We start from the raw sequence: 72,089 nt of genomic DNA, 5'->3' as shown, positions 1-72,089 counted from the left end.
CCTGGGACAGGGACCTCCAGGAGGTTCGAGACCTAGAGGACTGGCATGAGTCGTTTTCTAGATCACTTAAAGGAATCTACAACACCTCACTCTTAGAAGCCAACATAAAACTTTTCACAAGATGGTACCTAGTGCCCTCCAGACTAGCGTCCATATTCCCAAACTCTTCACCACTATGCTTCAGAGGATGTCACAGCTTGGGGACGATGCTTCATACATGGTGGGAGTGTCCAAAAATCAGAGGATATTGGAATATTATCTTCCACATCATACGTAAAGTCACAAAATGTCCAGTGACCCAAAATCCTTCCATAGCCCTTCTGAACGGCTACGTTCCAAACGTCCCCAAGCTGTCACGCACTTTGATCCGCTTCATCCTGACAGGAGCGAAAATATCAATCGCCAAAGCATGGAAACAACCGAAAGTATCTATTAATGCTACGAAAAGGAAAATATCTTGGATAATGACCCAAGAAAGGCTAATCAGTGTGCTTTTGGACAAATCTAATCAGTTTGAGGCAATCTGGGAGCCGTGGGCTCACTATGTGGGAATTTCCTTAATACCCGGCATTGACAATCGCCTTTAAAGTAACGTTGACTTCTATATTGGTTGGCATCACCTCCCCTTCTCCTCTCGCTCCCCCTCTACGCATCTGACTTCTCCTATAGTGCTCTTGACACTATATCCTTTCTTTCTTTCTTTCTTTCTTGGTTCCTTCTTTTCTTTCTTTCCCTCTGGAACGCTCTTTGTAGCCTATTAGGCTAGTACTATTTGTTATCCCGGTTTGACTCAGACCCCCAGCGGGGGACTGACAGTTCTGTTATACTATTCACTCAGATTTACAGTCTCATTATTGGTCAGATGGAAGCCTCCGGTTCACAAGTTACCACAAGGGAGGTTGGGGCTCCCTCGTCTCTCTCAAGACAGTAAGATCCCAATGGGGTGTTGGGAGATGAGGGTTCTATCAGCACCCCTTATACATTGCACTTGGCCAGTTACTGTCTAAGTTAAATGTATTGTTCATGTATTTCAGGCATAGTGTTATATTACTTGATACTAATGTCGTACTGTATTTTTCTATCTGAAAACCAATAAAACTTTGACTTATAAAAATAGTTTTACAGAAAATGCCAGTTGGTTTAGTATGTTCCTCTCTTCAGCTATATACTGTATAACCCTCTATATTTTGAACCATTTTAATTTCATTTTAATTACAAATCCCACACTACAAAAAAAAAAAAAAACAGGCTAATGCCCCATACACACGGTCGGATTTTCCGACGGAAAATGTGTGATAGGACCTTGTTGTCGGAAATTCCGACCGTGTGTAGGCTCCATCACACATTTTCCATCGGATTTTCCGACACACAAAGTTTGAGAGCAGGCTATAAAATTTTCCGACAACAAAATCCGTTGTCGGAATTTCCGATCGTGTGTACACAAATCCGACACACAAAGTGCCACGCATGCTCAGAATAAATAAAGAGATGAAAGCTATTGGCTACTGCCCCGTTTAGAGTTCCGACATACGTGTTTTACGTCACCGCGTTCAGAACGATCGGATTTTCCGACAACTTTGTGTGACCGTGTGTATGCAAGACAAGTTTGAGCCAACATCCGTCAGAAAAAATCCTAGGATTTTGTTGTCGGAATGTCCGATCAATGTCCGACCGTCTGTATGGGGCATAAGACTTTGCCCTAAATATACCAGGTATCATTGTCTAAGAAAAGACTGCAGTCTCTATTCTAGAGAATTCCTTCCAATTATACCAAAGTTTTACTGACTTTGGGTATCTTTCCTGTAGGCTTGCTGTCAATTCTTCCATCCTCATTACTTTAATAAGCGCCAATGTCTATGGATCAGCACTATGCCAACTGTAATTAAAAATTGTTGCAGGAGAGGCATGGCCAGCAACGGAGATGTAAGAAGCAGCGGGCAGCAGGCACATAAGCACCCAAATCTCTAGGAAATTGCTCACACAACCAACCTCCAGGCAGCTCCAAAGATGGGGCTGGCTCTCCTGCCTCATGTGCTCGCCTTCCAATGGAGAAGCAGAAGAAGACATTGCTGGGTGAGTCCAGTCTCTTTGCTACTAAAACCTAGCATTCTCATTCTAAAACCAAGCCACCTACTACTATCAAGGAACATTTTATAGACTCTGCCTCTGCTCTCTCCCTATCTCAAGCTTCCTCCCACACGGCTGTTGAAAGTTCTGAGCCCTGAGACACTGCAGGGAGCTCGGGAAAGGATGGTCAGACAGTTTAGCCATCCCCGAGTGCAGCCGTAAAATCTGCTACTGAGGATTATAGAAGGAGGCTGAGTTTTAGGTTTCTGTTGTAGTGAGCCCTTGTAGAATGTCAACTCGGGGGTTCCCCAGGGCATGGAATCTAAGCCGCAGGCCGCTTCTTGATCAGGGCCCATGATGGTGGGGATGGACTGGCAGCAAGTGTTGGAAACTGGTCAGTAGGGATGAGCCGAACACCCCCCGGTTTGGTTTGCACCAGAACCTGCGAACGGACCGAAAATGCGCATGAACGTTAGAACCCCATTGAAGTCTATGGGACTCGAACGTTCGAAATCAAAAGTGCTAATTTTAAAGGCTAATTTACATGGTATTGTCCTAAAAAGGGTTTGGGGACCCGGGCCTGCCCCAGGGGGCATGTATCAATGCAAAAAAAAGTTTTAAAAACGTCCGTTTTTTCGGGAGCAGTGATTTTAATGATGTTTAAAGTGAAAAAAAAGTGAAATATTCCTTTAAATATCATACCTGGGGGTGTCTATAGTATGCCTGTAAAGTGGCGCATGTTTCCCGTGCCTAGAACAGTCCCTGCACAAAATGACATTTTTTAAGTAATAAAAGTCATTTAAAACTGCTTACGGCTTTAATGTACTGTCCGGTCCCGGCAATATGGATGAAAATCAGTGAGGCAAACGGCATGGGTACCCCCCCAGTCCATTACCAGGCCCTTTGGGTCTTGTATGGATATTAAGGGGAACCCCGCACCCAAAATAAAAAAAGGAAAGGCATGGGGCCCCAGGCCCTCTGAACAGCAGTATACAGGCGGTGCAAACAAGACAGGGACTGTAGGTTTGTTGTTAAGTAGAATCTGTTTGTAATTTTGAACTGGTACATTTTTAATGTAGCTCCAGCCAAAAAATCTATTTTTAATCTATTTGGAAAACATAGGAAAGAGTTATCATCCCTGTGACTTTTGTTTTGCTGTCTGTGCACCTCTTCAGAAGATTTAACCTCACTTTCTGTCCCAATGACAAATGTTTTTTGACAATTTGGGGTTTTTAGTGAAACAAGGATTGGTGACAAAGCATCAGTGGAGAGGAGACACGTTTTTCCCATATTAACTCTTACAGGAGAGAATTTCCCTTCCTAGGGGTAGATTTCATCTCACTTCCTGTTGTCTCCTTCCGTTTGCAAGTAGGAGTCATTTGTAAGTTGGATGTTTGAAAGTAGGGGCCTGCCCTATATATGCCACAACACTGTAAGCCCTCACAGTTAATCTTGGTAGGCGCAGGAACGGGCTCTGCTGTGAAATATTAGATCAAGAATTGTAATTACATGCCCCTGTTGAACAGGGTCAGAAAAATTGGGTCTTTGGTGGTGGTGGTGGTGCTGGTGCCACAACACTGTAAGTCCTCACAGTTACTTTTGGTGGGTGCAGAAATGGGCCCTGCTGTGAAATATTAGATCAAGAATTGTAATTACATGCACCTGTTGAACAGGGGCAGAAAAACTGGGCCTTTGGTGGTGGTGGTGGTGTTGCCACAACACTGTAAGTCCTCACAGTTACTCTTGGTGGGAGCTGGAATGGACCCTGCTGTGAAATATTAGATCAAGAATTGTAATTACATGTTCCTGTTGAACAGGGGCAGAAAATTTGGGCCTTAGGCACTGGTGCCAAAACACCGCAACCCCTCACAGATACTCTAGTTGGAGCGCAGGAATGAGCCCTCCTGCAAAATATTGCATCAAAAATTGTAATTACATACCCCTGTTAAACAGGGACTGAAAAATTGGGCCTTAGGCACTGGTGCTGGTGCCACAACACTGCAACCCCTCACAGATACTCTAGTTGGAGCGCAGGAACGAGCCCTGCTGCAAAGTATTGCATCAAAAATTGTAATTACACGCCCCTGTTAAACAGGGGCTGAAAAATTGGGCCTTAGGCACTGGTGCTGGTGCCACAACACTGCAACCCCTCACAAATACTCTAGTTGAGCGCAGCAATGAACCCTCCTTGCAAAATATTGCATCAAAAATTGTAATTACACGCCCCTGTTAAACAGGGGCTGAAAAATTGGGACTTAGGCACTGGTGCCACAACACTGCAACCCCTCACAAATATTCTAGTTGAGCGCAGCAACGAACCCTCCTTGCAAAATATTGCATCAAAAATTGTAATTACACGCCCCTGTTAAACAGGGGCTGAAAAATTGGGCCTTAGGCACTGGTGCTGGTGCCACAACACTGCAACCCCTCACAAATACTCTAGTTGAGCACAGCAACAAACCCTCCTTGCAAAATATTGCATCAAAAATTGTTATTTACACGCCCCTGTTAAACAGGGGCTGAAAAATTGGGCCTTAGCCACTGGTGGAGGCGCCCAGAACCAAAAATATTCTTACAAGCTATCAGCATGATAATTGAGGAGGAAGAGGATAGTCACTCAGCATAACAGGATAGTCACTCAGCATCAGCATAGGCAGTCTTGAAGGGATCTGACATTTCAAAAAAAATTATTCAGTTACATCAGCATCAGGTGCTTGGTAGCTGGTGGTGATCCAAGACTGATTCATTTTTATGAAAGTCAGTCGATCGACCGAGTCGGTGGACAGGCACACCCTGTGATCAGTTACAAAGCCTCCAGCAGCACTGAATGTGCGTTCCGAAAGAACTCTGGATGCAGGACTTAAGACCCAGTAACCCAGAGGATTTTTGGTGGGAAAGGTTTCCAAGTCAGATCTTGCCCCTAGGTATTCCTGCACCATGTAAAACAGACGCTGGTGATGGTTGCTGGAACTGATCATACCTTGGGGCTGCGGACTAAAAAATTGTCTGAACGCATCGGTCAGACGGCCACCTTTTCCATCGCTCCTTCTTTGACTGACTGAAGCCTCAGCAACATGTTGTCCAGGAACAGGAGTTTGTAACTCCCCAGTCTCTGGGAACGCATTGCACAGACCTTTCTGCAAGGCCTCATCCTCTGCTCCCTCTGCGATGGCAAGATAAGGTCCGCAACCTTACCCTTGTAACGTGGATCAAGGAGGGTTGCCAGCCAGTATTGATCCCTCTCCTTGATACCACGAATACGAGGATCCTTCCGCAGGCTTTGCAGGATCAGGGAGGCCATGCAGCGTAGGTTTGCTGAGGCATTCGGTCCGGAGTCCTCTGGGTCACTAAGGACGACATGATCCGCAGCCACCTCCTCCCAGCCACATACAAGTCCATGGGTTTCTTGGGACTGTAAATGATCCCTTAAAGACTGCTGCTGATGCTGAGTGCCAGGCTCCACCTCCATGCTGACACAATACTCCTCTCCCTCCTCCTCCTCTTCCTGTGTGATCGGCGGGCACGCAGGAACACTGTCTGGATAAAGGAGGCCTTGAGGGCTAAGGAAGTCCTCCTCTTCCTGCCTCTGTTCTGCCTCAAATGCCCTGTCCATTATTCCACGCAGCGTGTGCTCCAACTGGTGGACAAGGGGGACAGTGTCACTGATGCATGCACTGTCACTGCTCACCATCCTTGTGACCTCCTCAAATGGTGACAGGACAGTGCATGCATCCCTGATCATGGCCCACTAGCATGGGGAAAAAAAACAAGCTCCCCTGACCCTGTCCTGGTGCCATAGTTACACAGGTACTCATTGATGGCCCTCTGCTGCGTGTGCAGCTGCTGCAGCATGGCCAACGTTGAGTTCCACCTGGTGGGCATGTCACAGATTAGGCGGTTCTTGGGCAGGTTAAATTCCTTTTGGAGGTCAGCCAGCCGAGCACTGGCAATTATATGACCTGCGGAAATGCACACAGACTTTCCTGGCCTGCTTTAGGACATCCTGTAAGACCGGGTACCTGCCCAAGAACCACTGCACCACCACGTTAAGGACGTGGGCCAAACAGGGCACATGGGTCAGTTGTCCCTGTCGGAGGGCGGAGAGAAGGTTGGTGCCATTGTCACAAACCACCATACCTGCCTTAAGCTGGCATGGCGTCAACCACCTCTGAACCTGCCCCTGCAGAGCTGACAGAATCTCTGCCCCAGTGTGGCTCCTGTCCCCCAAGCACACCAGCTCAAGCACCGCATGGCATCTTTTGGCCTGCATGCTTGCGTAGCCCCTTGAATGCCTACGGAGCACCGCTGGTTCCGAAGAAAAATCAGCACAGGAAGAGGCCATGGAGGAAGAAGAAGAGGAGGGAGTGGAGGAGAGAGGTGTGGCAGAATCACCACTAGTAGTATTTTGGAGGCATGGTGGCAGAACAACCTCCAACACTACTGCACCCTGTCCTGTATCCTTCCCAGCTGCCAGAAGAGTCACCCAGTGCGCGGTGAAAGATAGGTAATGTCCCTGTCCATGCCTGCTGGACCATGAGTCAGCGGTTATGCATCTTACCGCTGACTGCCCTGTCCAGAGAGGCCAAGACATTGCCTTCCACATGCCGGTAGAAAGCCGGAATCGCCTTCCGTGAGAAAAAGTGGTGTTTGGGAACCTGCCACCGAGGAACCGCACATTCCACAAACTCACAGAAGGGGGCAGAGTCTACCAACTGAAAAGGCAGCAGTTGAAGTGCTAGCAATTTAGCCAAGCTAGCATTCAACCGCTGGGCATGTGGATGGCTGGGAGTGAACTTCTTTCGGCGGTGCAGCAGCTGGGGCAGGGAAATTTGCCTGGTACAATCTGACTTTGGTGTATCGATAGCAGCTTGCCCCCAAGTACTTGGCTGTGACACACCTAATTCTACACCTTCATTCCTCTCAGTGCAGGTCTCAAAGAGGACTGAAGGTATAGTGGGGTTGGAGATCCCAGCTGATGAGGAGCAAGGAGAGGTCCTCTTTGTTCTTTGGTGTGGGTGAGCTTGCCAATGAACTGCATGGCAGGTCGACATATGTCTGGTCAAGCATGTGGTACCCAAGCAGGTGATGTTTTGGCCATGCAATATACGCTTGAGACATATGTTGCAAATAGCAGTGGTGGGATCTGATGCACTCGTCTCAAAAAAGGCCCACACCAAAGAACTTTTGGAATAACACACAGAGACAGCAGTGCCCTGCACATGCGGAGCTCTGCGGTGTGATGCAGTCGGTGTGCTGCCCTTAAGATGGCCCCTGGAGGGCATCCTGCCTCGTTGGTGATGTGTCTCCTCCTCCTCCTCTCTCCTATCAGGCACCCACGTGCAGTCAGTGACCTCATCATCCCCTCCCTCCTCATCACTGGAGCAAAGCTGGCAGTATGCTGCAGCTGGGGGAACATGACTGCCAGATTGCTGTCCTTCTTGGGCACCCCCTCTCTCTGGGCTCACGTTACTGCCTTCCTCTAGCTGGGTACCATCATCGGAGCCTTCAAAACGCTGGGCATTCTCCTGGAGCATGTACCCAACACTGTGGTCAAACAGTTCTGGGGACTGCTCAGGAGGAGGACATGGTGGGGCTAGGGAAGGAGTGACTGATGCCATTGAGCCAAGGGAAGAGGCCGCATTGGCAGCTGCTTTGCCAGACAAAGTACTCTGAACCTGGGTGAGAGAGGATGAGGAGGATGAGGACGGCTTGGTTATCCACTCTACCAAGTCTTCCGCATGTTGCTGCTCAACACGGCCAGCTGGTGGGCAAGGATACCCTATTACCTCTACTGGCCATTGAGCAAGTCTCAATGAGCTCACTGCCTTCCGGGGCACCTCCACAAACCCTGCTGGCTAAATTGCTTCATTTTAAAGATAAAGAATACATTCTATGCACTGCACATAATCTTCAGGATGTCACATACAACTGGAAAAATTGCGGTTCCACAGTGCTTCCAAACTTCACACACGTGACTATCAGTAAGAGGGACTTATGTTTGTGGTCATATTACATGCAAACATTACAATAGACACAAAAAGAGTACTAAAGCGGTATCCTTTATTGCTGGGAACACCCACCCAATAAAACAGTACATCAGTTGCAGTACTAAGTCACTAGTTCATGTGATTGAGTGTAATGTCTATAAAATTCTGTACATTGGATGTACTATACGCCCCCTCAGAACTAGAATATGTGAACACTTTAATGATAATAACCTGAACGCCAAGAATATTTCTAATGTTTCAAAACATTTTAGAGAAGTGCAAGATGGTAATCTTCATTCATTTTTTTTTTTTGCATAGAACAGGTTAAAAAAACTAGAGGGGAGATATACATTGCACCTTACTCACTACGAGAAGTGTGGTGGATACACACACTAAACATAAGAGAAGAGCACCACACAGTTTGAACAGCAGAATGGATATAGATTAATTTTTAAGATAAATATATACAGGTTTATATGATTTAATAAAGCAAATATATGTGTTTATATCATGCATTTATACTCCTTTTCTATGTAAGCTTGATAGTTTTTTTGTTCTCCTCCATGTGATATCATTTATTCTTAATTGTTTTTAAAGCAGTTGTAAACCACTAAAAACAAAATAAAAAAAAAAAAAGACCTGCAAGACAATGCCATAATGTGCTAGTATGCATCGCATACATTATGAAATACTTACCTTAGAATGCCCCATCACCGCTGAGATTGCTGACATGCTCCCCACTCTTTTTTCTGGGTTTGCGGGCTCCGACGCTGTGAGTGGCTGGAGCCGCAATGACATCACTCCCGCGCATGTGCTTAGGAGCCCTCGGTTCCGGCAAGAAGCTCAAAAGATCCGGCATCAGTGGCTGCATGAAGGGTGAATATCTCCTAAACAGTGCACATGTCAGTGGATGTTATACACAACATCCAATGCAGGTGATCAGATCGCTGGGCTGCACCAAGGAATCAGGGACAAACGAGTAAATAAAGAAAGTATGTTTATTATTAATGATAAAGATACATGTGAAAACAAGACAGCAAACCAAAAACAAGAAAATGGTGAAAACACAGCAAACCCCCAAACCCACCTAACTATCTGTCTAACTAATATAATACACGAGCAAGGAAACAAACATGAAATAAAAATAAGGCATGGGCAAAAGCGACAAGGGAACAGAAACCAGGAATACTGAAGCAGACCAAGGAGCAGGGAACAGGAAACAGGACTCAAGGACAGGATACACAAACGGGGTCCAGGAACAGGCTGGAACAAGAGCAGGTACTGGCAGGAACAAGGGCTTAGCAGAGGAATTCTGAAGCACTGAGGCTAGTTCAGAGCGGGTTTATATAGTCCAGCAAAACCATGACAGGTGTGCTTGATGGCAAGTCTGCAGTCCAGGCAGGGAGACACCCACTGGTGGCCACTGGAATTACACCTTTTTGGTGCTGAATGTAATAGTGCCACCAGCAGGAGAAACCGGAGATGACACCGTTCCTGACAGCACATTTAGGAGATATTCATTTTACCTACAGGTAAGCCTTATTATAGGCTTACCTGTAGGTAAAAAATAACAAAGCAGGGTTTACAACCGTTTTAATGAATTGAACTCTGCCTCCATAGTCAATTATGGAGTGGAAAAGATAGTATACCTGGAACAATTTTAAATGTTTTTCTATGCTATGAGGAAGGCTGTATTAGCCGAAACTTATTAGTAGCTTGTACACTGTGTTATTCAACATGTAGTCAAAAAAAGATTTATCTTCAAGAGTATAATGAGCAGCCGGCTATATTTGCTATAGATTCTTTGCGGTGGGAGCTTAATACCCCAGCCAGAGCACCAATCTCCAGCCTTTGAACATTAAATACAGCAGTTGAGCTGGGGTATGCTTTTGTCTTTACAATGAGAACAATATCTCTATATTCCCAGACTTTTCATAGAGCTGCCTTTTCAGCATTTATGAACGTTCCGGGATAATATATAGCATGTTACATCCTGCCAAACTCATAGTGATTAATGATGAGAAAACTTAGTTCTTTACATCCTCAGTGGAGGCATTGGCCTGGCTGGACAACTTGGGTTAATGTGTTGTTATTGCTGTGCTTACTAACTTTGACAGTGGTTTGCTCTCTTCATAGTGGCACTTCAAGAACATATTCTTTTCCAATTTAAGTATATTTCCAAGCATCAGTGATTCAAAAATAAAAAATTAAGGGACAGGACCACCTGGTGGTGTCACGTCATTCAGCGGTTAGCCTTCATTGCGGGAGATGCACTTTTTTGGGGGGGATCCGGTGCTGGGGTGGGCATCGTGATTGACGATGGATCCACATTGGGGGGCATTGTTTTTTAATAAAGGAATTGTCAAAAACGACCTCCTGTCGTTATTTTCGACACTTTTTTGGTGAATGAGTAGTGGTATGTACCCATATTTATTCACATTGTGGGGGGGGGGGTGGATCTGGGTGGCCCCTTGTTAAAGATTCCGATACGCCCCCTGCCCGCAGACCCTCAGAACCACTGCCCAGGGTTGTCGAGAAGAGGCCATTGTCCCCATGGGGACAAGGTGCTTTGGTGTGGGGGAGGGCAAAGCCCTTGTCCCCCCCCCTGCTCCAAAGCACCCCCCCAATGTTGATAGCATGTGGCCTGTTATGGTTCAGGGGGGGGGGCACGCTCACTCACCTGCCAGGCTGCATGGTCAGATAACGGTCTGGTATGGACTACAGGGGGGCCCCAACACCGCTTTTTTTTTGTATTGCCGGCAATAACTTGCAGCCACGATAATGTCATTCTAATGTAATTTTTTTCTTTACAAATGTTAGTTTTCCTGCAGAAGGTTCTATACATGGTACAGAAGGGTCACTTTACAGGCAGACTGCAGACTAAGGGGACGCCCCAGACACTATATTTAAAGGAATTTTTTTCATTTTTATTGTTTAACTTTGAGCATCATTAAAATCACTGCTCCTTTAAAAACTGGCACTGCGGGGGGGGGGGGGGGGGGGGTTGATGGGTGAACCATTTTCATATTACTGGGTTTAGTAACACTTTAAAGCCTTTGCAAAATACATTGAATGGTAACTTACACATTAAGAACACCTGATCCATAGACTCTCTGCTCTTTACAAGGCCATTTTTTTAAGGTAATGTACTCCAAGACTCTATGAGAGAAGCCTCATTAGTGCAGATTCCTAAGCCCAACAAGGCTCTTACGTGTTGTGAGTCGTATAGGCCTATTTCTTTCTTTCTTCATGGACGTCAAAACTCTCTCAAAAATTCTTGCCATATGCCTGAATTCAATTATGGTATCCCTAATTATTATTATTATTATTATACAGGATTTATATAGCGCCAACAGCTTACGCAGCACTTTACAATATAAAAGGGAGACAATACAGTTATAATACAATTAGCTACAAGAGGATTAAGAGGGCCCTGCTCAGAAGAGCTTACAATCTAATAGGGTGGGGCAGGTGGTACAAAATGTTGTAACTGTGGGGAATGAGCTGATGGAAGTGGTAAAAGATTAGTTAGAGATGTTATAGGCTTTCCTGAAGAGATGAGTTTTCAGTGATCGTCTGAAGGTAGCAAGAGTAGGGGATTGCCGGACAGGTGAAGGTAGCGAGTTCCAGAGGATGGGAGAGGCTCTGGAGAAATCCTGGAGATGAGCATGAGAAGAGGAGATGAGAGAGATTGAGAGTAGGAGGTCTTGAGAAGAGCGGAGAGGACGATTTGGGTGGTATTTGGAGACAAGATTGGTGATATAGCTCGGAGCAGAGTTGTGAATGGCTTTGTATGTTATGGTTAGTATTTTGAATTTAATTCGCTGGGTGATTGGGAGCCAGTGTAGGGATTGGAGGAGAGGGTTGGCAGACACTGAGCGGTTGTTAAGGTGGATAAGTCTGGCAGCAGCATTCGTGATAGACTGAAGAGGGGATAGCCTATGGAGAGGCAGGCCAATGAGAAGGGACTTGCAATAGTCAAGGCGAGAGGGATGAGGAGCTTGGTGGTTTCATTTGTTAAAAAGGGGCGAATTTTAGAGATGTTACAGAGGTGAATTCTACAAACTTTTGACAACGATTGGATTTGGGGCTGAAATGACAAGTCAGAGTCTAGGATTACACCTAGTACCCTGGCGTGAGGGGAGGGACTGATGGTTGCATTGTTGATTTTGATGGAAAAGTTGTGGAGGGGGGCACGTACGGGGGGGAATATTAATAGCTCAGTTTTAGAGAGATTTCGTTTAAGGAAGTGGTGCGACATCCATGCTCATATGTCAATTAGTAAGTTAGTAATGCGAGAGGAGACTGAAAGAGTGAGGTGAGGAGTAGACAGATAGATTTGGGTGCCCTAATAAATTCAGACCAAATTGGGTTTATCCCAGGTAGGTCAATGAATAATGCCGCGTACACACGAGCGGACTTTCTATCCTACTTGGTCCGGCACACTTTCCGACGGACTTTGTCCGCCAGGTGCGCCGGACTTTAAAACGAACGGACTTGCCCACACACGCCGGGATTTTCCGGCGGGCTAAGTCCGCCCGTCTTTCCGACGGACTTTCGCCGGAGTTCCGGCGGACTTTCAGAATGAACGGACTTGCCCACACACGGACAAGTCCGTTCATTTTGAACGTGACTCAGGTGCGACGGGACTAGAAAAGGATGTCAATCTTGCCGCTTTTATCGGCTAGATTGACACCTTGCGAGCCCCGTCGCGGGGCATACCAGGCCCTTAGGTCTGGTATGGATTATAAAGGGGAACCCCGCTACGCCGAAAAAACGGCGTGGGGTCCCCCTAAAATCCATACCAGACCCCGATCCGAGCACGCAGCCTGGCCGGTCAGGAAAGGGGGTGGGGACGAGCGAGCGCCCCCCCCCCCCTCCTGAACCGTACCAGACCGCATGCCCTCAACATGGGGGGTGGGTGCTTTGGGGGAGGGGGGCGCCCTGCGCCCCCCCCCCCCCAAAGCACCTTGTCCCCATGTTGATGAGGACAAGGGCCTCTTCCCGACAACCCTGGCCGTTGGTTGTCGGGGTCTGCGGGCGGGGGCTTATCGGAATCTGGGAGCCCCCTTTAATAAGGGGGCCCCCAGATCCCGGCCCCCCACCCTATGTAAATGAGTATGGGGTACATGGTACCCCTACCCATTTACCTAGGAAAAAAGTGTAAGTAATAAAACACACTACACAGGTTTTTAAAATATTTTATTAAACAGCTCCGGGGGGGGATCTTCCTCCGGCTTCGGGGGTCTTCTTCCGGCTTCGGGGGTCCCTCCGCTTCATCTTCTCCCGGCGTCCGGTTGGTTCTTCTCCGCTCTCCGGCCTCTTCTCCAGGTGTCGCAGGTCTTCGGCCGGCCCCTCCGCTCTCTTCATGTAGCTCTATTGCGAGCGGAGGTCCGGACTTCTGGGCTTCTGGGCTTCTGGGCTTCTTGGCTTCTTGGCTTCTTGGCTTGGCTTGGCTTCTCTTCTCTTCCCCCAGATGTTGACACGACGCTCTCTCCGGCTGGACTGGTTTCTGAGGGCTGCGTTGTGACTTATATAGGCGGAGACCCCGCCCCCATATGATGTCACAGTCCCTGGGCATGCTGGGACTGTGACGTTTTAGGGGGCGTGGTCGACCACGCCCCCCGACCACGCCCCCTAAAACGTCACAGTCCCAGCATGCCCAGGGACTGTGACATCATATGGGGGCGGGGTCTCCGCCTATATAAGTCACAACGCAGCCCTCAGAAACCAGTCCAGCCGGAGAGAGCGTCGTGTCAACATCTGGGGGAAGAGAAGAGAAGCCAAGCCAAGCCAAGAAGCCAAGAAGCCAAGAAGCCAAGAAGCCCAGAAGCCCAGAAGTCCGGACCTCCGCTCGCAATAGAGCTACATGAAGAGAGCGGAGGGGCCGGCCGAAGACCTGCGACACCTGGAGAAGAGGCCGGAGAGCGGAGAAGAACCAACCGGACGCCGGGAGAAGATGAAGCGGAGGGACCCCCGAAGCCGGAAGAAGACCCCCGAAGCCGGAGGAAGATCCCCCCCCCGGAGCTGTTTAATAAAATATTTTAAAAACCTGTGTAGTGTGTTTTATTACTTACACTTTTTTCCTAGGTAAATGGGTAGGGGTACCATGTACCCCATACTCATTTACATAGGGTGGGGGGCCGGGATCTGGGGGCCCCCTTATTAAAGGGGGCTCCCAGATTCCGATAAGCCCCCGCCCGCAGACCCCGACAACCAACGGCCAGGGTTGTCGGGAAGAGGCCCTTGTCCTCATCAACATGGGGACAAGGTGCTTTGGGGGGGGGGGCGCAGGGCGCCCCCCTCCCCCAAAGCACCCACCCCCCATGTTGAGGGCATGCGGCCTGGTACGGTTCAGGAGGGGGGGGGGCGCTCGCTCGTCCCCACCCCCTTTCCTGACCGGCCAGGCTGCGTGCTCGGATCGGGGTCTGGTATGGATTTTAGGGGGACCCCACGCCGTTTTTTCGGCGTAGCGGGGTTCTCCTTTATAATCCATACCAGACCTAAGGGCCTGGTATGCCCCGCGCTCGCCGCAATAGGAAGATTTGTTTTTCCTATTGCAGCGAGCGCGAGATGCAATACCATCCCCTCGTGTCGTATTTGGTCTGTCGGACCAGCCTACACACGAGCGGGCTTTCCGTCGGACCAGCACACACACGAGCGGACTTTCCGCCCGAAACTGAGTCCGACGGAAAGATTTCAAACATGTTTGAAATCTAGGTCCGGCGGGCTTTTGGGAAGAAGTCCGCCGGAAAAGTCCGCCGCCGCCCACACACGGGCGGATTGTCCGGCACACTCTGGTCCGCCGGACCAAGTATGCCGGAAAGTCCGACCGTGTGTACGCGGCATAAGAATATTTGTGGATTGTTCACTAACCTACAGATCCAACTCTTCCTCTGTTCCTAAAACGACAGTTGTCCTAGATACCCATAAGGCCTTTGATTCCACTGAATGGCCCTATCTGCTTTATATGCTGTGGAAGTTTGGGTTAGGGGACAACTTTCTAAGGTGGATACAAATCCTGTATGACCAACGTGACTCCAAGTAAATGGTAGGATTTCTAAGTCCTTTCCAATCCACAGAGGAACTAGACAGAGCTGTTCATGTTCCCCACTGCTATTTGCCCTCATTATAGAACTTCTTGCCACACTTATTAGACTTTCTCCAGAGCTACAGGGTATATAGCTTGACTGTATAGTATTATAGTAATCAACCACCCCTTACTACAATTACCACCACCGCGCCACAAATAAAAGTGAATAATTTAAGTGAATAAATTGATAAATAAATCACTAAAACAATAAAGCTGCCACTATACAATACGAAATCAAAAATATTAAATATGACCCTTCTAAATGTCTAGATAATTCAGCACGAAAGACACAAAGAAGAACACTAGTGGCGCTACTACAAACAAAGTGCATAAACTGTAATCATATATACCAAGTGCACTGTAAAGAAATAGTGAAAACTAATGTGTTTAAACATTTAAAGCACCATGTGCTTTAAATGTGATTAAATCAAACAAAAATGTCCATATAGTCAAACGTGGATGCTGGGAAATAACATAAAAGTGTCCTCTTGATCGGTGCTCCCACTCCCTTAAGAAACACACTTACCGACTCCACATGCCCGCACTTGCGTGCAAGGCTAAATCGCTTTTATCTGTGTGGTATAAAAGCGATTTAGCCTTGCACGCAAGTGCGGGCATGTGGAGTCGGTGAGTACGTTTCTTAAGGGAGTGGGAGCACCGAACACTTGTGGTGTGGTGGAAGATAGCAAGAGGACACTTTTATGCTATTTCCCAGCATCCACGTTTGACTATATGGACATTTTTGTTTGATTTAATCACATTTAAAGCACATGGTGCTTTAAATGTTTAAACACATTAGTTTTCACTATTTCTTTACAGTGCACTTGGTATATATGATTACAGTTTATGCACTTTGTTTGTAATAGCGCCACTAGTGTTCTTCTTTGTGTGTTTCGTGCTGAATTATCTAGACATTTAGAAGGGTCATATTTAATATAAAGATTGAATACTTGGAGGAACAGGTCTCCCTCTACCAGTGATAGCTAACCTTGGCATCCCAGATGTTTTGAAAGTACATTTCTGCAGCGTGCATGAGCATCATGGGAAATGTAGTTCCAAAACATTAGGGGTTCCAAAGTTCGCCATTGCCCTATATGCAGACAGTATGCTGCTCTACCTTTCCAATCAGCAACGCAAACTTGTCGCTATGCTGCAGATCGTCCAGGATTTCAGAGAATGTTCTGGGTTCAGAGTCTATTGGGCTAAATTGATTGTGCTCTCTGTGGGCCCAGACCTTCCTTTCACACTCACGGAGGACTGCCCTTTACAAGTTACAATGGTATTTAGATATTTGGGAGTTACGGATCAGCTCTTTCTATCTACATATACTCGTAATAACCTCATTCCTTGTATTACGGCATTTAAAATTACTATCACTAGTTGGGAAAAAATACCTCTCACATTAATAGGAATAGTGAATTTCTTTTAAAGCGGTGTTCGAGCCAAATTTTTTTTTAAAAGTCAGCAGCTGCAAACACTGCAGCTGCTGACTTTTAATAAGGACACTTACCTGTCCTTTTGTCACACTGAACCGATTTAGTTTAGTCCAACATTTCTGCACTTCTACTCTTTGCATGAGGCTGGTTTATTGGCACAAAAGATGTCAACTCACATGTGGCTGCAGCCCCACTGGGGACCAGGGATGTACTATTTTGCAACTCTGCATTGGAAAAAAACATATTGCAACCTGAACATTCCAAATTAGTCTCTACCTTTTGTAGTACTTTGTTACAAACCAAACCCACTAAATTTACTAATCTCCAAAGTAGACAAAGGACATCCCAGATCTTTCGGATGAAAATTGGGCTGAAATCCTACACTCGTATTTTAATACCACTACATAAGCTAAAGACAGACTTATCCAATTATGAAATTTTCACAGAACATTATACGCCACCCAAGATTTTTTCTTAGATGCGCAAAGATACCCCTGATTGTCACAAGTGTCATAAGCTGATGGGAGATCTCTTACATAAGTTATGGAGTTGCAAAAAGGTTAGACCATTCTGGTCTCTGGTTACAAGTTTTATTGCTACTTATTTTGACTTACCCAATATATGCAATCTGAAGTGGTGTATATTAGGGTATACACAGTATCTAACAAAAGTGAATACACCCCTCAATTTTTTGTAAATATTATATCTTTTCATGTGACAACACTGAAGAAATGTCACTTTACTACAATGTAAAGTAGTGAGTGTACAGCTTGTATAGCAGTGTAAATTTACTGTGCCCTCAAAATAACTCACCACACAGCCATTAATCCTAAACCTCTGGTAACAAAAGTGAGTACACCCCTAAGTGAAAAAGTCCAAATTGGGTCCAATTAGCCATTTTCCCTCTCCGGTGTAATGTTAGTCTTACAAGGTCTCAGGTGTGAATGGGGAGCAGGTGTGTTACATTTGGTGTTATCGCTCTCACTCGCTCATACTGGTCACTGGAAGTTCAACATGGCACCTCATGGCAAAGAAGACTCTGAGGATCTGAAAAAAGAATTGTTGCTCTACATAAAGATGGCCTAGGCTATAAGAAGTTTGGCAACACCATGAAACTGAACTGCAGCACGGTCGCCAAGACCATACAGCGGTTTAACAGGACAGGTTCCACTCAGAACAGGCCTCGCTATGGTCTACCAATGAAGTTGAGTGGACATGCTCAGCATCATATCCAGAGGTTGCCTTTGGGAAATAGACGTATGTGTGCTGCCAGCATTGCTGCAGAGGTTGAAGGGGTGGTGGGGTAAGCCTATCAGTGCTCAGACCATATGCTGCACACTGCATCAAATTAGTCTGCATGGCTGTCATCCCAGAAGGAAGCCTCTTCTAAAGATGATGCACAAGAAAGCCCGCACTTTGCTGAAGACAAGCAGACTAAGGAAATGGATTACTAGAACTATGTCCTGTGGTCTGATGAGACCAAGATAAACTTATTTGGTTCAGATGGTGTTAAGCGTAGGTGGCGGCAACCAGGTGAGGAGTACAAAGACAAGTGTGTCTTGCCTACAGTCAAGCATGGTGGTGGGAGGGTCATGGTCTGGGGCTGCATGAGTGCTGCCGGCACTGGGGAGCTACAGTTCATAGAGTGAACCATGAATGCCAATATGTACTGTGACATTGGTTTGTAGCAAGAGATATACAAATAAACCGCCCCTGAATCTCTCTTACTCCACTGCGCCAAAGAAAAGTGCAAAGCTATATAAAAGATGTGTAAATGAATACAAAATGTGTGTACATACACAGTGTACAGTAAAAAAAGCTGCCACTTAAATAAATACGTAAACTGATCAGAATCCCAAAACTATACCCCTGTACTGATGGCGAGGAAGATGTCCCGGGATCTCTAAAGAATTTGGAAAATCTTTTGGAGAAACAAGTTAAAACTTGGTGGGATGTTTTCACATTTGAGGTGGTTTTATTCATTGACCACTGATGATATATTATCTCCCTTTTTTTAGACTCGCCTGCAGTCATCCATATTTTTTATTAATAGGATCAGATTGTGTTTCAGTCATTGTTTGTCCTATGCAGCTGTATGATAGTATCATGACTAATATATATAGTTTGTATTTTAAACTAGACAAATTAATTATCCCCTGTTGACATGTTCATTTTAATTAATATTCATTTTTTATTGGCACAGTGGTGTAGTGGGTAGCACTCTCACCTAGCAGTAAGAAGGGTCGCTGGGGGCGTGACCGGAAGCCGCACTGAATGGCAGCCTGATTCCTCTGCTCTCTCTCAGCCCGGGAAAAAACGGCGTATAGGGGACTCCACACAGCACTCATATGGGCAAATCCAGGACCACCAGATCCGCGGCAGCCAGGGGATCATCCTTACCCCCTCCGGGACCCTCCTCAGACCTCCGGTCCTTCTTTCCGCCGACGGACATGCCACAGACCAGAACAGCCAAGATGGCGCCAGATCCCTCTGCGGCCTACCTTCAGAGATCCGCCCGGAGCTCTCCAACACCTCACCTACTACAGCGGACATCTATAGACCCTGGATCTGCTCCACTGGACAGCACAACCGAACTCCGTAATCCGGGAGCGGTGAGTCCCCCATCCAGATCCCCACCTCATGAGGCAACGCAGCATGACCCCCAGGACACCATGACGCCCTCCCTCCCCCAGCAGTACACTCAGTGCTCGGAAGCGTTCCCCCGCTTACTGAGAACAGCGTCAGACCCATGTCTGCACGGCACTGAACCGGACTCCCCAACCTCCTCAGTCCTCTCTGTGGACTTTCCGGCCCTGCCGGCCCCCATGCACCCAGCTAGCTGCATTATTCCGGAACCTGCTGCGAGCACAGCATCCCATAACCACACAGAGCCTGCTTCACCACCACCAAAGGCCCAAAAAATGGCGCTCCCACAGGCACTTGACTTGCCCAGAGACTGGACAATACCACAGGCCACCTATGCCCAAAAAGTGAGTCTACCCGGCCCCCGCTTCCAGAGAATGGATGCAACAGGGGCCAACCCATCTGCCCAGACTCCAACATGGAGTGAACCCTGGGACTCCCCACCGGGAACTGCACACCAGGCTATGGGCCTCACCGCGTCAGGCCCCCCACCTTTACCACCCCGCACACCCCCGGCGCAGTGGTCCGCACTATCAGAGCACCCCCAACCAACACCCCCACAATGGCAAACTTATTTGCAAGCAATCCCCACTAAAGAGGACTTCCGACAGTTAATAGAGGACGTAAAGTCCACGTGTCGCTCGGAAATACAAGTGCTCCAGTCAGGCCTCAAACACCTAGCCGACAGAGTTGAAATGGCTGAAGAAGAGATCCAAGAGACCAAGCTTGCAGTCCACAGAACCCAACTCCAGGGAGCAGACCATCACACCATGCTAAGAGACATGCAGCGTCATGTGGAAGACTTGGACAACAGAGGACGCAGGAACAACATACGGGTGAGAGGAATTCCAGAAGTTGAAGGCCCAGAAGACATTCAACATATTCTACAAGACGTGTTTAACAATCTCTTGGGAGAACCAGTCGCCAAGTTCATAGAAATGGACAGAGCCCACCGAGCCTTGCGACCCAAGAATGCCACTACGCAACCAAGAGACATTATCTGCAGGATTAACTCATACCCCTTGAAAGAGGACATTATGCGACAAGCTCGCTTAGCACGCAGAGTGACTTACAAAAATGCTCAGGTGCAGCTATACCCTGATCTCTCATGGATCACATTACAGAAGCGAAGACTCCTTCAACCACTACTACGCATTTTACAAGAAGAAAATATCCCCTATCGCTGGGGTTTCCCCTTCAGCCTTACAGCCAAAAACCAAGGCAAATCTGCGGTTCTACGTTACCCTGAGGACCTACAAGCCTTCTGCAATACAGTGGGAATATCCGTCCCCCGTCTCCCAGAATGGGACCTGATCACCAACCTACCCGCACCACCCGCAACTTGGCAGAAAGTTTCCTCATCCAACAGATCCCGAAACAAAGATGCCTCACGCAAGAGTACCAAGCACGGAAATGGCTGACTTCAGATGTACCGACAGCATCTTCAGGATGCCTTCCAATGGCCATTATTGACCGCCAGACAATACTGGTGAATTTGCCCTGGACATTATAGTTTACTTAGTCCCCCCCCTGTTGCGCCCTCAGTTTATATTTTAGTTTACATTACGGGCACATCTCCGCGGAGATTCGAGAGAGTAGGAGATATCACTTTTGACCACCCCCCTCTTGGTTAGCTGATAGCAGTTGCAGTTATTTTACAATTCGTGTTTTCTATGACCAAATTAGGGCTTCCTTGCGTCCACCCGACAGGTCCTTCTGGGCCGCAGCTGGGAGGATCCTTGGAATCCCGTATTGACCTAGGCCTTTCTGCCTCTCGAGGTCGTTTGATAATGGACCGAATTTATACTCGTATGATTTGTACTAATCACATGTTTTTCTCTCTTCTTCTCTCTCCCTTTCCCCCCCCCCTCTCTACCCGTCTCCCCCCTCCCCACCTATCCACCATTGTATGACTCAACGGATAACCCGTGGAATCCACCTGGCTCCTCCCTCGGGGTATGTGCACAGCCAACCCACCGCCTTCTGAACATCCTCTCCACATCAGGTAAGACAACTACCCACCCCAGACTAACACTATGGCTAAGATCCTATCTTTAAATGTTCACGGCCTAAACTCTGATAAAAAGAGACATCTGGCGATGAGGGAATTTAAACAATCTGGAGCAGATATTGTTTTTGTCCAAGAAACACACTTTGATAAAGGGGGCTCATTTTCATTCGCTTCCAAGCATTTCTCCCAAATATATCACTCTTCAGGTCCACATAAACGGGCAGGGGTCGCCATCCTCATTAAAAATGGATCCCCCTTTAAATGTACGGCGCAATATAGCGATCCACATGGCCACTTTGTCATCCTTCAAGGACAGTGGCAAAAACAGGCACTTACTCTTTGCACCCTCTATACCCCCAATATTAAACAATATAACTTCCTGACTAAAGTATTTACCCGACTCTTTAAATCTGAACATGAGATACTAGTAGTGGGGGGCGATTTTAATCTAACTCACTCAACAACTGCGGATCGTCAGGTGGTGGGCCCCAGGGCAATACCGGCTCGTGCCCTACGGGACTCGAAGCTCTTCCGCAGACTCTCTAGACGCTATGCTCTTTTCGATGCCTGGAGGGCTCTCCACCCTGGCGACCGGCAATACACGTTCTACTCAGCCCCCCACCAAATACACTCACGCATCGACTACTTCTTCTTAAATAATACTGCGCTTAGACACACAAAAGAAGCAAAGATACTACCGATCTCATGGTCTGATCATGCACCTATATCACTTAAATTAGAACTAGGTTCCACCGCCTATAGGCCATACAATTGGAAACTAAATACATTCCTCCTCCAGCATATCCCATCGAAAACAGAATTAATATCCACTCTCACCCACTATTTTGCAGAGAACAATACCCCTGACATATCTACATCTACACTATGGGAAGCCCACAAGGCCGTGATCCGAGGCAGATGCATGGCACTGTCCTCTGCTATGAAAAAAGATGCCATGGCCACAAAACTTCAAACCGAAAAAGAACTTAGGGCTTTAGAAAACCAACTACAACGGTCACCAACTCTAACCCTTCTTAAAAAAGTTGTAAAACTGCGAACAACATTGAGCGATTTGGCAATGGGGTGGGTAGAAAAAGCCATCCTCAGACTAAGACAGTTGTACTATGATAAAGGCAACAAAGCACACTCCTTACTAGCGAAAAAACTACGCGATAACTCTCACATATCCACACCACACCAAATTAAGACTAAATCAGGCTCCCTACTATCCCACCCCAAAGACATCGCTGATACCTTTGCGAACTACTATCAGGACCTTTACAATAATCCTAAAATCCCTAGTAACCCCGCCCCTCCAGACCTTCTCCACCGAATGCAGCGCTATTTGGCGGAGAGTGGAGTCCCACAGCTCCAAAATTCTGACCTGACAACTTTAAACATGCCAATCACTGAAGAGGAAATAGAACAGACTATAAAGACTCTCCCGTCACACAAGGCCCCCGGACCAGACGGACTACCCTACGAATACTACAAAGCAGTTCTCCCCATCCTCTTACCACATATGTGCAAACTCTTTAATGCCTTCTACCGAGACTCCCCCATCCCATCAGACATGCAGCGCTCATTTATCACTCTGATCCCTAAACCAGAAAAAGATCCTACCCTATGTGCCAACTATAGACCTATTGCCCTGCTGAACTCAGACCTAAAAATTTTCACTAAACTACTATCAATCCGGTTGAACATGATCCTCCCATCCCTAATTCACAAGGACCAAGTGGGCTTTGTCCCCCTTAGGCAGGCAGGAGACAACACCAGGAAGGTGATTGATCTGGTGGATGTGGCGAATAGGGAGAAAACGGCAGCCCTGCTACTTAGCCTAGATGCCGAAAAGGCCTTTGACCGACTTGGGTGGCCCTTCCTGTTCGCCACACTACAACACGTGGGATTTCGGGGACCATTCCTAAGAGCCATTAAACATCTCTATACAAATCCCTCTTCACAGGTTAGAACTCCCTTTGCCATCTCTCCAGCTTTTTCGATAACAAACGGCACCCGACAGGGATGCCCATTGTCACCCCTGCTATTTGCACTATGTGTCGAACCCTTGGCGGCCTCTATCCGAGGTAATCAGGATATTCGGGGGGTCTCTGTTAGGGGGCGGGAGTTCAAGATCTCGTTGTTCGCAGACGACGTGATCCTTACCCTGACCCAACCCAGAGTCTCCCTGCCAAATTTACACGCAGAACTGGACAAATATGGAGCCCTGTCGGGCTATAAAATTAATACCTCTAAATCAGAGGTCCTTCCAATCAACATCTCGGACACGGAAACAACACACCTGAAAGCAAACTTCACATATCACTGGAAAACCACCTCCTTGAAATACCTAGGGGTACACATCACTACAAAATTTAACACTTTATATCAGGAAAATTTTCCCCCCATATACCGCTCCATCAGAGCCCTGCTAACATCATGGAAAAAACATCACATCTCCCTACTAGGTCGGATCGCGTCGATTAAGATGACAATCCTCCCGAAACTGCTCTACCTTTTCCAAATTCTACCCATCCCTGTCCCCCACAGCCACCTGAGTAAACTACAATCTGACCTTTTTAAATTTACCTGGAACTACAAAAGACATAGGGTTCCTCGGTCGGTAATGATGGCGGCACGCTCAGATGGAGGTCTCGCGTTCCCCAACCTCATTAAATACTATCAAGCCACCCAACTACGAGCTATAGCCTCCTGGTTTACTCAACGGTCCTATAATAGGTGGACAGAGATTGAAAAAATATGGTTAGCCCCGACCCACCCTAATAACCTACTATGGAACGCGAGGGCGGAGGTCCCCCCCGAGCGCTTACTGGGAGCTGTGTCCCATCTTCGCCGACTGTGGTACAAATTATCAAATGTACATGAATTGTCCTCAGAAAAATCGGTCCTAACATCCTTCATCTATAACCCCAAAATTCCAGACAGCCTTACTCGCCAGATGTCTCACCCGTGGTCGTCGCGGAACCTTTTCCACTACGGACACATAGTAGACCCTAGAACCCGCAGACTATTGCCCTACTCTGATCTCCAAACCAAATATGACCTTCCACGTCAGGCCTTCTACAGCTACCTGCAAATACGCCATTATGCCCTGTCCATAGCGTCTGACCTACAGTTCTCTCCTCCAACGCCTTTCGAAAACCTGATTATGGGAGGCACAGCCCAGAAGGGCCTAATCTCTGATATTTACAAAATAATAAATGCCTACCCATTAGAAACTAAAGGTAAGCATGCTTACATGATCAGGTGGGAAAGGGCCCTCGAGGAGGAACTTCCCATGGAGCAGTGGCAGACGATATGGACCCAGGCGGCAAAAAGTTCCCTTTGTACCCTATACAAGGAGAATGCTTATAAAATCCTCCTATACTGGTATATGACTCCGGACACCCTCCACGCCATATACCCCTCCAGTTCCGACCGCTGCTGGCGATGTCAGAAAGAAAGGGGAACACTCCTTCACATATACTGGAGCTGTCCATTGATTACCCCCTATTGGACTGAGGTCCACCAATTGCTGACCGGTCTTTTGGAGGTTCAGGTTCCCATGACTCCCAAGTTCTTTCTTCTAGGACCCCTACAACTAAAAATCCCTAAGACATACAAAAAATTAATGCGCCATATTCTCACAGCGGCACGCTGCCTTATCGCCCTAAATTGGAAAAAAACCTCCCCCCCCACTCCTGAAGCCTTATACGCCAGGATTAAAGATGTGGAGTTGATGGAAAAGATGACGGCCAGAATACAGGACAGGCTGGAAGCACATATTAAAGTATGGGAGCTGTGGCATCGTCGGGAGGACCCATCTTGAACAAGTAAACAAATCAATGTAATAACCACCTCCCCCCCCCCCTTCTTTACCCTTCTTCCCTTCTCCCCCCTCTTTCTTTCTTTTTGTATTGAATGTTTTAATAACTTGTACGGTTTTGAACGATGGTATATACTATGTAATCTTGTAACACAAATATAACAATAAAATGTTATTTGGAAAAAAAAGAAGGGTCGCTGGTTCGAATCCCGACCATGACACTACCTGCCTGGAGTTTGCATGTTCTCCCTGTGTCTGCGTGGGTTTCCTCCGGGTTCTCCGGTTTCCTCCCACACTCCAAAGACATGCTGGTAGGTTAATTGGATCCTGTCTAAATTGTCCCTAGTATGTATGAATGTGAGTTAGGGACCTTAGATTGTAAGCTCCTTGAGGGTGTAGGGACTGATGTGAATGTACAATGTATATGTAAAAGTGCTGCGTAAATTGACGGCGCTATATAAGTACCTAAAATAAATAAATAAAATAAATTGGTTACTTTTCCACATTAGCACTGTAATTAGTGGTGGATTATAAGTTAGGATATGTCATATGTCATATATGGTAATGCTGGACGCAGCATTCTAACTACACACCGTAAAAATGTTTGGGATCCACTAATTTATTCAGTCTTTGTACCTGTGCTTCACGGTCAGGGGGACATGAAGTGTGAGCATGTGCAGAGATCACAGATAGTATATAAGGATTGATGAACCATGCGTGTAGCCAATCCCATTTGAAGAAGTCTTTTCGACGAAAGATGTCTTGGGCATGGTTACACAGCATTCCATCGCACTGACATTAGATGCCGCTGTCTGAGGAGGACTACACCGATCGAATGGCTGGGCCTTAGAAGGTTGGGTGAGAGATACACCAGTTTACACTTCAGGTCCGCTGTGACCGTGGTGCACCGTTGGATCACTGATCCTGTTGCTTGCTGTGGATTTTTTTTTAAAGGCTTTTATGTTTCAGTTTAAAACTGAGTGTAACCATTGAAGTGTGTTTGAAGTGATTTTAATAAATCTGTTAAAATGGTATCACGCTATGTGGAGCACTTTATTCATTTTTTCACATATGGAGCTGGCTTGATTGGATTCACGGTTCATCACATGCAACCCAGGTGTGGTTCAATTGCTGTTTTGCCGAACACGAGAGTGGGAGGCTATACAATCTGGTGAGTGCGCTCTTCAGAGGGAGTGGTGTCACTATTACGGTGGTGTGGTGGAAGAGTAGAAGATTTTTCACACAAGAAGATTGAAAAACAACTGTTGTACTTATTCATTCATTTCTTGTAATTTATTATTTATAGTGACACTTTTCACTGGGTGTTAACCTCCCTGGCGGTATGATTATTTCGGATTTTAGGTGCTGAAAGCGGTACAATTATTTTGCATGGAAATTTAGCGTTTTATATTGTAGGTCTGTAATTCTTAACAATAACACACTTAAATCTGTCCAAACAAGAGTCTAGTAGATATCCCGGGTATGATAAAGTTTGAAACACAAAAACATAAATTATAATATAATAAATAAAAATAAATAATTAAAAAAAAATAAATAATAATAATAAAATAAATTTCCCCACGATTCACTATCGCTCAATTCTGCAAGTGTTCTAATTTACTATCGCTGTTTTCTAGCTGGTCTAAAGGCACTTTTGATGTAAAGGGACACTTTTTGGTTGCTATGGACAATCTCCAGTTTCCAGGCAGAAAGAACAGTATATACGGTATATATAACATAAAACTGCATGCAGGGCATAGGACAAAGCACTGGGGACAAAAGGATGTGAAATCATTTCATACAGTACTGTATGTGTTATGACTTTACAATTTTTTGAATTTGCCGCCAGGCTCCGCCCCCGTGCGTCGTGCCGCTCGCAGGGAACGGAGAGGCTTCGGAGGAGGATGGAGCCCGCAGACACAGCGGGGGACATCGCAGGATCCTGGGGACAAGGTAAGTAAAGCCACACCAGGATCCTGCGATGTAATCCCGAGTGTGGCTCGGGGTTACCGCTAATGGTCCTGAATTTTAACCCCGAGCCACACTCGGGAAAACCACCAGGGAGGCTACAGAAATTTCTTTTCATGATAAAAATAATATTTTTCATGACACTATTATTATTTTTATGTATAAGTAGAGGGTCATAGGCATTATGCTGCTCTGACCCATTATTTTACACAATTTATATTAGCGCCGCTATCTCTATCTATATGTACTGTGACATACTGAAAGCAATGCATGATCCTCCCCCTTTGGAGACTGGGCCGCAGGGCAGTATTCCAACATGATAACAACCCCAAACACACCTCCAAGATGACCACTGCCTTGCTAAAGAAGCTGCGGGTAAATGTGATGGACTGGCCAAGCATGTCTCCAGACCTAAACCCTATTGAGCATCCTCAAATGGAAGGTGGAGAAGTGCAAGGTCTAACATCCGCCAGCTCCATGATGTTGTCACGGAGGAGTGGAAGAGGACTCCAGTGGCAACCTGTGAAGCTCTGGTGAACTCTATGCCCAAGAGGGTTAAGGCAGTGATGGAAAATAATGGTGGCCACAGAAAATATTAACACTTTGGGCCCAATTTGAACATTTTCACTTAGGGGTGTACTCACTTTTGTTGCCAGCAGTTCCGACGTTAATGGCTGTGTGTTGAGTTTTTTTGAGGGGACAGCAAATTTACACTGTTATACATTGTAGCAAAGTGTCATTTCTTTAGTGTTGTCACATGAAAAGATAAGACATTTACAAAAATATACACACATACATACACACACACAGAGCAAAATTATAAACGCAACACTTTTGTGTTTGCCCCTATTTATGGTGAGCTGAACTCTATGACCTTTTCTATGTACATAGAAGGCCTATTTCTCTCAAATATTGTTCACAAATCTGTCTAAATCTGTGTTAGTGAGCACTTTTCCTTTGCCGAGATAATCTATTCACCTCACAGGTGTGGCATATCCAGATGCTGATTGGACAGCATGATTATTGCACAGGTGTGCCTTAGGCTGGCCGCAATAAAAAGCCACTCTAAAATTTGTAATTTTACTGTATTGGCGGGTCGGATCATGTTGTGGATTGTGGCCTGTGGAATGTTGGTCCATTCCTCTTCAAATGGCTGTGCAAAGTTGCTGGATATTGGCAGAAACTGGAAACCGCTGTCGTGTACGCCGATCCAGAGCATCCCAAACATGCTCAATGGGTGACATGTCTGGTGAGTATGTTGGCCATGCACGAATTGGTATGTTCTCAGCTTCAAGGAATTGTGTACAGATCCTTGTAACATTGGTCCGTGCATTATCATGCTGCAACATGAGGTGATGGTCATGGATGAATGGCACAACAATGGGCCTCAGGATCTCATCATGGTTTATCTGTACATTCAAAATAAATCAAAAATCAATAAAAAATGCACCTGTGTTCGTTGTCCATAGCATATGCCTGCCCATACCATAACCCCACTGCCATCATGATCCACAACGTTGATATCAGCAAACCGCTCACCCACACAATGTCATACACACTGTCTGCCATCTGCCCTGTACAGTGAAAACCGGGATTCATCAGTGAAGAGAACACCTCTCCAAAGTGCCAGACGCTGTCAAATGTGAGCATTTGTCCACTCAAGTCGGTTACAACGAACTGCAGTCATGTCGAGACCCCGATGAGGATGACGAGCATGCAGATGAGCTTCCCTGAGATGGTTTCTGACAGTTTGTGCAGAAATTCTTTGGTTATGCAAACCGATTGTTGCAGCAGCTGTCCGGTTGGCTGGTCTCAGACGATCTTGGAGGTGAAGATGCTGCATGTGGAAGTCTTGGGCTGGTGTGGTTACACGTGGTCCGCGGAAGTGAGGACGGTTGGATGTACTGTCAAATTCTCTGAAACGTCTTTGGAGACAGCTTATGGTAGAGAAATGAAAATTTTATTCAAGGGAAACAGTTCTGGTGGACATTACTGCAGTCAGCATGCCAATTGCATACTCCCTCAAAACTTGCTACATCTGTGGCATTGTGCTGTGTGATAAAACTGCACATTTTAGAGTGGCCTTTTATTATGACCAGCCTAAGGCCAACCTGTGCAATAATCATGCTATCTAATCAACATCTTGATATGCCACACCTGTGAGGTGGATGGATTATCTAGGCAAAAGGAGAAGTACTCACTAACACAGATTTAGACAAATTTTTGAACAATATTTGAGAGAAATAGGCCTTTTGTGTACATAGAAAAAGTCATAGCTCTTTGAGTTCAGCTCATAATAAATAGGGGCAAACACAAAAGTGTGTACGTATATATATATATATATATATATATATATATATATATATATTTTTTTTTTTTAACACTAAAACACAGCATGCGGACATTGATTGTTCAAATTACGAAGGACTTTTTGGTTCGCTCAGTTATTGGACTTTATTTCTTGACTTTTAGAGATCTTCAGTCCTCTTACAGGTCCTGACCTAATGCAACCTATGTTTGTCATCTACGTCAATTCTTAGTGATCACATCTTGTATAACTGATGTGTTGTAATTGCTGCATTTGTGTTAATTTTCATTAAACAGCAGTATAAAAAAGAAAAAAAAATGCTGCAGACAGCATCCTAAACATGGATCATGGTCAGGCTGACAAACTGTCACCAAAGGAGGGGAAAGACCAGAAATGGGCATGGGAAGAGGTTCCTGGAAGAAACGAGCTCCCTCACAAAGCCCTGCGTGTTCCAAAAATGGCTGGCAAGTGTGGTCCAAGTGCTCTCACATCCATGGTGGGTATACCATCTTGTTTTTAATAAAATGCTATTATTTTTTTTCTCTAACAAATTGTGTACTGTTGAATTGAGATGTTCATCTCTGCATACCTCATGAAGAAGAGGGTCTGTTGACCTGAGAAACACATTGAGAGATACCCTTGCAAAAGCAAGATGTGAAAACGGAAAGACTGACACTTCCTTGTATATTTTAAGGTTTGGACATATAGGAGAGGTGTATAATCTCATGCAAGTTGTATAAAATGTAAACAGCACCAAGTATATATTTTATATATACCTTTTAATGTGTGTAGACATTCTTTTATATTTTTTTGATAATGAATAAAATATTGATGTACTTTTAATCTATTGGTGTTATATTGTATATACCTGCATTTGGTACATAGTCTTAATTCTTTTTAGGTAGGTTTTTTTCAGTAATCTTTAACTGCTTAGAGGGGACACTGGTACCTCCTTTTTATATTAATGGTATACAGACACTGCCCCATACAAAAAAAAAAAAAAAAAAAAAAAAAAAAAAGGGAAGAAGAAGAAGAAAACCTTATTTCTACATTATCTAACATATACAGATGATGCTAATGTAAGCTGTTGATTATAGATGTGCATACTATTTTATGGGTTCCTCCATAATAAGAGGTTGGGAAAAGCTGCTCTATAGTGTGAGTTTGTATGGACAGGACTTGATCTCCAAATGTATGTCATTATTGCTTTACAGTTGCATATATTTAAAAATGTTATTCATTTGTATTGCATACCCTTGCTTTTTACCATTATTTGTACAGTACCTCTGGATAATAAAAGCATTCATATCCATAAATAAAAAGAACTATTAGTAATGCAATATAAAACAGAAGTGGAATCTAGCAGTCATTTTATTTAAATCCACCATTCTGGTCCATTTCATAAACAGTACGATATAGATTTACTGGAAAACATCAGGAATTGATAAGACATGAGCTGAAAGGGTAGGGATTTCCTTCATATAACTATATGATAGCAGACTTTTAAACATGGTTATAAAAGAAGTAGTTAAGATTGCAAGCTTGCAAGATTGTTAAGCTTGACTTTTTACTTATGCTCCACCACCTTCTGCTCCAAAGTCTCCTTATTAGCACCACTAAATTCAAATACCTATAAAGGAAGAAGAAAATGAGGTGTCAATCCTGTTCCACTACAACAAATTTCTGCACAAAAACAAGTGACTATACTTATAATTGGTATACAACATGCATAATTCCCTTCAAACTAGTATGTGAAAGATGTGTATACATAAAAACGAATACAAAAGTCCGCCTCACTTATTGCATCCCTCAGCTGCCATTTTCCTATATCTAGTTGAAAATAAATGCAAGGAAACATCTGAATGTTTTATGTGAGGGTGGGGAAAACAAACAAACACTGAACAATTTATCAGTCATTACATGATGGCACAATCTTTTGCTCTCATGGCCGAATGTTCGCTTATTCCAAAATGGGTTTAGCCGATTTTTGATATAGTGTATGGCCAGCATTAGTACACCCCATGGAAATTGACTTTCTCCAACATATTTGAACAGGCAACCAGATTTTTATTAAAATAGTTCCTAGAAATAAATCGCAATATACTTCAATAAAACTGCAAGTAAAATTTGCCTTTTAAATATTTAACAAAAATATCAAAAGATGTAATAGTGTACTATGGAAAGCACAAGAAAAGCCTTGGCCTCAGAAGCTGGCATTGCTCCATTTAGTAAAAATAACTTCTTTTAGACGTTTTAGTAACTGCCCACCAGTCTCAGACTTGATAACGTTTTTGAACACTCTTCCACACAAAATTCCTTCAGTTCAAAGATGTTCGTAAGCTTTCTTGCATTAACAACCTGTTTCAAATCCCCCCCAAACAATTCAATGGATTACAATCAGGGCTTTGACTAGGCCAGCCCCAAAAACTGTCCCTTTGTCTATTTTGAGCCATTCCTTGATGGATTTGCGTGTGTGCTTTTGGGTCATTATTTTGAAAGATCAATTTCTGGTTTAGCTTCAACATTTGGACAGATGGCCTCACATTCTCAACAACAACACTTTGATATGATCAGGGATGCACAAATCACATGGTCCAAGGCATTAAGCATCAAATAGAAGTTATTGCGCTGAATTTTCTGGGCCAAACTAATTAGACGTTTTTTGAAATCTATGCCACTTTTTTTCTAACAGTGGATCGGCAAATTTCAATTTTTTTTTTTTTTTTTTTAAACCCTTTCCAGACTCGTATGCATGTATGTGTATATATTATATCCTTATAAAAAACACACCTCTTCTACTTCCTTATTCCATTCTTCCAGGAAAAGCTACAATGATGCTTTTTAATTAAAGTGATTTCTGAAGGTATTTCTGACCAGTTGCTATGCACATAATGGAGGGAACTTAAAGTGGTTCCATTGCCTAAAGATTTTTTTACCTTAATGCATTCTATGCATTAAGGTAAAAAAACCTTCCTTGCTGCAGCTCCCCTTAATTTTCTTACCTGAGCCCGATCCAGCGACATGCATGACTGCAGTGGCTATCGCTGCTATCTCACTTCTCATTAGGCAGATTGAGAGCAGCAGGAGCCATTGGCTCCCACGGCTGTCAATCAAATGCTGTGACATGGGAGCGGGGGCCGAACCCCACTTTTAATGGACGCAGCAGTGGGGCTCGGGAGCGAGCACGCACAGGTGCCCCCAGGGAAAGCGGGTTTCCATGGAGGCACCTGCCAAAGAGGAGGAGCCTGAAGCTTGGGCCCCCAGAAGAAGAGGATCAGGGCTGCTTTGTGCAAAAGCATTGCACAGAGCAGGTAAGTATAGACATGTTTGTTGTTTTAAGAAAAAAAAAAAAAAAAAATGAAGCTTTAATACCACTTTAAGCTTTGAAAGTGAAAGAACGAAGCCGATTGGCTGCCATGCACAGTTGCGCCAGTTTTGATATATTCCCTTCAATTAGTTTTTTGCCAATGATGAAATGTTTCAGATGGCCTAAAATAGGTGTTTACACAAACCCTTATAATAAAAACAAGTTCAGAACCGACAGATAGCAGTTCTGTTTTACAGAGTTTTGTAAATACTAAAAAACACCAACAGATTATATAGATTTCTGCTATGTAGTTACATACCTTTGATCCATTTTTATAGAAATGAAATGTTGGCATACATTTGACATTACAGTGTTGAGCGACATCCTACAGAACAAACAAATAGTATATATAAATATTTAAATAAATCAACAGAAAACGAAAAAAAACACACAAATACTTTTTTTTTTTTATAACTGACCACAATCTTTTCTCAGCTGCATTGGAGGTGGGGTGGAGAAACAGCAGCACACTAATCTTCCCAGTGAATGACTGTCTGCGGCAGGGGCATGTCAACCTCAAGTCTGACCACTGGAGGTCAGGCAGGTTGTGCTCCCAGCACAGCCAGAAAATTGACCACGGTGGGAGGGATGTACATTTGTGCCTAGCGTGGTCAGATTGAAATGGGGGACTGGCAGGTTTACTAAGTATCTCACACAAAGGAAGCAATACAAAGAACAGGATACTTAACACAAGTAAGTGGTACAAACAGGCACATATCAGGAGTATGAAATGTTGAAGTAACATATGTTTTAAAGGACATACTTGCAAATTAAAAAAAAAAAAAAAAAACAAAAAACAAAAAAAAAAAACTGCTAGTTGATATGTCTTGGGTAATGTCAAGGTATATTGACATTACCCAAGGTCGGGTATATTTGTGCAATTTTACTTTCAAAACCTGTTTTTTGGACACAATTTAATAAAAAGGTGCCTAAGTGATAGGAAAACACCCATAGCACTAGTCTAATTAAAAGGGCCAGTGTTGACAGGGTTTTGGTCATTTTAAATGGGTTTTAAATTCCTATAAGAATAATTTATGGGAATGCAAAACCTGCTTGAATCAGGTCAAATGCAGGTCAAAAAGGACTTCCAACTGCAAATCTGAATAAAATGTATTTTAAAGCATATTTATATTATTTAAAGCATGTTTGTTGACCAAAACCCTGTCAACACGGGCCCTTTTAATTAAGCTAGTGAAGTAAGTTTTAGTAAAGTACTAGTTTTAGTAAAGTACAGGAATCTTTGGTCTTTAACCCTGGTTATGCACCAAGCAAAAACACACTACGAGAGAGTCCCTGACCCACAAGAGCATTGTTCATGGTCAACTGAACCCATAGATTCACCAGAGCATCTACTGCAAAGACTAGGCATCCCTGGGACTGGAGACAATCCAGTGCAGTTCTTGGCCAAATCCAGGGGTTTGGAGGCCATTCACCACCCAAAAAGTTTTAAAGCATCTCAGAGGAAGGACCAGGCTTCAAAGTCCAGATGATGACAACTGAAGCATACCTGCCAAGTTACCACGCCAGGGAACAGTGTGGTGGTTAGGGCTGAAGAGGGACAACTGAAATGGTATACCTGCAAAGTTACCATGTCAGGGAAGAGTGCGGTCCAGGGCTGAAGCGGGGTAATCCTACCTAAATCATATCAGAAGCAGATCATTGCCTTGTACTGTGTGAACCATCAGAATATTCCCTGATGGTCAATGTAAGTCACCACAGTGGCATACTCCGATGGAATCCACATTGAGTGACCGCACAAATGAAAGGTCCATTAATGAAGGGATAACCAAAGTGCCTTTCCTGGAACACTGATCAGGAGACAAGTTTTCAATGACGACTTATGTACTGAAAAAGCACCCAAGACACCTCTCCAGCCCTAGGGGCTGGTGTTTGTAGAGAGCACCAACCAAGGCATTAGACAGAAGGAATTCTGTCTGCAACCATGCTAAATTCCAGGATAAGCCTGGTCCTGCTTAATATCCAGAGATTGCAGCGCATGGCTCCATGTAGCCAAAATGGTGAATGGCAACAGTCTGGAGTGAACAATAGGATATGGGACTGCCAAAGAGGACCATATTAGATCCAATAGACCAGTGTTCCCCAACCCCCGGGCCGCGGCCCAGTGCCGGGCAGTGGCTTGTTTGCAGCCGGGCCGCAGAGGCTGCACTGTCTGACGTACGATGGCGGGCAAGCAAAGATATGACATCTCTCACCGCCTGCCTGGAACATCGCTCTTCCGCCCACACAGCGGGGCCGCTACACTGCAGTAAGGCGGGGGAGCAGAGAGATGAGATCATCTCTCACTGCCCGCTCGGATCACCGCTCTTCCGCCCCTGGAGGGGGGGGGGGGGGGCGCTTCACTGTGGTGGGGAGGGGGAGCAGAGAGATGAGATCATCTCGCACCGCCCGCCCGGATCACCGCTCTTCCACCCACACAGCGGAGCCGCTACACTGCTGGAGGTGAGGCAGGACAGCAGACAGATGAGCTCATCTCTCACCGGCCCCGCATCACCACTGTTCTCACTGGCACGTGCTGCCACCACAGCTGGTGACAAACCACATCCGATGGCAGGTGGAAAACCATAATCTGGTGCCAGGTGGCAAACCAGAGCTGGTGGCAGGAGGCAAACCAAATCTGGTGGCAGGCGACGTACCTAGCAACAATCCACATCTGGTGGAAGGTGACATGGCAAGCCTCAATCCACATCTAGTGGCAGGGGACATGGCAAGTGACTAACCATATCTGGTGGCAGGTGACGTGGCAAGTGACTAACCACATCTGGTGGCAGGTGGCAATCCACATCTGGTGGCAGGTGACGTGGCAAGTGACAAACAGCATTTGGAAGCAGGCGATGTGGAAAGTGTAAAACCAAATCTGGTGGCAGGCAAGGTGGCAAGTAACACTCTGCATCTGATGGCAGATTCTGGATTATAGTGAGTTGAAGTATTTCATTTTATATTACAATGTAATGACAGAAATAATGAGCTTCAATCATCCTGACACCATATCAGCCATGGTGCTGTGATGATTGAAGCGCTAACACCAGCCATTTCCCCGACAAATTGCCCGCGAAAAGCTGCATAAACCCCACCCGGGCCTTGGCACGCTTTTATTCCACAATGCCGGTCCTCGGTGCCAAGAAGGTTGGAGACCACTGCAATAGACCCATATTAGATCCTCCCCAACACACATGCAAAATGTAGGTTCATTAGGTCAAAGCTCATGGGTCACAGAGTCCAAAAGCAGGAAAGATGGGTCTGGGACTGGAAGGAAGGAAGATCCCCTAAACAGGAGGGAGACTAGAATTAGGCTCAGGTACTCCAAACAGTGAGATGGTTCCAGTGCGGAGATCTGGAGAGTTGGGATCTTCAGGGAGCTCAGCAAGGTCTGCACTGCCAATGAACATAGGCAGACTGAGCCTGTCTTGACCATGTCTTGATAGGAAGGACGTCCAATACCCTACTGGCAAAGTAAAGCAACACCAGAGGCTAACACCATGGGTAGACTCTAGATGCAAGATATTGTCTCGAGCAAAGGAATTATGGAGCAGAAGCCCCCTCTGCCCTAGTACCGGGAGAAAGAAGCTGCATCATAGCAGAGTGAAGGTCCACCAAATCAAAGGCAACTGAGGTTCTAAAGTCCTGGAATCAGTAGTAGGAAAAAGCCCACTGAGGACTCAGGTTGGCCTAGCACAGCCAATGCAAATTAGGCTAGATGTGCCTATAGACCCTCCCTAAATACCAACACCTCCAAAAAGAATGGGGGAGGAACTGAAGGTTACTCGTTTAGACCAACATATAAGAAAACAAGATCTAAGTGAAACAGTACCCACATGGGGAACTTGTATACCCACTTTAAAGCAGGAGGGAAATTGGTTGTTCTGACTAGGTCACCAGGAGCCACCAGAAAGACATTATCAGCAATGCATACTCGCAGACCAAAGTAGGAACAGATAAAGGCTGGTGCCAAGTGCATCATAGGACATGTAACTATTTAAATGTCCATAGCCTTGAAATAATTCTACTTTGGCCCCTTACAAATGGGGTATCCAGCCCCTGTGCATCCAATCCTGGAGTTTGTGTGACCAGAAGACACAGGTGCAGCATACAGCCCACTGCCTGCAGCCTGTCAAATTCTATGGTAGGCTGGTATACACTGCGGCTGAACGGGGATGAACGATGTACAGAGTGGTACTGGCATTTGGGCCCTATGTGTTAAGGGATGTATGCCCTGTGTACAAGAGGCCTTAAAGTTACTCTGCAGCACAGTTCACTCCTTAACACAATGCGCGATATGGGTATATCAAGAGATGCTCTAGTCTCCTTCACAACCCAAAAAGCATACCAGTTACTTAAAAGATTTCTGATGTGCATGTGCAAGACCTCTAGATTAGGGACATTATACCACAAGCTACTCTGTAACCACATGAATAATTCTGTGTGGTCAAAAAATGTGCTGGCTCTATATAAAACAATTGGTATGTTTACAATCTGCTGGCATCAAACCTGCTATAGTTCATTATGTTGATACTAGGGCTGCAAAAAAAGTGTGATGTATAATTTAGTTATTATGTAAAGTTTAAAATAAAAGGCAATTTCTTCTTAAATATCTCTATGCAGTGATAAATATAAATAACCAACTATATGGTTAGAGAGCAAAATCTCGAATCCGCTCTTAGAATAACAGACAGAAGAGATATACTGTATATACTATTAGAGGTTGAATCCGGTAAATATCAGACTCGGGTCAAATTTTTTATTTAAAGAAAAAAAAAAAAAAAGACAGTTTTGTTGATTTTCAGACAGAACTGTAATTATGTATGACAGACTCCTTGGTCATATGCAGGTGGCTTGATAAAAGCTACCTGCACCTGCTGTCACTTACGCTGGCCATGCAAAAACAATGTCTTCTTTAAAAAAAAAAAAATAATAATAATAATTTTAACCAGGAAAGGGTTTGCCCCCTTCCTGACTAGGCCATTTTTTGCAAATCGGGACTGCGTTGCTTCAATTGACAATTGCGCGACGATGTACCTAAACAAAATTTATGTCCTTTTTTCCCACAAATAGAGCTTTCTTTTGGTGGTATTTGATCACCTCTGTGGTTTTTATTTTTTGCGCTATAAACACCAAAAAAGAACGACACTGGAGAAACTGCACTTTGCAAAGTGCACAGTCTATTTGCCTTTAGTAAATAAACCCCAATACTTTTTGCTATAATAAATATCCTCCCAAAAAATAAAAGAAATTCATCAGTTTAGGCCAATAAGTATTCCCCTACATATTTTTGGTAAAAAAAAAAAAAAAAAAAAAAAAAAAAAAAAAAAAATCGCAATAAGCGTATATTGATTGGTTTGCGCAAAAGTTATAGCATCTACAAAATAGGGGATAGATGTATGGCATTTTTATTATTATTTTTTTTCCCCCAGTAATGGTGGTGATCTGTGATTTTTAGCTGGATTGCGACATTGCGGTGGACAGATCGGATACTGACACTTTTTTGGGACCATTGACAATTATAGAGCGATCAGTGCTAAAAATAGCCACTGATTAATGTATAAATTTCACTGGCAGGGAAGGGGTTAACACTAGGGGGTGATCAAGGGGTTAAATGTGTTTCCTGCTAGATGTTTCTAACTGTGGGGGGATGGGACTGACTAGAGAAGGAGACAGATCGTTGTTCCTAATTACTAGACCTGTCTCTCCTCCCCTGACAGAACGGCAATCTGACTGTTTACATTGATAAATCTCCGTTCTGTCTGTGCATCGGCTCCTACGTCATGCGGCGGGAGCCCCTATACCCCTTAAAGTGGCCGCCATACAGCAATGGTGATTTGTGTAGGGGAGCCGACCTGCCGCTGTATAACCAACGGCGGCTGGTCGGCAATCGGTTAAGAACGTTTGGTTGGTTTTCTAACCGTTAGTGGGGTCAAATCGATGTTCCTTTTCTACCACAGTGATGGGAAAATTCAAAGGAGCAGAAAAGAAAACTTCTTGGTCAAAGGAATTTTTTTAGACAGTGTATGTGGTTTTTGTTCAGAAATTACTTAAAATTTTAAAACTGAATGTTAAAAGCAAGAGAAATGTTTCAAACGACATCCTTTCACCAGCGTCATGAAAACTCTCGTCTGAAAATCGATACGTGTGTGGCCAGCATAAGGTTCGGTTCACACCTATGCAGTTTGCTTTTAATCTGTTTCTGCTGTGCTTTTTGCTGTGCGTTTTTGCACACGTGATTTTGCTGCGATTTGCGTTTTTTATGCTTTTTTTGCCCAATTTGTTGTTGGGCAGATTAAAAAACGCAAATAGCGGCAACAACGCACTACATGCTTTTCTGCAGCTTCCCCATTGAAGTCTATTGAACCAAAAAAAAAAAAAAGCATTTTTTTGCGTTGAAAAAAGCCGTCCTTGACCCTTTCCAAATACGCAGCGGCTGAAAAAAGCATAGATGTGAACGTGTCTCATAGGAAACCATGGTAAATGAACTGTAGTGCGTTTCTGCAAAAAGCACCAAAAAAAAAAAAAACACACATGATATGAAGGGTGGAAGGGAGATAGAAATCCTTTATATTAAAGTAGTACTAAAAGCTAAGACTTTTTTTTCTTCATAGATATGATCATTTTAAATATAATGCACAATATTGGTAAAAGTTTACTTTAAATGTAATTGTAATGCCTTATATCACCTCCAGTCTATCACCCTCCACCTTCTCTGGGTTCAGATGCTGATCTTCCATGCACAGAGTCTTTAACTGCTTGCCGACCAGCGCACGCCGATTTACGTCAGCAGTATGGCACTAATAGGCAAAAGGGCATACAAGTACGTCCCCCTTCGCCACCGGAGGGGAGGAAGAAAGGGGAGATGTTTTTGTAAACAAAGCATTTTCCCATTCTGCCTAGTGACAGGTGTTGAAGCCCAGCCACCTCACTCCCTAGGACAAACTCAACCCCTTCATCGCCCCCTAGTGGTTAACCCCTTCCCTGCCAGTGTAATTTATACAGTAATCAATGCATTTTTATAGCACTGATTGCTGTATAAAGGACAATGGTCCCAAAATAGTGTTAATAATAAAAATGCCATAAAACTATCCCCTATTTTGTAGACACTATAAATTTTGTGCAAACCAATCAATATACGCTTATTGCGTTTCTTTTTTACCAAAAATATATAGAAGAATACATATCAGTCTAAACTGTGGAAAAAAAATGTTTTTTTTTATATTTTTTAGGATGTTTATTATAGCAAAAAGTAAAAAATATATTGCTTTTTTTTATAAAATTGTCACTCTTTTTGTTTATAGCGCAAAAAATAATAATCGCAGAGGCGATCAAATACCACCAAAAGAAAGCTCTATTTGTGGGAAAAAAAAAAAAAAGGACGTCAATTTTGTTTGGGTGCAACGTCGCACAATTGTCAGTTAAAGCGACACAGTGCCAAATCGCAAAAAGTGCTCTGGTCATTGAGCAGCCAAATCTTCTGGGGCTAAAGTATTTTTATTTATTTTTTTAAACAAACATATTATACTTACCTGCTCTGCGTGATGATTTTGCACAGAGCAGCCCTGATTCCCCTTTTCTGGGGTCCCCCTCCGACGTTTCTGGCTCCTCCTGCCTTCAGAGTGCCCCAATAGCAAGCTGCAAAGTATAGTATAGAGTGCCCCTATAGCAAGGTAAAAAAAAAAAAAACTTCTGCCTTTAGAACCACTCACTTCCTGCCCAGGACTATATGTCCCATGAGGCATTGCTCCTCACACATTCACAAGTTCTCAGGCACTTACTGACATGTATGGATGGTGTACTGAGCTGTATGTGTGCTGCACTGTATTTCCTGATATGTAAACAAATAATGCATTCTGTATGCAGGCCAACTAATTGGCCTGGCGATTAATCGATTATGAAAATTGTTGACAACTATTTTCATAATCGATTAGTTGTTTCGGCCCTAGTTGATACAATAAAATGCTGTTCAATTACTACAGTATTAAATTAAAAAAAAAAAAAAAAAAAAAAAAAAAAAAAAAGGTGGCCCTCCCAGAAGAGAGTTATTTCAGAGGCTCAAGGCTACAGCTGCTTTACCTGTGCATCGTCCACATCCACCTTAATGAACACAGCTTCTGGGTGATTTTTACTCAATTCCTAAAAAAACAGACAGTAGAGACAAAGAAAAGAATGTTGTCCATTAGTATTAGTATAGTGCATTCATACAATATAAAAACTGCATTAGACGGTTGATCCAGTTTTACAAGTAAACACTAAAGGTTTACATGGCAAGGTTACATGGCAGCCCCAGAGAGGAAGAATGACATAGCCCTTGCATTTTTGTTTGTGATAGCGATTATTCTCTATGGCTGTTCACTGTGCATACAGCTAGAGATGAGATAATAGCAGGTAGAGGGCCCCAATTAAAAAAATTCTCCTACAAGGCTACTCCTTTACGGAAAAGACAGTATAGTTAGGTATCATTAAAGTTTATGTCTAGCCAAAACAACTTTATTTTAGATAAAGTAGGTAAGGATTAGAGCTTATTTTGGCTCTGTTAGAGAGACTTCCCCTCACCTACTGTTCCAATGGCAAGTGTTTTACCAGACAAGAAATTAGAGAAAAAAAAAAAAAAAAAATCAGGGAGACAGAAATAAAAATGTAGGAATACACTAGAACCCCTGTCAGTTTTTTGTTACTATCTCTGTCTTGCAGATATTCTCTCACTTCCTTTCTGATAAAATGTTTTTAGCACTACAGTAAGTGAGGGGGAAACCAACAGAGCCACTGATACCAGTAAATACTTGGGCTTTTGTTGATATCTCGTATGATTTAACCTACTGTACCCAAAACAAGCTTTATCTATGTTATTATTGCTTTAGGCCACATGCACACAGTGCGTTTTTACTGCCGCTTTTAGCAGCGTCAGGCGGTTTTCTTTTACAGCTTCAAAACTCCTCTCTATGTTATTCTATGTGTCCATGCACACTATGGTTTTTATGAGCTTTTAGTGGCATAGGCATTTAGAAGCTGTAACAAAAATAAAAAACCCAGGACCAGCGCATTCTGGAGCAGCAGCATTTTGGAAGAAAAAAGCTATTAGCTGGAGAAGCAGGCGCCGCGTCTTTAACGGATGAAAAAAAAAAAAAACACCATTGCTGGTAATACAAAAATGTGAAAAAAACAGCCCCCCCCCCCCAATACATACCAGGCCCTTTGGGACCCCCACCCAGGGTTGTGGGGAAGAGGCCCTTGTCACTCCTGGCCCGAAGCACCCACCCCCCCACCCCCCCCCCCACGTTGAGGGCATGTGGCCTGGTGTGGTTCAGGAGGTGGGGGTGCACTCGCTCGTCCCCAACCCCCCCACCCCCTTTCCTAGCCTGCCAGGCTGCATGCTCAGATGAGGGTCTGGTATGGATTTTGGGGGGGAAATCGCACCCCATTTTTTTTTTTTATTTTGGCATGGTGGATCCCCTCAAAATCCATACCAGACCTGGGTCTGGTATGGATTCTAGGGAAGACCCCACGCTGTTTTAAGAGAAAAAAAAAAAAAAAAAATGTAGTGCTGGTAATGTTTTTATTTTTTTATATTCAGTTGTCAGCGGTGAAGTCTGCTGACAGCTGATGACTCATTCGCTAAGGATGCAGTGTTCACTGGTTGTTAAGGACGCCGGCTGCCTCACTCCTTAATGCTGCATCTACTAAACGTAGATTACACACTAGGTTAAACACTGCTAAACACTGGCAAAAAAACGCTAAACATAAGCTTTTGTCTAGGGTTTTTACAGCAGTTTTTAACTTTCTCATGTACATGAGGGTTTATAATGATGAAACACAAGATCATTGTTGGTGTATGTGTTTATTTCTTTTTTTCCTGTATTGTCTGTTATTGAAAACTAATAAATATATCTAAGAAAAATATATGTGGGTTTTATTCCTTCCACATTCTATTAAATATTTAAACGGGTAACTCCACTTTCGTGGGAAAGAAATAGCAAATAAAGAAAAAATAATATAGCATATATTATTGTGACACATGTCTCAGTGTAAATGAATGTTATTAAAAATTACCTTTCCTTTTCAATTTGCAGCTCTGTAATTTTCTGTGACATGCAATATGGCTACCTGGAGGTGTTCTATACACAGAAGGTGTACAGAACGCCCCCAAGATATGTAATTTGCTTACTGATTTTCCCAAAAGTCTGCACTAAGTTACAAGTCAGATATCAGGCATCCCCTGCAACAAAAATTTCATTTTTGGTCAAATCTTACAGCTCTAGTAGAATGTGTTGCCAGGAAAGGATAGAACCCAATCCTTAAATCCATAGGCTTGAAGACCATCAAGAAGAAAGCATAAAGCTGGTTCCTCTTTGCAGGGACCATCTAAGATGACAGAGTCCGTGTTCCTAATTGAAGCAGTGGCCCTGAAATAGACACATAACACAACTACATCCAGACAATTAAGGTAAATCTCCTTTTGATGTACTGGAGTCGGACAGAGAGATGGAAGTAGAATGTCCTGATTGAGGTGAAAAATGAATCCACCTTAAGAAACGTTCTAGGCCTCAACACTACCTTGTCTTCAATTTAACACCAGAAAAGGTTCTCTACAGACACCAATTCAGACAAGCCCCACAGAGAAACAAGGCAAACTTGTGAGTAATAATATCCTTGATAAGTTCAAAAGGTAATGTTTGAAGTGCCAAGAAAACCAAATTCAAATCCCACAGAGACATAGGTGAAAGGGAAGTCACATACGAGGGACCCTGTATAAAAGTCCTAATCAAAGAATGGGAGGCTAGTGATCACTGGAACATAAAAACGCAAACATTGAGATTTGATCCTTGATGGTGCTTCGGGCCAATTTCAAACCCATTATAAAAAGGTCAGGATACACCCTACAGAATATTTGGGGTGAAAGTCTTCACATGAAATGATGGTCGGCTTTTGTGAAAGTGGATTTTCCTAGCTTTTAGCATGGTAGGAATAACCAATTCTGGGAGGCCTCTATCCCAAGCTTTAAAGTGCTTCTAAAAGCATAAACATTTTTTACCTTAAAGTGATACTAAAGCTAAAAACAGTTTTACCCAAATACATTCCTTGCAATAAGGTAAAAAATGTTTTATATTGCTCTGTCCTCCCCCTTCCCTGTGTGAAGGGGTAAGAGGGGAGAATAGATCCAGTGCTGTGCAAGGCTGAATCTCCCCTCTTCACACAGCACTCGAGCAGCAACAGGAGCCATTGACTCCTTCTGTTGTCAATAAAATGCAGTGAGGAGAAAGTGGGGGCGGGGCCAAGCCCCACTGTGTAAGTCTATGAAGCGCAGCTTCATAGACACACAGTTCGGGAGCACGCAGACACTGTGTACCTCCATAGCAAGCGGCTTGCTATGGGGACACACAATGAAGTGGAGGTACCAGGATTGCTGTTGGGGGACCTAAGAGGATTGGGTCCACTCTGTGCAATAGCACTGCACAGAGTAGGTGAGTATAACAGGTTTGTTATTTTAAAAAATAATTGACTTTAGTAACACTTTAACCCTTTCACTGCCAGGTCCGTACGCCATACGGATGTACAGAAGTGCCCGCAGGTGGCCAGGTCAGTGCGGCGTATGGGCCCCATTTCCCCTCTCCATCATTAGCCGGCATCCCTCCTCTTCCACTCCCGCCAGCTTCAGGTGCTGCATGGGGCTTGGAGGTCCAGATGTGTTGTCCCCCCCCGCCAGTCAGATTCCCCCCCCAACTGCCCCCATTACTGATCACTGCTATGTGCCCACTGACAGCTGATATATTGTAACCGCGAGTGTTATAATGTATCATTCTGTCATTATCTGAATGAAATATCTATATAGATTCTTATTCATTCAAGTAGTGATTCAGAGAAAAGGGACTATCTTCTGTCCCTTTCTTTGTCTCAAAAAAGAGATATGGGGGTCTGTTTAGACCTCTGATATCTCACCAAAGACCCCCCAAAAAAAAGAAAAAAAAAAAAAAAAAAAAAACAACACACAAATTAGTAAAAAGTAATATTTCTAAAAAACCCCCCACAAAGAGCCCTTTTACACTGGCAGCCCCCGGGCATTGGCACTGCTTTTTGGGCACTAGGAGCCGAATAAAGGGTTCAAATCGCCGCTCCCAAGGCACTTTGCAGGCGCTGCCCATTGCGCTTCAAAGAAGTTGCTTGACGTCTAGCGAGCGCAGCACCCCAGTGTGAAAGCAAAAATAAAAAAAAAAAAAGGAAATCAAACGACTGAAAAAAAAACACAAACAAACAAACAAACATAGACCCCCCCAGGTCCGCCCGCACTCCTCCCGGCCAACCCAATCCGTCCTGATTGGCCAGGAGAAACCGAAAGACAATAGCAAATATTAATTTGCTATTGTCACAACTCACAAGTAGGTGGGTTCAGGGTGCAATGCTATGCGCCCAAACCTAACCTTTTTCAAGCCAATTGGAGCCTCAGGCTCTAATCATGTGGCTTGAAAAAAAAAAAAAAACTCATACAAACGTATGAGTCCGGCGCCCCAGTGTCACACGAAATGGTGATCTATGTACATTACAAGGATTTTAACAAACTTTGTTGCAGATTCCTACCTTTTGTTATTCTGAAGAAATCCCTGTGTGTTTTTCTGTGCCCATGTTCTGAGTGAGTCTAATAGGGTGGTTTCATAATTATCAATCAGCTGTTGCGCCTGCAGGGCTCTAATAAGGAGACTTGCAGGCTCTGCATCCATTTAGACGTGATTTTCTATTGGGAGTATCTCACCAAAAATTACATTTTGTTGCAGGGGATGCCTGATGGTTAGGGGACTTTGGATTGTGATCTTTTTTGGGGACGAGGGAGATGGGTGAGGGTATCTGGGGAGGGATCTTTTGGGTCCTAATGCTGATTATTTTATACAGATTTATACTATTAAACTATTGGAGAGGTCACTCCTAAGGGTGTGTGTGTTGAGTTTTTTTTTTTTTTTTTGGAAGATGCCTAAATTATCTGACTTGTATCTTAGTGCAGACTTCTGGGAAAGGCAGTAAGCCAATCTCACAAGCAGGAAATTATATATCTGGGGGGCGTTCTGTACACATTCTGTATAAAGAACACCTGCAGGTAGCCATATTACACTGCATATTACAGAAAATTACAGCACTGCAGTTTGAAAAGGAAAGGTAATTTTTAATAACATTCAATTACAATATGACTTGTGTCGCAATTGTATATGCTATATTATTTTATTTTCTTCCCCACGAAAGTGGAGTTACCCTTTAAAAAAATACAAATCGACCTTTACAGTCACTTTAAATAGCCATGCTGTTAAGACCAGCTACCATACAACAGGATGGTAGACTGGTTTATGGGACAGAAGATCTTGAAGGGCCCACGGGGCATCTGCCAGAAGTACCACAGCGCCTGGTGCCTAGTCTAGAGCTGTAAGGATCACCGGAATGGAATGCCTTCCATCTCAATCAGGTGGAGCAGACAGGAGTTGTTTCAGGGGAGAAAAAGCATAGATCAGTCTAAAGTGATCCCATGAGCTGCCAGAGCATTCACTACTTCTGCCAAAAGGATCTCTTCATCTGAAGACAAACCTGTTCAGTTTGTTGTTGGAACCTGGAGCCCCGAAGGTTCACATCCGGCACCATCCACCTGTGACATAGGTCCTGGAACACCTCTAGTCCGAGGGCCTCCAATCCCCCGGATTCAGGCACTGACAGCTGAAGAAGTCTGCCTACCACGGTCCTGCCCAGGACAGAATTCTTTCTAACTCTTGCTGCGACAAGACTTCTGGTTCCTCCCTGATGGTTGATGTACACCACTGCTGTTGTCTGACTGGATCCTGATCAGATGACCCACCAGTCATTGTGGGCATTGTAGGGCCAATCAAATCACTTGGAGCCAATGTTAATTGGGAGATGGGAATTCCTCTGGCATCCAAGTTCCCTGTACTGACAATGTTTCTAGGGTAGGGATGTAAAAATTCCAGAAATTTTGAAGCCATGAAAATAAATAAAAATTTGAAATTTTTGGGAAAAAAAAAAAAAAATAAAAAATTCAGCATGAAGTAGTTTTACAAATTGAAATTAATTTGTTACACTGGGAACATGAAATGCAGTGTATATAAAAGTGTTATGCTTGAAATAAAAGTACAACTTATTCAGTAATAAATTAAACTTGCTTTTTAGAATTTCATTTTTTTAATTACAAATGGAATAATGAGGACTGTACATGTTAAAGTGGAACTATGGTCAGGAAATGAAGTCCTGCTAGATCACTTCTGGCTGGCCCCTTTTGCAGGTATAGGTATGTAACACTAAACATAAGTGCCTATATTGTTTAAAATCCAGTAATACACTGTCTGACCCTGCTCTGCACATGCTCAGCTGCCATTTTTTAGACACTGCCAAATATGTAGAGGCCAATCTAGTGACAGCCTAAAGATTTATGTGTTGCTCAGGGGCTCTGGTAACAATGCTGGAAGCAATTTACAGCACACACTAGTTTTGGTAGTATAATTATTAATGTGAAATGTATGTTTTTTGCTTAAGAACATCATTTTTATCAAGTTGTTATGGGTAAAGTTCCCCTTTAAGAACACTTCAACTATACATGAGAACCAGTAACCCCCCTCAATTTCAAAGCTTGACAATGCAGATTCAGAAGCACATATTGCTCTTGCAAGAGCTTGATCAATGTTCTCCTGATTTTAACATGTCATTTTCTCTATAAATTAAGGGATTGTGTATTTTTGGCAGGCCGTGGTTTGTAACACTTCCATACTCGATGCTGCTGGTAAAGAAACACTTTGTGATGATCCAAAAGCAGCAGAAAGTATGTTTCTGATATAAGAAATCTGGAGGGAAAATCTATTTGCACTTTCATTCTGGTCCTCATCATTTCATTCCATAAACTATTTACAAAGAGGAAGTAAAGTCTTCCTCTTTAATTGTGCCTATAGTAAGGCTTACCCGTGGGTACTGTAAATATCTCCTAAACTTGCACTGTTTAGATGTTTACTATATACGCTGCCTCCGACGTCATCAGGAACATCATGTAGATGGTTTCTGTCCTCTTAGGCCTTGATCGGTAAGAGGGTAAAATTTGTCTGACAATTTTTGACATTTTTTTTATTTGAAGATGTGTCACAGATACAATGAAAAGACAGCTTCTCAGTAAAGTCAAGCAGTGTCAAACTTATAAAGGTACAACCAAAACTGCGTATTGTATTGCGAAAGATCAATAGAGGCAATTAAATGCGATAAGAAATACAAAACATTTGTACCTACATGTATAGAACCCTTCAAGCAGGTTGTGCTTGCAGGCAAGCTTGTTTGAGGTGGTATTACCCCAAATTACCAGGAACCGGGGTAGAACCAGGGAAGAGGGAGGGGAGGGACTGCTAGATGAAAGCTAGGGAGAATGGTAGGGGGATGGAGGGGTCACCTGCAAGGAGCAGGGATCAACAGCATCAGTCAAGTAGTGGGAATCACCGACCCGACAATGAATCTTAATTAAGTATATTGGAGGAATTCGTCAGAGAAGCAGAAGAGGTCCCAATAAAACCATCTGGACTTATGTTCCTCCGACTTATCACGTAAAGCGGAGGTCAGCTCTTCCCTTTGCTCTGTCTAGTTTTATCTTTATAACCTTTAAAAAAGTCCTATTCATGTTTCCCTATCGTTTGGTCAGTGAATTGTTTTTTCTTTTCCTCCTTTCAGTAAAATGGTGAGACCAACATCTAGAGTTTGGAAACATTTCCACAGGGAGTGCCGTTTCTTCAGGACCCGTGCTGTGACTGGCGGCACCCGCACACGAGCGCAGGAGTGACTTCATTGCGACTCCGGCCAATCACGGCGCCAGCAAACCCAGAAGTAACTCCGGAAAGATGTCGGCCATGTGAGCGGAGTGCGGGCAGCACTGGAGGGCATCATTCTAAAGGTAAGCATTTCATAATGAGATAGTATGCGATGCATACTAGTTCATTATGCCTTTGTCTTGCAGGTTTATATCGATACATCACTTGACTTTAAGTGGTTGTACCAGGATGATGCCTGCAGCTCTCTATCCCTGTGACAGCAGTGCGGGAGAGTTTCCTGTACTAGCTGTCACATTTTTAAAACACTGCGTCAGTCAGTCATTCACAAAGCTCTGTGTAAGAATGAACTACAAGCCCAGACACCCTTTGCGGCTGTCGGCTCGTAACTTGCTATGAACTACCACGGTGCTGTTGAGCCTTTCTGTCAGTGTGAAACTGCCTGAATGTACGATGTACGGGGCAAACAACTCATTTTAGTGAAAGGAGGAAAAGAAAAAACAATTCACTGACCAGACGATAGGGAAACATTAATAGGAATCATTTAAAGGTTTTAAAGGTTATAAAGAGAAAACTAGACAGCGCAAAGGAAAGAGCTGACCTCCGCTTTACGTGATAAGTCGGAGGAACATAAGTTCAGATGGTTTTATTGGGACCTCTTCTGCTTCTCTGACGAATTCCTCCAATATACCTAATTAAGATTCATTGTCAGTGATCCCCACTGCTTGACTGCTGTTGATCCCTGCTCCTTGGAGGTGACCCCTCCATCCCCCTACCATTCTCCCTACCTTTCCTCTAGGAGTTCCCCCCTCCCTCTCCCCCCCCCCCCCTCTTTTTTTTTTTTTTTAACTTTCTTTCTCCCTCTTTCTTCATCTGCTCCCTTTCTATTTATTTTCAAATAAATAAAAAACATGGTGTGTCATCTACCCCAGTTTAGACTTCCCTCTACGAAGCGATAGATCTTCCTGGTAATCTGGGGTTGTCCCACCTCAAACAAGCTTGCCTTCAGCACAACCTGCTTTAAGGTTTCTATACATGTAGGTACAAATGTTTTGTATTTCTTATCGCATTTAATTGCTTCTTTCGCAATACAATACGCAGTTTTGGTTGTACCTTATAAACCTGACATTGCTTGACTTTGCTGAGAAGTTGTCTTTTCATTGTACCTGTGACACATCTTCAAATAAAAAAAATGTCAAAAATTGTCAGACAAATTTACCCTCTTACCTATCAAGGCCTAAGAGGACAGAAACCATCTACGGCAGTGGTTCCCAACCTCAGTCCTCAAGTACCCCCAACAGACCATGTTTTGGGAATTTCTCTTAGATAAAATAGCTGTCCGAAATACCAAGCCATTGACTCTGATTTAAAGCACCTGTGCAAGATAAAGGAAAACCTGCAAACATGGCCTGTTGGGGGTACTTGACGACTGAGGTTGAGAACCACTGATCTACTGTACTCCAACAATCACCCAAACTGTAGAAGGTACGGTTTGCCCAACTGTAGGAAAACTAAACTGGAGCCTTTGCCCTGCAGTGTCCCCCAGTGGCAGAAATGCATATTTCTCTTGTTTGAGAACTGCATTGAGAAGTACTGTACAGTGTTACTTGAATTGTATTCCAGGATTTGCTTGTCTTCAGCTGAGAGATTAAGGAGCATATATAAAGCAGTGAATAGGACAGTCACCAAACTGCAGGGGAAATCTTCCTGGTTAATGCATTTCAAAATAAAGTTACATTGTTATTAAACCCAGGAGCCTGCTTTTACTATATATCTAGTCTCCCACAGTACAAAGAACATGGAAATGCAATAATTTTAGTAAATATAAACTGCTAAATACCTTTTCTCATCAGCAGGATATAGCAGTCTTGTGACTTCTATCAGTGCCTGGTTAAAGCTTGTAGGAGGAGTTTTCATACTACACTGGCTCTCCTATCAGGATGCAGAACCCCTGACCCTCTGTCTGGACAGTGCTGATTGGCCCTGTGCTGATCACCTGCACCCTCCCAAGAATAAAAAAGGAAAAAACTCTAGCAATACACATTAAACTGAGCATGTGCAGAGTGACTCCACTAACTCGCAATACAAGAAGGGGAGGATCTGTGCATACAGGATCAAACAACCTTTTACACAATGCAGAGGAGTAACCCCTTAGGTTCCACAGTGAGCATAACAAGCATGCTTTACTGCATATACAGACTGATTTTACTGTTGTGGGTTTAATAACACTTAGGAAGATGGCATTTGGTAATGTTTAGCCTAAGGCTCAGTTCACATATGAGCCACATGCGGCTCACAGCAGGGGTCCAGTGCCTGCTGGTTCACTGTTTCAGGTCCGATTTCAGCCTAAATTTTGGGATGAATTCGGACGAAAAAAGGCACAGCGTTTTTCTTCAAAAAAACACCGGACCTGCTCCTGCTGCGAAGATATGTGAACCGGCTTCATAGAGAGCCGGTCAAAATCTCCTGCTATTGCGAATTGGATGGGGAGATGGTGTGAACCCAGCCTTAAGGTCAGGACAAGTTAGCCACCAGCAAGGAGGTGGAACTTATCAGACAGAAACAAAAAAGCATTCTAGCAGCTGTAACAGCAGGCATGTGCTGGCTTCAGGTTAAAATGAATAGCAGGTTCACGTTTAAGTGGAAAGATATGAAATAAAAAACCTACACGGAGCAACTTACCTCAAAGAAAGGTGCAATCATTTTGCATGGTCCGCACCATGTAGCAGTAAAATCTACGACAACAAGTTTGGTTCCAGCACCAGCCAAGACTTGTTTAAACTCATCCTAGAGAGAACAAAAATAAATACATTTGAGAATATCAACAGGTTGTCTGTTTTTTTGGATTATCTTCATGTACATATGGTACATTTACCGATCACTATCTAGCTATTTAGAAAGCGTTAGAAATATTTGCCGAGTACTCACTAATGAAGGAAACATTCTGTGCTACGCTTATAACTTTATGTGAAAAATCCAAATATTATATAATTTTACCAGTAACAATGTAATATGAAGGCAGGTCTATTGATATTACCACTTCGCCTCCAAGGCAACTTTTTATATTTTCACAACATTTTTTGCTAGAAAATTACTTGGGAAAAAAAGCCAGCAGATTTTAAAAACTTTTTCCCTGGAGTCCTTCTTTAAGCCTAACATCACTAGATAAGCTGTCTTGCTAAGGGCACATTCACAACAGACCATTATCTTTTTGTAAGTGTATAAGCACAGTAGCATCAGTAAGTGGTGTATAGTCACTATCACGGACTCCTGCCCAATCCTGAAGAGTACATTTTTTTCCAATAAAAAAAAAAAAGTTTACAGAAAGATCGCAAAATTGACAGAAAGAACTGTTAATAAAATTATTTAAAAAAAACAAAAAACAAAAAAACAAACACATACATGTCATACTCACCTGCTCCGTGCAATAGTTTTGCACAGAGCAGTCCCGATCTGCCTCTTCTCGACTCCAATGCCGGCGCTCTGGGTCCTCCTTGCCGAGTGCCCCCATAGCAAGCCGCTTGCTGTGGGGGCACCTGTGCTTGCTTGGTTCCGAGCCGGGTCCCTGCGTCCATAAGACACAGAGGGCCCTGCCCCCTGGCTGTGATTGACAGAAGTGGGAGCCAATGGCTACTGCTGCTGCATCTCAGCCAATCAGGAGGGTGAGACCCAATAGAGCCTCAGGTCTCGTGCACATCGCTGGATCGAGATCGGGCTTAGGCAAGTATTGGGGGCGGGTGGGATCTTCACACTGAAGGTTTTTTTACCGTCATGCATAAAACGCATGAAGGTTAAAAACCTTCAGTCTTTACAACCACTTTAATATTTTAAAGAATCTGTTCTTTTCCCAAAGTCAGGCAGTTGTAGTGCTCTAAAGAAAAATTATTTTCCCCATGGGGCTTTAAAACAGCAATGCACATAATGAAAGGAAGTTCTTAATGGATGTATAAAAAGTTTTATCCAATATCATGGTTTGAAGTACAGTATAGAGAATCATCTGGTACAGTAACACACATCTTATTCCCCAGTGCAGTAACAAACACATATTAATACACATAGTTAGGTTACATAATGTTACATAAATAGCAAGCCTGACGCGTTTCGACCTGTATATGGTCTCTTCAGGGGGACAGTTGGATCTAAAAAAGAATTACATAAATCAAATTCAAATAGATAAATATATATATTATTGTGCATCACTTGGATTAAACCAAGATAATGAGTCTTTACCGCTAAGTGGTGGAATGGGTGTTCTCTAGACCAGGATATGTGCTGAGGGCCAATGGAAACACCGGAGGGCTCGGGGGGCCACCCTCACTCTCCCAGGAGAGCCAGCCTCAAGGGGCTTACAAGGAGCCACACTTAGCGCGCCCCCCGGGGAGGGGGGGGGGGGAGATGAGGGGGAGGAGCCCACACCTGCAACAGAAACCCAAGGATAGCCATGTATTAGTTAGAGGAAGTTTAATAATTAACTTGATAATGTACTGAGTGTTTCCAATTTGTCTATGTGGAGACTGGCGTTGGATAGGATTTTTACTATGTAAATATATTGAGATGTTAATTCCATCCCATAAATGTAATCGACAAAATTTAATGATCGTGTGATCCAACAATGCAGTGGTATGGTAGGTCTATTATAGTGGATAGGTAAATAAGAAGGATATAATGGGTGAAAAAGAGGGGGAAAGGTGTGTGTGTAAAAAAAAAAAAAAAAAAAAAACAACAACGATGGCCTAAATGGAGAGGAGTGCATTATGTGGTGGAGGATAGTGTGAATGAGGTGGTGCATGATGTGGTAACATGACATGGTGCTTGCTTGGTGCCTACTGTGCGAAAACAAAAATGAAAAGTAAACTAAAAAGTAAAAAAAGTCTAAAATTAGGTGAAAAGCCAATCAAAATGTGAAAATGTGTATGTAGGGTGGTGTAAAGTGCTGTGTGGAATAAAGGTGAAATAACAAGAAGTTTACCTTATCAGTTGTATAAATCGTGTAGGCTGGAGGTAATGTTGGACTTGTTGATAGGTTCAATGTGATAAGCTTGGTGGCGATCATGCAAAAATAGGGGCTCTAGTGTAGAAAGAACCTGGCAGCAGTAGCATTCATTCCTTTCATTATGTGCATTGCTGTTTTAAAGCCCCATGGGGAAAATAATTTTTCTTTAATCCAATTCCGGGGTGTGCAGCCTTTCTTGTCTCTTTTATATGTGTCTTCCTTTTTTCACAGTTGTAGTGCTCTGTTAAGGGCAAAGACCAAAACCCATCCCCCCCCCCCCCCCCCCCCACAAAAAAAAAAAAAAAAAAACCACCACACACACACACACACGTCAGCAGATAAGTTTCAGATAATCTTAACTGCCTCCCGTCTACAGCCATCTATCCCCAGATTGCCAGTAATGCCCAGGGAGGCAAGGAGAGCCAGTATATATGGGCAGAAAGCTTGCCACCGTTGCCTTTAATATAACTGAACAGGTAAACATTCAATCTTCATTCAAACAGTGCTTATACTTGAACAAATGACAGAGTTGACATTTTCAGTCTAAATGAACAAAAGTATAAATTTCTTATTTGGAAAAATGAAATGCACTCCCTATATTCACAATCATTTTACATCAATTAAATCAGAATCAGGTGTTCAAGGTTAGGTGCCAATAATTAGAACCTTATTACGGAGTATGCAGGAGAAACCTGTATTTAAAGCGGAGTTCCACCCACTTTGAGAGGTGGTCAGTGATAGTGACTATACACCACTTATCACTATATACCATCCCTCGTTCTTGGATATTGAAAATTTTTTAGTCCTTTAGTACCTTTTTTTAGAAGTACAAGTGCACTTCAGATTCAGCAGGGCCGCGGCCCAGGACGTCATGTCCTCTTCTTCGGCGAGCATCCCCGTTGTCTTCTGGGACCTGTGTGTGTCCCAGAGGACAAAAGCTGGCCACTCACAAAGCGCTGCAGGACATGCGCAGTCGCAAACTGCCAGTGAAACCACAAGGCTCCACTGCCGGTTTCCCTTAGTTGGAATGGCGGTGCCTGCACCCGATCTGATGGATGGATCAGCCTTGGGGGGCCAGACATTGCGGGCTCCCTGGACAGGTAAGTGTTCTTATTAAAAGTCAGCAGCTACAGTGTTTGCTGACTTTTAGAAAAAACATTTTTTGGAACACCGCTTTAACCACTTCAATATCAGACAATTTTACCCCTTCCTACCCAGGACATTTTTCAGCGCTGTCACACTTTGAATGACAATTACTCGGTCCTGCACTACTGAACCCAAATTTTATTTTTATTGTTTTTTTTTTTTTTTTTCTAAACAGAGCGTTATTTTGGTGGTATTTAAACACCACTGTTTTTGGTTTTTTGCAATATAAAAGAAAAAAAAAAAAAAAACACGTTTTTTTCTTTGTTTCCATTATAAACTTTTGCAAATAAATAATCTTTCTTCATACATTTAGGGCAAAATCTATTCTGCTACATTTCTTTGGTAAAAATTACCCAAATCAGTGTTTATTATTTAGTCTGTAAAAGTTATAGTCTACAAACTATGGTGTATATGTATTTGAAAATAGATCAATCCTGATGTAACGATGGCCTATAATTTCTTGAGGCCCTAAAATGCCAGGTCAGTAAAAATATCTCCCAAATAATCTCTTTTTGGAAAGTAGGCAGCCCAAGGTATGTATTAAGAGGCACGGTGAGTTTTTTTTCGTCATCTTAAGTTATTTTGCGCACACAGCATAGGCATACTTACACAAGTACATAAGGACAGCAGAGGGCTTGTCGCGGTTCTGGTTTATCCAGCTCCAGGTTCCTGCCAATCCGCCCTGAACCTAGATATCATTAAGCCTGTGCACACGTGTTTTGGTGTTTGAGTAATGTGTCTCCACGCTGTAGCCAAACCCGCCAGTTCCTCTGGAGTTTGCTATTGCCGAGAATTCTCTGTGTTTGATCCTGTCTTCTGTTCTCAGTGGTTTCCCTCTGGATCTGCAGTTATATTCCCTTTGGTTTCTGTGCATGGATCCCTTCATTTCCTGTTACTGTGTGTGTCTCCCTCAGTATAGTCTCTGTGTGTACCCCGTGTCCTTCCAGCATGCCATTTCGCTGCACTGTGTCTGCATGGGTGTGCTAGAGAGCTACAACCTGGGAGCTGCCACGCAGTGCAACATCCACACCTCCAGTGAAGACCGGATGGCTCCTTAGACCCTGCAACTTTGGCACACCTTTGTTTGCATGCGATCACACTACTCCGGCACCCTGTGAGGACCCGTACCCGAGTGCACCTGTTTAGTTGCTGCATTGGTCGCGAGATCTTAAGTTACTGTTCCAGGTGCTCTTACCCTCTGACCGTGACAGAGCTCATCTGCGTGAAGCAGTATAAAAACTAACTTATTCATACTACAGTTAGCAACTTACAAGATAATTTACTGTAGTGATATCTGGCATATACATGTAGAAAACGTAATTCAGGGTCAGGTTCCGGGGATGGCCCTTTGCAGAACAGGATGAGCTTCCTTGAGAGGGATTGCAGCACCTGTAGCTGTAATGCAAAGGAGACACCACTGGGAGCAGCAGACTAAGTTTAGCAATAGGTGAATGAAAAGCAATATCACATGCATGGGCGTGGTTATGTGTTTTTTTAAGGTGGGGCTGCCTCTTTCCCAATCTTCCCTCAGTGCTCTCCAGGGCTCCCATCCTCATGCTCCCCACCAGGCTCTGGGTTAACAGACAATCGGATCCACTTGAAGAGGAAGAGCCATATGTTATAAGGCTCTAAAAGGCTGATATCACTATATCGTCTTGTAAGTTGCCAATTGTCGTGTGACTAAACAAGTTTTTATACTGCTACACTACTGGGGGGGGGATTGGGAGAATCAGGGATTTTTTTTTTTTTTTGAGAATCAGGGATTTTTTTTTTGTTACACTGTTATTGCTTATATGGTGATGATCACTGTATAAGCAATAGTTTTAGCTGTCATGAATGGGTTAACCATTCATGAACAGTTTGCTTACGGTGGTGATCTGTGATTGGCTATGCTAATCACATGGTACAAGTGGCCAGGTACCATGTGATTGCTTTGGGCCAATCACAGATCACAACAGTAAGCAAGCTCTTCATGAATATAAAGCCATTCATGACAGGCAGTTTACATTATCATGCGATCGCTATGATCACTTCTGGCGATCACATGATACCCAGTTACCAGATATCGGTAACAGTAATCCGCTGTGTCTTATGGACACAGCATTCACAGGAGGAGCATGCTGCTCGCTCCTAACCAAAAAGGGGCTCAAGCACATACATGACTGAGCCTGCCTGTACAGCCCCACCGCAGTAAATGTAGTGTGACGGGACATCAAGTAGTTAAAGTATATCAGCTTTATCTGTATGCACTTTTGAATTAAAGTGATTTTTTTTTAAATAACAAACATGTTATACTTACCTACACAGAGCAGCCCTGAATCTCTTCGTCTGAGGTCCCCCACTGCCATTCTCTGCACCTTCTCTTCTCCAAGTGCCCCCTTGGTAAACCACATGCAGGTTCGATCCTGAGCCAGGCTGTGCGCATCTACAGACTCACACAGCACCCCTCCACCGCGATTCCTCCTCACAAGCCTAGACTGACAGCAGCAGGACCCAATAGCTTCTGAGGCTGACAAGCCTCCTGTGAAAAAAGAGGGAGCAGAGAAGAGATGCTGCAGACAGGCACAGCGCTGAATCGAGATCGGACTTTTGGTAAGTAAGGGGGGTTGGGGAGGGGAGCAACTTTTTTACTTTAATTCAGAGAATAAAAATCTTGTACCTTTACAACTACTTTAACACCTGTTTGCTTGTTCAAATTGAACAGATTCCATGGGGTGCACTTACTGTTTTACGTGGCTGAATATAATATGTGTGTATGTAATATTATATATATATATATATATATATATATATATATATATATATATATATATATATATATATACACACATACACACACATACACACATACACACATACACACATACACACACACCTCAAAATTTCATGTCCTGAGCTACTAGCCAGGCCTTAAGGTTTACTCACCACCAGTTGCCCAACCCCTACCCTGCCCCGGCCCCAATTCCACCTTTAAACACGCCCTCATAAATCATCTCATGAAATGACACCTAAATGTTTTATGCAGAATTAAAGTGGATGTAAACCCGAAATTTTTTTTGTTATCATACTGTAGAGTATAAGATTTCCTATCATTTGAGCCCAGTCTTGCCACAAAGAGTTAATCCATCTCTAAGAAATCCTCTTTTATTGTTCAGTGAGACAATTCTTGACAAACTGAGAAAAACTTTGTCAAATCCTCCCCCTTGCTGTGAGTGACAGCCTAAGACACAGGCATTATTTTTTAATTCCCTCCCCCCACTCCTTTCTTCAGCAGCTCTGCAAGGATTGGCTGTTCCACACCTCACCATGAGTTGGCATGCTGAAGTCATGTGATTACTTTCCTGTCTTTTCACTGGATGTTAGAGATCATAGCAGAAGTTCAGTGTAAGAAATACACAGGAGAAAATGCATGTTGACAAGGGGAGTGTAGAGGTGGGCGGGGAGTCTGACATCACGACTCCACCCACCGAGCTCCAGACAACAGACCCACCCACAGAATCTGCAGTTTTTCGGGTCTAATAACATACAGAGGGGAGACATTTGACAGGTAAAGATACATGCAGGAGGCTTGTATATCCTTATAGATAACCCCTATGGCAGTAGTTTAGAAAGGATGACATTGGGTTTACATCCACTTTAAGTTACAAAAATAAATATTAACAACAACTTTATCAGTGCAGCCTCACCTGTGCTCATGAATGCAGCCTCACCTGTGCCCATCAATGCAGTTACAACAATGTTCCTCAGCGCTCTTATGATCCGGCCAGCTCTCTTCCCCTTCGCAATCACTGGGAGAACGGCTCCCATTCAACCACACCTGCCGGCGGTGCTAAGCCCCCCCCCCCCCCGCCCCGATCCGAAGCAGCCCACCCTCACCAGCCCTCATTTTCCATATATGGGCTGTATATATACAGTATTCTCACAAAAGTGAGTACACCCCTCACATTTTTGTAAATATTTTATTATATCTTTTCATGTGACAACACTGAAGAAATGACACGTTGCTACAATGTAAAGTAGTGAGTGTACAGCTTGTATAACAGTGTAAATTTGCTGTCCCCTCAAAATAACTCAACACACAGCCATTAATGTCTAAACCGCTGGCAACAAAAGTGAGTATACCCCTAAGTGAAAATGTCCAAATTGGGCCCAATTAGCCATTTTCCCTCCCTGGTGTCATGCGACTCATTAGTGTTACAAGGTCTCAGGTGTGAATGGGGAGCAGGTGTGTTAAATTTGGTGTTATCGCTCTCACTCTCTCATATTGGTCACTGGAAGTTCAACATGGCACCTCATGACAAAGAACTCTCTGAGGATCTGAAAAAAAGAATTGTTGCTCTACATAAAGATGGCCTAGGCTAGAAGAAGATTGGCAAGACCCTGAAACTGAGCTGCAGCACGGTGGCCAAGACCATACAGCGGTTTAACAGGACAGGTTCCACTCAGAACAGGCCTCACCATGGTCAACCAAAGAAGTTGTGTGCACATGCTCAGCGTCATATCCAGAGGTTGTCTTTGGGAAATAGACGTATGAGTGCTACCAGCATTGCTGTAGAGGTTGAAGGGGTGGGGGGTCAGCCTGTCAGTGCTCAGACCATACGCTGCACACTGCATCAAATTGGTCTGCATGGCTGTCATCCCAGAAGGAAGCCTCTTCTAAAGATAATGCTCAAGAAAGCCCGCAAAGTTTGCTGAAGACAAGCAGACTAAGGACATGGATTACTGGAACCATGTCCTGTGATCTGATAAGACCAAGATAAAATTATTTGGTTCAGATGGTGTCAAGCGTGTGTGGCGGCAACCAGATGAGGAGTACAAAGACAAGTGTGTCTTGCCTACAGTCAAGCATGGTGGTGGGAGTGTCATGGTCTGGGGCTGCATAAGTGCTGCCGACACTGGGGAGCTACAGTTCATTGAGGGAACCACGAATGCCAACATGTACTGTGACATACTGAAGCAGAGAATGATCCCCTCACTTCGGAGACTGGGCCGCAGGGCAGTATTCCAATATGATAACGACCCCAAACACACCTTCAAGGTGGCCAATGCCTTGCTAACGAAACTGAGGGTAAAGGTGATGGACTGGCCAAGCATGTCTCCAGACCTAAACTCTATTGAGCATCTGTGAGGCATCCTCAAACGGAAGGTGGTGGAGCGCAAGGTCTCTAACATCTACTAGCTCCGTGATGTCGTCATGGAGGAGTGGAAGAGGACTCCAATGGCGACCTGTGAAGCTCTGGTGAACTCCATGCCCAAGAGGGTTAAGGCAGTGCTGGAAATTAATTGTGGCCACATTTGGACATTTTCACTTAGGGGTGTACTCACTTTTGTTGCCAGTGGTTTAGACATTAATGGCTGTGTGTTGAGTTATTTTGAGGGGACAGCAAATTTACACTGTTATACAATCTGTACACTCACTACTTTACATTGTAGCAAAGTGTCATTTCTTCAGTGTTGTCACATGAAAAGATATAATAAAATATTTACAAAAACGGGTGGGGTGTACTCACTTTTGTGAGATACTGCATCTTTCTGAGCCCAAGATTAGCAAACCATCAGTTCTAGAGTAATGAGTTAGTCACTTTCTTACAGAATTCTTTTAGTCATGTGAACAAAGAGGAAAGATGACTCATGCTCCAAAGGGGAAAGAAGATGACTCATACTCATGTACAACTGTCAGATTAAAGGGACCTTCTAAACCATTTTAAAATGTACATACTCCACCACTCCACCTATAGATAAAACTACAAAGTCCTACCAACAGCGCACTTAAAGAGAACTTGTACTTTGCTCACATATGCATGGTTGACTTTACCTGCTAAGCAACTTAAAAATTAACTGAGCACACACCTCCCACGCCATATGACAATTAAGTGCTAAACTGTAGAAAAGTGGAGGGAGGGTCACATGTTACCTATACCCAAAAATACAAGGGTTTTCTCAAAGAGGTGGATTGAAATGGGAGGGGGGAGTGAGTGTATAATATGTAGAAGCTCTTAAAAAAAGCAGACCTCCAGCACACAGTTAAATACACAGATGCTGTTTTGCCTACCTGAGGATGTATATTTTTGTCCATCCAGTCCTGACATTTATACAGCCCTGCCACATAGCAAAACCCTGTCTGGTAGAGTAAAAGACCTGTTTTTTTTTCTTTGCTTAAAGAGAAGGTCCAGCCCACCCCACGAAAAAAATACAAGTCAGCAGCCACAAATACTGTAGCTGCTGACTTTTAATATTAGGACCATTACCTGTCCTTGAATCCAGCGGTGTCGGCACCCCAGCCAGTGTTTCCATTATCTCTCAGGTGCTGCTGCCGCCATTGCCTGTAAACCCTACTGCGCATGCGCGAAGCGTGCTGCGCTTCCTGAATGATTCTGAGTGATCGCGCCACAGTGCGAACTTCGGAAGCAGGAACAGGTACCTGTCAAAAACAGGTACCCGCCCCCGCCCCAAAAGGTGCCAACTGTGGCATAAATGGCCCAGAGGGGGGCAGCAGAGAGTTCACTCGGAAGTGGGGGCAGGTACCTGTCAAAACCAAGTACCCATTCCCCACTCTGCTGAAAGGTGCCAAATGTGGCACTGAAGGGGGGAGGAGTCTGATAAGCGGAGCTTCCCCTTTTGGGTGGAGCTCCGCTTTAAGTAAATCCCTCCAACAGCTTGTTTTTAGAACTAGGTACACTTTATTAATGTATATTTTATCCAGAAGAATTTAACTCTTTCCCGACCGGGCCATTTTTTAAAGCACTGCGTTGCTTTAACTGGCAATTGCGCGGTCATGCGACGTTGTACCCCAACAATGACATCCTTTTTTTCCCCCACAAATAGAGCTTTCTTTTGGTGGTATATGATCACCTCTGCAGGTTTTTATTTTTTGCGTTATAAACAAAAAAACGACAGACTATTTTGAAAAAAAAAAAAAAATTTTTTACCTTTTGCCAAAATAAAAATCCCCCCAAAAATATATATAAAAAAAATGAAATGTCTTCATCAGTTTAGGCCGATATGTATTCTTCTACAAAAAAAAAAAAAAAAAAAATAAGCGTATATTGATTGGTTTGCACAAAAGTTATAACGTCTATAAAAGCCAATAAAAGCGGTGAGATTGACACAATATCAGACAATACAGAAGTTGACCAAAGGGTGATGGTAAAGGGCTGAAAAACCACGTGATTTGGTGAAAGTTGGCTAAAAAAGTTCTGCCGTGTGTATGCAATACAAACTTATGGCCAACGCCCTTTGTACAAAAATCCACGGGAAAGTTTGTACAAAGTCCTATTGTGTGTATGAGGCTTAACAGTAATCTATTTCTTTATCTCTTTATCAAGCACTACATTCACTACAAATACCTGGTTACCTGCCAGACAATACAGTGTTCCGGAATGAATATGATGCAGCCGTTCGTGTTTTCCATTGACTGCCGAATGTCAATGATGTCATCCGGCCGGGCCAGCCCAGTGGTGTAGCGTGGGGGTGGGCAGCCCAAGTGACTTCTTCCAGGCTCCAGCATACACCTCCAACGAGGCAGACACTTCTGAATCTCAGCACCCAGGTCTCCCCCTGCCCAGGGAATCCAGTGGTCCAGCCTGCCCTGTCCCCCATGATTCCTCAGGTGCGTGCTGCCCACAGGCAGCCCGTGTGTGTGAGGGGGAGGGGCGGTGCTCGATGCAGACGAGCGTATGGCGGCTGCTGGCGGAGTTCCTGGCCTGCGGGGGATACTGAGGTCTGAGGAGCGACTAGGGGATATACATCTATGGATGATCTTCATGGAGACCTGGAGTGGTGAGTGAAATCCACCGATCTACCAGCCCCACAGTCCGTCCCACCAGTCCGTCCCACAGTCCGTCCCACAGTCCGTCCCACAGTCCGTCCCACAGTCCGTCCCATTGTTCTCCCGTGAATCCCACTGTCCTTCTGACTACTCTGCGTCCCCCCTCCACCCCACCGTCCCCCCCTGTCCGTCCCACTGTCCCCACAGCCCGTCCCACAGTCCGTCCCACAGTCCCCCTGTCCGTCCCATTGTTCTCCTGTGAATCCCACTGTTCTTCTGACTACTCTGCGCCCCCCCTCCACCCCACTGTCTCCCCTGTGCATCCCGCTGGTGTGGAATTCTTTGGGGTGCTGTGGTTAGGGTGGTCCACTTTGGGGTGCCTTAGATATGATGGACTGATTTGGAGTGTTGAGATAGAATGGGCCACTTTGGTGTGGTGTTGATAGTGTGGGTTGCTATAGGTAGGATGGGCTACTTTAAACTGTCAGTGGAAGGGTGCAGTGGATAGAAAGGATTGTTGTAAGGTAGGGTGGGTTTTAAATTTAGGCCCCTTCCATGGTTAACACAATGTGGCTACACCCTCTGTTCGCTACACCCCCTTTAAGCCAATATTTAGCGCAATTTAAGACATGTCCACTGTTCACCACGATCTTTTTTCATACGCCCCTGCCCCAAAAATCAGCAAAAAAAATGTCAAAAATCATCTTTTTTTTGGGGGGGGGGGGGGGGGGGGGGGGGGCGTGTCTCTGAATGGCAGTTTAGAAATGTGGTCACCCTAGTGGCTGTGAGGGGCAATAAAAACAGGCAGCTGAGCCGCAGTTTTACAGACTTATGGCTGCCCACCCAAATACTAACATTACAACCTGACAGGGCTGTACAAATGCAACATTGCCTGTCAAATTCGCCCACTGAGTTCAATGTGAGCGAACGCGAGCCAAACGCTTAGAATATGGTACAAATTTTTACTATATGAGCCCCCTTGGGATTGGGAAAAAAAAAATAAAGATGTTCAGGAGCTGGCATGATTGCCTCCTGCTATATTGTCCTCTGAAAAGTGATCCACTGCATATCACTTTTCAGAAGGTGGTAAGCACTAACTCCTTATCTACATTAATGTTCCAAATCATGAATTCAAAGTACGGAAACCAGGAGGTCAGCGTAAAGCTGGTCATACATGTATAGATTTCCTTCTTGTTGCCTGGACTAAAGAAATCTAACAGATTCCTCCATCCACAGTAAGGCCGGGTTCACATATGTGCGGCCGCGGGTTCGTGTCTGGGGCATGTCTGTTTACTGGTTCAGGTGCGATTCAGGTCTGAATTTTTGCCTGAATTTGCACCTGAACCAGACCCAAAGACGCACAGGACCCTTCTACAGTCTGGACCGCGGCTGCCCTGGACCTGTGTGAACCGGCTACATTAAGAGCTGGGCACACTCGCCTGTCATGTGAATGGATGCGGGGAAATCCACATATAATTCACATATATGTGAACCCAGCCTAAAAGCCAAGACAACTGAATCCTCCCTGCCAGGCTTCTGTAATCTGACAACCAGCACTGGCTGTTGAAATACCTGAATCAGATTGGCCTCAGCCACTGTTTGGCTAATTATTTTCTTACAGGCTCCTTCGCCAGAAATCACTTGAACAACTGACTATTTCTGAACTAAGCCATGTCTGTGGGGCCATACAAATACATGGGCCAATTTAGACAGGAGCCAATTCACCTACCAGCATGTCTTTGAAGTGTGGGAGGAAACCAGAGTCCCTGGAGGAAACCCATGTAGGCACAGGAAGAACATGCAAACTCCGGGCAGCTAGTGCCATGGTTGGGATTCGAACCCACGGTTTTACACTGCTTCCTGCTGGATTCTGGGAAATACAGCAGGAAGCAGTGTACAGCTGTGGGTTTAAATCCCAACCATGACACTACCTGCCTGGAGTTTACATGTTCTCCCTGTGCCTGAGTCTGTTTCCTCCGGGGACTCCAGTTTCCTCCCACACTTCAAAGACATGCTGGTAGGTGAATTGGCTCCCATCTAAATTGGCCCGCGTATGTATGAATGTGAGCTAGGGACCTCAGACTAAGCTTCTTGAGGGCAGGGCCTGGTGTGAATGCATAATAGATATGTAAAGGACTGCGTAAATTGATGGTGCTATATAAGTACCTGTAATACATGAAAAAAATAGCTGGCCTTACAGCCAAGCAACTAGCAATTCCCTATACAGCAGGTTCACTTTTAGTGATATTCCCTGCATCTTATTACTCTTCCGTGACCTGATCTGCTCAGCAGTGACATAACAAGATGCTGCCAGGAGGGAAGCGGTTAAGAAAGCACTTAACGTGATCCATGGACGTTGAGAGATGCAAAGTCATGGAGCACTTTGCAACACAGGCGCCCATCTTGGAATAAACAAATGTCCTTAGGGGAATGGAGGCGCCTCTGAGGATTCTGAAGAAGAATAGAAAAAGGGGCAAGAGATTGGTGTGTGTGTGTGTAAAAATAAATATATATATATATATATATATATATATATATATATATATATCCCTGAAAAAAATAATTATATATTTTTTTTTATTATAATATAATAAATCCCTGAAAACTCACTTATTCAGGGAATCCTATCCCACACCCACCTAACAACCCCATCAAATCATTCCCCGCATCTATTCCCTTTTGTACCATCACCCCCTCCCTTTTAGAATGTAAGCTCTTCCAGCAAGGTCCTCCTGTATTGAACTGTACTGTAATCGCGCTGTCCCCCCTCTACATTGTAAAGCGCTGTGTAAACTGTTGGCACTATATAAATCGTGTATAATAATATTATTATATACATACATACAAACGTATTTATTTACACACACACATACATACACACCACTGGACACTTCTACTTTATACATTGAGGGGGATTTACTAATACTGGAGCAGTTGTGCATAACAACCAATCAGCTTCTAGCTTTCATTTTCAAAGATAAACTGAACAAGCTGAAGCTAGAAGCCGATTGGTTCCTAGAGCTGCTCCAGGTTTGATACATCACTGCATTTCTAACTATAGACAACAATCCATGTGTTCTTCCTATAGGTTCCCACCACTCACATGATAAATGAACTGCTAACCACTAGAAGCCTCTTTGTAGCACACATGTATTACAATGTGTCACCCAGGAGAGAAGTAATACACACTCAGCTACAAGTACATTCATCTGTATCAAACACAACACCCAGCACAACAAAGTGCAAAGACACGTCACGTGACACACACAAGGCCATGGAAAGAGACTCTCTCTCACATACGGGGTACAGAGAATAGGAGGACCACCCCACCCCCCCAGTATTATCTCCTCTATGCCTCCCAGATAACAGTCATTGAAGGCGCCTCCCTTTTCTTACCAGAGACTCGATATGTCGGACCATAGTGCCGGTTACCGGGAGCAGACTGTGAGGAGCAAGAAGTGGCAGCAAGCAGCCTCGGCGACACTATGTAGCGAGAGTGGGCGGGTACGCGGGGAGGGGCGTGGCTGAGAATGGAACAGATGAGAAAAGGGCGTGGTGGGAGCTGAATGGGCCGCTGACCATGAGCAGGACGTGCCAGGGATGCAGAAAAAAGGGGCGTGGCGTTGCAGAGAACAGGACGGGGACGTGGGGCGGAGCTATGCCTCTTCTCGGGTGGGTGGTTTACAGGAAATCCTATTCTATAAGGTGCGGCGTGTTGACGGCTGCCAGAATAATGCGGATAACGGTCTGTGTAGAAGGGCGTGGCCTCACATCACAGCGCCTACGTCGGTATTATCATACAGTGCAAGTTACTGGTTCCCGGTATTGTGTACACAGCCTGATGTTCCCAGAATGGCGCCTGAATATGCCACACTCCATAATGAATGGACTACACCAGGGGTTGTCAACTTCTCAGCTAAAGGGGGGGGGGGGGGCTCAAATGTGGCTCCTGACATCACCAAAGGGCCACACATTCCACATTTAACCACTTTACCACCACTTTTCTGTTAGCATGTAAAAATCTGCTTTTTTTTTGTTAGAAAATTACTTTGAACCCCTAAACAATAAATATATATTTTGGCAAAGGCCCTAAAGAATAAAATGGTGGGTTTTGCATATTTTTATGTCACACGTTTTTTTGAATGCAATTTTTTTTTTGGGGGGGGGGGGACATTTTAATCTACACAAACACAATAGAATACCCACTTTTTTGGTAAAGTTTAAAAGATGGCATGACGTTGAGTAAATAGATACCTAACATGTCACGCTTTAAAATTGTGCACGTTCACAGAATGGCACTAGGGATTAAGCGCACAGCCCACGTGCAGAGCCCGCCAGGAAGGCAGCACTGCGGAGCGCTAATCACAGGCAGTGAGACATTTCCCGATCTCTGCAGCCGCACATCGGGACAATGTCTTACTGCCCATGATTAGCGCTGCGCAGTGCCGACTTCCTGGCCGGCTCTGCACGTGGGCTGTGCGAACGCACCTGGGCTCATCCTTATTAGGGATGAGCCGAATAGGCAAAAAATTTGTGCGAACAGCGTTAAAGTCTATGGGACACGAACATGAAAAATCAAAAGTGCTCATTTTAAAGGCTTATATGCAAGTTATTGCCATAAAAAGTGTTTGGGGACCCGGGTCCCGCCCCAGGGGACATGGATCAATGCAAAAAAAAGTTTTTTGTTTTTTTTTTAAAAAGGCAGTTTTTTTCAGAAGCAGTGAATTTAATAATGCCTAAAGTGAAACAATACAAATGAAATATTCCTTTAAATATTGTGACTGGGGGGTGTCCTTAGTATACCTTAAAGTGGCACATGTTTCCCGTGTTTAGAACAGTAACAAAATGACATTTCTAAAGGAAAAAATTGTCATTTAAAACTGATCGCGGCTATTAATGAATTGTCGGGTCTCTGCAATATAGATAAAACTGATTGAAAAAGACGGCAAGGGTCCCCCCCTCCCCCCCAGGCCATTAGCAGGCCTTTTGGGTCTGGTATGAATATTAAGGAAAACCCCACACCAAAATTGAAAACAAAAATGCATGGGGGTCCCCCCAAAATCCATACCAGGCCCTTCAGGTTTGGTATGGATTTTAAGGGGAATCCTGCGCCAAAATTTAAAAAAAAATGGTGTAGGGGTCCCCCCAAAGTCCATACCAGACCCTTATCCGATCACGCAACCTGGCAGGCCAGGATGGGGGGGGGCGATCGAGCGCACCCCCCGAACTGTACCAGGCCACATGCCCTCAACATGGGGAGGGTGCTTTGGGGTCCCACCCAAAGCACCTTGTCCCCATGTTGATGGGGACAAAGGCCTCTTCCCCACAATCCTTGCCCTGCGGTCAGGGAGCTTATCGGAAGCTGGAAACCACCCCCCTAGGCACGATATTTAAAGGAATATTTCATTTTTATTGTTTCACTTTAAGCATTATTAAAATCACTGCTCCTGAAAAAACGGCCATTTTTAAAACTTCTTTTGCATTGGGCAAATGGGCGTACCTGTACGTCCCTTTAAATTTGCCGCCGTGTCATTGCGTGCGCGTCGGGACCTCCGTGAGTCGGGTCGCGGGTCCCGTGGACTCGATCACCGCAGGGATACCCGCGATCGCCTCACGGAGAGGAAGAACGGGGAGATGCTAATGTAAACAAGCATCTCCCCATTCTGCCTAGTGACAGTGTCACTGATCTCTGCTCCCTGCCATCGGGAGCAGAGATCAGTGAGGTGTCACGCGTAGCCACGCCCCCCGCAGTTAGAATCACTCCCCAGGACATACTTAACCCTTACACATAATGTTGCAGTCACGATAAAAATCTTTGATCCCTGCCATTACTGGTAAAAAAAAAATTATTAATAAAAATGCCATAAAACTATCCCCTATTTTGTAAATGCTATAACTTTTGCGCAAACCAATCAATAAACGCTTATTGCGATTTTTTATCAAAAATTTGTAGAAGAATACATATCGGCCTAAACTGAGGAAAAAAAATTTTTTCTATATATTTTTGGGGGATATTTATTATAGCAAAATGTAAAAAATATTGTGTTTTTTTTTTTTTCAAAATTGTCGTTCTTTTTTTGTTTATAGCGCAAAAAATAAAAACCACAGAGGTGATCAAATACCACCAGAAGAAAACTCTATTTGTGGGGAAAAAGGATGTCAATTTTGTTTGGGAGCCACGTCGCACGACCACGCAATTGTCAGTTAAAGTGACGCAGTGCAAAATAGCCATAAGTGCTTTGGTCTTTGGCCAGCCAAATGGTCCAGGGCTGAAGTGGTTAATAAATGTTCCTATTACGATCAAGCGAACACCTGTCTACAAAGGTACACAGCGTGATGATGTAAGCATGACACTCCTCCAGGAGGAGTGGCGTGCTGATGTCATTGCGCTGTGTACCCTAATGGACGGGTGTTTGCTTGCCGGCCGGCTTTTATAATCCTTGCAATTTATCTCTTACTACGTGTCAGTGCAATTTTTTACTTTAATAAATGTTCCTATTATGATTTACACTATGGTGAGCTCCTCTTTATTTTGAGTTGCCTTCTGGTCCTCAATCAAGACCATTGAATGATCGAGTCCCCTTGACTGTTTGCTGTGTGTTCCTGCTTCATTATATCAAGCATTTGGATCAAGGCCCTGCCGGGGTTAAAAGCTGCAAGCCCATTTTAGCTTGCCTCTGGTAAGCACGCGTTTTATGTGGTGGAGGAGCACGAGTTTGTGGTGTTGTCACAAGTCATACCAAGATTTCACATGTGTTGTTTGTGATTTATGGACTAATTTATAATATTACTTTGTGGTATTGGGAGTAATTCCAAGATTTATGCACATTATTTGCATTTTTTTGTTGTTTTAAATATGGTTAACACTTTTTTAATTTAGCGCAGCTCCATTTGATTATTTCTATCTGTTTATATGCATATCCCATATTGAGCTGCTGCTGCTCTTTTTTTCCTTATTTGTATTGCTCACTTAGCACGGTATATTTTCTATATTTTTTACTGATTATCAGTACCCTGATTATCAGTGCAGCCCTGACTGTCCATCAGTGATGCCAGTCAGTGCTGCCTTTCAGTGCCCATTAGTGCTGCCTATCCTGGCCGCTTATCAGTGCCACCTATCAGTGCTGCATATTAGTGCCTCCTCATCAGTGCAGCCTCATTAGTGCATCAGCTGATGCCACCTCAAACTCGCTCATCCATGTCTTTATGGACCTTGTTTATGCACTGGCGTGCAGTCATGTTGGAACAGGAAGGGGTCATCCCACAAATTATTCCCACAAAGTTGGGAGGTCTCAAGTCTTTTGCAGACTCTAATGCCACGTACACACGGTCGGAATTTCCGACAACAAATGTTCGATGTGAGCTTGTTGTCAGAAATTCCGACCGTGTGTAGGCTCCATCGGAAATTTGAGAGCTGGATCTCAAATTTTCCGACAACAAAATCCGTTGTCGTAAATTCTGATCGTGTGTACACAATTCCGACGCACAAAATTCCACGCATGCTCGGAATCAAGCACAAGAGCCGCACTGGCTATTGAACTTCATTTTTCTTGGCTCATCGTATGTGTTTTACGTCACAGCGTTCTTGCCGATCGGAATTTCCGACAAGATTTGTGTGACCATGTGTATGCAAGACAAGTTTGAGCCAACATCCGTCGGAAATAAATCCAGGATTGTGTTGTTGGAATGTCCGATCGTCTGTAAGTGGCATAACAGGTTTTCTTCTAAGATTGCCCAGTATTTGGCTCCATCCATCTTCCCATCAACTCTGACCACCTTCCCTACTGAAGAAAAGCATCCCCACAACATGATGGTGCCACCACCATGTTTCATGGTGGGGATGTTGTGTTCAGGGTGATGTGCAGTGTTTTCTGCCACACATAGCGTTTTTCTTTTAAGGCAAAAATTTCAATTTTAGTCTCATCTGACCAGAGCATCTTCTTCCACATGTTTGCTGTGTTCCCCACATGGTGTAAAGTTTGGGGGATTGTAGCTCCACAGGACCGAGTGCAAAGCCGATAAACTTTAAACAAAAAGGCTTTTATTTTTCAGCAAGCAAATCAAAATAAGGCTTCCAGCAGCACACAAGCAAAAAACGGAAAATTGTATACTCACCTTTCCGTAATTTTCCTTTCCTGACGCCTTTCCATGGCAGCACACGCTGGGTTGTGACTCCGCCCCCACAACCTGACAGGATTGGTTAGCTATAAGTTTGAAGGGGAGACACCCCGCTGCATTCTCTGTAAATATATCACCATAAAACGGGGTGGGAATCTGTGTGCTGCCATGGAAAGGCGTCAGGAAAGGAAAATTACGGAAAGGTGAGTATACAATTTTCCGTTTTCCTGACGCCTCCATGGCAGCACACGCTGGGAAATAACTCGCCAGTCGGGTGGGTGCAAGAAAATAATATTTATTCCTTATAATGCGGAAGAATTGGCTCTAACAACGGATCTACCGAAGTCTGCCATAGCCAAATGAGCAGAATCTACTCTATAGTGAGAAATAAACGTATGTCTGGAGGACCAAGTTGCTGCTTTGCAAATAGTCTCCGGTGAAACCCTGCAATACGCTGCCCAGGAGGTAGCCACTGCCCTGGTCGAGTGAGCCCTGATGCCTTCAGGAATTGCCATATGCCGCATGGAGTATGCCTTCTTGATGGACTTGACTAACCAGGAGGCGATAGTACGTGAGGTAGCCGCTTGACCTCGTCTGTTTCCATGTGGGATGACCATGAGGGTATCCGTCTTTCTAAAAGAATTCGTAGCTGTCAGGTAACTAATGATGGTAGTTTTAACATCCAGGGGATGAGGTTCACCCTGATCATTAGTGAAGGATGGTAAGACAATATCTTGGTTGTAATGGAAGGAAGTTGCTACCTTCGGGATGAAGTGGTCTGAAGGTCTTAGTACTACCTTATCAGGAAAGAATACCAAGTAAGGTTCTGATGCCATCAGTGCTTGGATCTCAGACACCCTCCTTGCTGAAGTGATTGCAATGAGAAAGGATAGTTTTAGAGTCAAATCCCATAGAGATATTGATTCAGATGGAGTAAAAGGAGGATTGGTGAAGGCTTCAAGAACTATTGAGAGATCCCATGATGGAAAAACTGGTTTCTTAGGAGGTTTGATTTTCAGGCAGGCTTTCAGAAATTGGATAACCAGCGGATGTAATGCCCATCTGGTGCCTGTTTTGGCCGACAAAGCAGATACTTGTACCTTAAGGGTACTTGAACTTAGACCTTTGTTGATTCCTGATTGGAGGAATTCTAGGATTTGAGAAGGTTCTGGAGCAATAGGATCCCATCCCTTCTGCTGCGCCATTCTAAAGAATTGGTTCCAAATTCTTGTATAGGTGGTGTTGGTGGTGCTCTTCCTGGCTTGCATCAAAGTCGATATTACTTCCTGTGAGCAGCCTTGTTCCCTTAACCTAACCCTTTCAACTTCCATGCTGTCAGATGTAGTTTCTCTGGAGCTGGATGTAGGAATTGGCCTTGAAATAGCAGATCCGGAGTTACCGGAAGGAGGATTGGAGGTTGAAGGCTGAGCTGCAATAGTGTCGTGAACCATGGTCTTCTTGGCCAAAGAGGAATTATCGCGATTACCGTGGCTGAAGATCTCCGAAGCCTGGACAGGAATCTTGCAATTAGCGGAGTTGGCGGGAATATGTACCCCAACTTGAAGTTCCAGGG

General features: G+C 44.2%; 1 protein-coding gene across 1 annotated transcript; it reads right to left on the bottom strand.

The window, feature by feature from the left end:
• Positions 1-30,692: 30,692 nt before the first annotated feature.
• On the bottom strand, positions 30,693-65,950 carry LOC141101808 (thioredoxin-like). Its single transcript, XM_073591165.1, has 5 exons — positions 65,795-65,950; positions 51,174-51,278; positions 40,783-40,842; positions 32,966-33,031; positions 30,693-30,969 (listed from the first exon to the last, which is right to left on the bottom strand). Exons 1-5 carry the CDS (start codon positions 65,816-65,818, stop codon positions 30,907-30,909), a joined length of 318 nt encoding a protein of 105 aa, XP_073447266.1. The 5' UTR covers positions 65,819-65,950; the 3' UTR covers positions 30,693-30,906.
• Between the last annotated feature and the right edge of the window lie 6,139 nt (positions 65,951-72,089).

The sequence above is a fragment of the Aquarana catesbeiana genome, linkage group LG01 (genome assembly GCF_042186555.1).
Source record: "Aquarana catesbeiana isolate 2022-GZ linkage group LG01, ASM4218655v1, whole genome shotgun sequence".
In the NCBI taxonomy this organism is placed as follows: Eukaryota; Metazoa; Chordata; class Amphibia; order Anura; family Ranidae; genus Aquarana; species Aquarana catesbeiana.
This window is presented reverse-complemented; position numbering and strand designations above follow the sequence as displayed.

What these genes read in the sequence shown, in the direction of transcription:
- LOC141101808 (XM_073591165.1), bottom strand. Translation starts at nt 65,818, where the DNA reads ATGGTCCGACATATCGAGTCTCTG. An exon ending in TGATTGCACCTTTCTTTGAG is followed by an intron (nt 40,843 to 51,173) that starts GTAAGTTGCTCC and finishes CTGTTTTTTTAG; the next exon opens with GAATTGAGTAAAAATCACCC. An exon ending in TGGATGTGGACGATGCACAG is followed by an intron (nt 33,032 to 40,782) that starts GTAAAGCAGCTG and finishes TTTGTTCTGTAG; the next exon opens with GATGTCGCTCAACACTGTAA.